The 72,089-nt window shown below is 44.0% G+C and overlaps 1 protein-coding gene across 1 annotated transcript; it reads right to left on the minus strand.

Annotated features, from left to right (window-relative positions):
* Positions 1-17,944: 17,944 nt before the first annotated feature.
* On the minus strand, positions 17,945-35,026 carry LOC311145535 (snake venom vascular endothelial growth factor toxin-like). Its single transcript, XM_084181804.1, has 7 exons — positions 34,914-35,026; positions 21,105-21,141; positions 18,869-19,065; positions 18,638-18,717; positions 18,487-18,516; positions 18,149-18,211; positions 17,945-18,021 (listed from the first exon to the last, which is right to left on the minus strand). Exons 1-7 carry the CDS (start codon positions 34,980-34,982, stop codon positions 18,000-18,002), a joined length of 498 nt encoding a protein of 165 aa, XP_084037930.1. The 5' UTR covers positions 34,983-35,026; the 3' UTR covers positions 17,945-17,999.
* Between the last annotated feature and the right edge of the window lie 37,063 nt (positions 35,027-72,089).

Raw genomic sequence — 72,089 nt, forward strand, 5'->3', positions numbered from 1 at the left:
TACAATTACAGACTGATCATTTCTTTGTCAGTGGGCAAACGTACAAAATCAGCAGGGGATCAAATACTTTTTTCCCTCACTGTACATATTACCTCAATTACCTTGACTAACCGGTGCCCCCGCACATTGACTCTGTACCGGTACCCCCTGTATATAGCCTCCCTACTGTTATTTTATTTTACTGCTGCTCTTTAATTATTTGCTATTTTTATTTTTTGCTTGTCTATTTTTTACTTAACAATTTTTTTTCTTTTCTTAAAACTGCATTGTTGGTTAAGGGCTTGTAAGTAAACATTTCACTGTAAGGTCTACACCTGTTGTATTCGGCGCATGTGGCAAATGAATTTGATTTGAATTGATTTTGACATGTATCGATCACATTTTTACTAATACTGTAGAACTTTGTTCTAAAGCTGTATCCGTACCAATTGGATGCAGTGATCACAATATAGTAGCTATATCCAGGAAAGCCAAAGTTCCAACAGCTGGGCCTAAAATAGTGTATAAGAAATCATACAAAAGATTTTGCTGTGACTCATATGTGGATGATGTAAAAAATATTTGTTGGTCTGATGTGATTAATAAGGAGCATACAGATGCTGCACTTGATGCATTTATGAAATTGCTTCTTCCAATTATTGATAAACATGTTCCCTGTTAGGAAACTGACTGTTAGAACTGTTACGGCTCCATGTATTGATGAGGAATTGAAAAACTGTATGGTTGAAAGAGATGGGGCAAAAGGAGTGGCTAATAAGTCTGGCTGCACATCTGACTGGTTGACTTACTGCAAAATGAGAAATTATGTGACTAAACTCAGCAAAAGAAGAAACTGTATTATGAAGCCAAGATCAATGATAGAAAGAATGATGGAAAAAAAACTTTGGAGTACTTTAAATGAAATTATGGGCAGAAAGACAAATTCAGCTCCATCTTTCATCGAATCAGATGGCTTATTCATCACAAAACCATTTGATTTTGCCAATTATTTTAATGATTACTTCATTGGCAAAGTGGGCAAACTTAAGCAGGAAATGCCAACAATGAACAGTGAGCCATCATATTCATGCATAAAAAAAGAAATAATGAAAGAAAAGCATCGCAGGTTTGAATTTTGTAAAGTTGGTGTGGGAGAGGTGGAAAACGTATTGTTATCGATCAATAATGACAAACATCCTGGCATTGACAACTTAGATGGAAAGCTACTGAGGATGGTAGCTGACTCTATAGCCACTCCTACCTGTCAGATCTTTAATCTGAGCCTAGAGGAAAGTCTTTGTCCTCAGGCCTGGAGGGAAGCCAAGGTAATTCCGCTACCCAAGAATGGTAAAGCGACATTTACTGGTTCTAACAGCAGACCTATAAGCTTGCTGCCAGCTCTTAGCAAACTGTTGGAAAAAATTGTGTTTGACCAAATACAATGCTATTTCTCTGTAAACAAATTAACAACAGACTTTCAGCATGCTTATAGGGAAGGGCACTCAACATGTACTGCACTGACACAAATGACTGATGATTGGTTGAAATAAATTGATAATAATAAGATTGCGGGAGCTGTACTGTTAGATTTCAGTGCAGCCTTTGATATTATTGACCATAACCTGTTGTTGAAAAAACATATGTGTTATGGCTTTTCAACCTCTGTCATATTGTTGATTTAGAGCCATCTATCTAATATAATTCAAAGGGTTTTCTTTAATGTAAGCTTCTCTAATGTCAAACATGTAAAGTGTGTGCTCTCTAGGCCCTCTACTCTTTTCTATTTTTACCAATGACCTGCCACTGGCATTAAACAAAGCATGTGTGTCCATGTATGCTGATGATTCAACCATATACGCATCAGCATCCACAGCTAATGAAGTCACTGAAACAATTAACAAAGAGTTGCAGTCTGTTTTGGAATGGTTGGCCACTAATAAACTGGTCCTGAACATCTAAAAAACTAAGAGCATTGTATTTCATACAAATAATTCCCTAAGTTCTAGACCTCAGCTGAATCTTGTAATGAATGATGTGGCTGTTGAACAAGTTGAGGAGACTAAATTACTTGGCGTTACCTTAGATTGTAAACTATCATTGTCAAAACATATAGATTCAATGGTTGTAAAGATGGGGAGAGGTCTGTCCGTAATAAAGAGATGCTCTGCTTTTTTGACACCACACTCCAAAAAGCAAGTTCTGCAGGCTCTAGTTTTGTCTAATCTTGATTATTGTCCAGTCGTGTGGTCCAGTGCTGCAAGGAAAGACCTAGTTAAGCTGCAGCTGGCCCAAAACAGAGCGGCACCTCTTGCTCTTCCTTGTAATCAGAGGGCTGATATAAATACTATGCATGCCAGTCTCTATTGGCTAAGAGTTGAGGAGAGACTGACTGCATCACTTCTTATTTTTATAAGAAACATTAATGTGTTGAAAATCCCAAATTGTTTGCATAGTCAACTTACACACAGCTCTGACACACACACTTACCCAACCAGACATGCCACCAGGGGTCTTTTCACAGTCCCCAAATCCAGAACAAATTCAAGAAAGCGTACAGTATTATATAGAGCCATTATTGCATGGAACTCCGTTCCATCTCATATTGCTCAAATAAACAGCAAACCTGGTTTCAAAAAACAGATAAAGCAACACCTCACGGCACAACGCCTCTCCCATATTTGACCTAGATAGTTTGTGTGTATGTATTGATACGTAGGCTACGTGTGTGATTAGTGTGATAGAAGGAGTCAGGCACAGGAGGGTAAATCACCGAATACAGAGTTTATTCCGTCGTACACAATTGTGCTGGATAGCGACACACGAAAACAGGCACAGGGGAAACTATCTACCTTGGCAATACACGGTACGGGATACTCCAACAATATACAGGCACAGCGGAAATATCTACCCCGGCAATACAAAGTGCGAGTAGCTCCACCGAGCTACACTACTCTCACAAATAACAATCACCCACAAGGACAAGGGGGGCAGAGGGAACACTTATACACAGACTAATGAGGGGATATGAACCAGGTGTGTGTAATTGACAAGACAAGACAAATGGAATGATGATATATGGAGCGGCAGTGGCTAGTAAGCCGGTGACGACGAACGCCGAAGCCTGCCTGAACAAGGAGGGGAGGCAGACTCGGCGGAAGTTGTGACAACGTGTGCCTTTAAAAAAGGTTGAGCTGTTCTTGTCTATTAATGTTCTGTATTATGTCATGTTTCATGTTTTGTGTGGACCTCAGGAAGAGTAGCTGCTGCTTTTACAATAGCTAATGGGGATCCTAATAAAATACCAAATACCAAACAGCAGAGTCCCAACAGCAGTTGGGACCTTACCAGTGCTACACCTGGCTATCAGCGGAGCCTTGTCTGGCAGCGAAACAGTTAATTCAGCCTCATTTACAGCCTTTAAAAAAAAACATAGCTGATATGGCTGACTTGCTTAAACAAATGTGGTTTCTACTGACAATTGAGATGTACAAACTATGGCAAAAGGTGACAACAAGCGGATAAGAGTCAATCCGTAATTTCGATTAAGACATTAATGAGCGAGCTAGGACGGATGTAGTCAATATAACTATTTGTTCAGCACTTTTGAAATGTACAGCCACAGAATTCAGAACATGGGCCGTTCTTACAGTATTCTCCCTGTACACCTAGTCAGAACCATAGGATAAATAAACGGGGCATATAAGCAGACAATGAAAACTCTTACAATAGTCGATACTTACATTTCTCTAAAACAGGCTATAGGCTACATGTGCACCACCAAGTCAGAACAGTAGTCTAAATTATGAGGGGAAAAGGGACCAAATTATTAGGTTGAGGCACATGGGCTACTAACATATTACTACACAACATACACTTAGTATTACTTTCTTAGCTACAGTATACATATCTCCCTGCCATATTACATAATTTATGCAGCAGCATACAAGACATTTTTGGACTCACCTTGTTGTGCTGTGCTCACTTGAACAGGAAGATGGTGCGGCGGTCCTTCGTGGGCAAATTATGTCATCAAAATGTGTCATCAAAGTCTGGCATTCTCTGGATTTATGGTGCTTTCAAGACAACTGGGAACTCTGAAAAAAACAAGGTTGAATCATGACATCAGTGATCTTCAGGTTGGAGCTCTAGAAAGAGGCCCGAGTTCCCAACACATTCCGAGTTGGATAACCGTTCAAAATATATTTTCCCAGTTGGAGCTCGTTTTTTCCCGAGTTCCCAGTTGTCTTGAACTCACTCAAGTCTGATTTTTCCCAGGTCTGAGTTTCCAGTTGTTTTGAACGCGGCAAAGGGCATGCTGGATTGACAGCATGGCCAATGTTGAATGTTTATCCTTTTAAGCTTGGAAAAGAGACCCTTAAACCACACACCTACTCCACTGAAAAAAAGAGAGCTTAAACCACACACCTACTCCACTGAATAGCAGGCTAGTGATTGCTTTGCAATGCTTGCAGTTAGTCACTGATCCTTTCCAAACCACTCATTGTTGAATTTGCGATTTCCAACTTGTTGTGTAATGTTTATGTCCAATGGCTGATGAGTACCAATACGTTTTATCTATAATTTCTCTTCATTATTTCTCGTCATATAATAAGGATTGAAAATAATTTGCCAGTAGATTGTCGACTTGATTCATGATGATGACTGCTTTTGAAAATATGATGTTGACATGATCAGTCCAAACAAAGCTGCTGTATATATAAAACGTGATTTGACGTCATTTTATCTGTGGCCAATGACCTTGAGCCTTCTAGGATGGGCACTTCTAATGTAACTATATGGCAGCACACAAGGGGCTTGAATTTTCGAGCTCTACCCGTAGATTTTGCAGTGACGTAGTGTCCCCATGAGTGACAGGACACTGAGCCAATCACGGCGCAACTAGAGAAAATTACCAACCCCTACACTCCGTATTTTCTGCTGGCTGCCCCACCACCACAGAAAGCACTGAGCTAGGCTGAAACACCTGCATTTTGGCACTGCCTTACTCAAGAAAGCAAAAAAGAGACCAAGATGTATGTGGCTTTATTAACTAAATTATTATTTAATTTGTTTACTTTGTTTGCAAACTGATATGTGACATGTATTAATGCCAAAAAAACATATATATTGTATTTTTTATTTTCTAGCTAAACAGGCTCTGCCCCACCTGCCCTGAATGACGGGTCGCCATTGTCCATACTCCATCTACCATGGGGGTCAGTCGTTGTGCACCAACCACTTCATCCAATTCTTCAAGTATACCCTTTGCATTTACTTCTAGCGCCACCCCAGAGATAACACCCTTGATAGGCGCCCTGCTTCGAAGATCCACAAATGACACATTCCAATCTGACATCTTCTTGAGGTGCAAAGCTTCTTCCTAAGTTTGAGTTATTCACTGCGTTAGCACACTCTGCCAACCCTGATGTTCTAGCAGTGTCTGAATCCTGGCTCAGGAAGGCCACCAAAAATTCTGAAATTTCCATCCCCAACTATAACATTTTCCGTCTAGATAGAACTACCAAAGGGGGTGGAGTTGCAATCTACTGTAGAGATAGCCTGCAGAGCTCTATCATACTATCCAGGTCTGTGCCCAAACAGTTTGAGCTTCTACTTCTAAAAATCCACCTTTCCAGAAATAAGTCTCTCACTGTTGCCGCTTGCTACAGACCCCCCTCAGCCCCCAGCTGTGCCCTGGACACCATATGTGAATTGATTGCCCCCCATTTATCCTCAGAGTTTGTACTGCTTGGTGACCTAAATTGGGATATGCTTAATACCCCAGCCATCCTACAATCCAAGCTAGATGCCCTCAACCTCACGCAAATTATCAACGAACCTACCAGGTACAACCCTAAATCCGTAAACATGGGTACCCTCATAGATATCATCCTGACTAACATACCCTCTAAATACACCTCAGCTGTCTTCAACCAGGATCTCAGCGATCACTGCCTTATTGCCTGCGTCCGTAACGGGTCCGCGGTCAAACGACCACCCCTCATCACTGTCAAACGCTCCCTAAAACACTTTAGCGAGGAGGCCTTCCTAATTGACCTGGCCCAGGTATCCTGGATGGATATAGATCTCATTCCGTCAGTAGAGGATGCCTGGTTGTTCCTTAAAAATAATTTCCTCTCAATCTTAAATAAACATACCCCATTCAAAAAATACAGAACTAAGAACCGATATAGCCCCTGGTTCTCCTCAGACCTGACTGCCCTTGACCAGCACAAAAACATCCTGTGGCGTACAGCATTAGCATCAAATAGCCCCCGCGATATGCAACTTTTCAGGGAAGTTAGGAACCAATATACACAAGCAGTCAGGAAAGCAAAGGCTAACTTTTTCAAACAGAAATTTGCATCCTGTAGCACTAACTCCAAAAAGTTTTGGGACACTGTAAAGTCCATGGAGAATAAGAGCACTTCCTCCCAGCTGCCCACTGCACTGAGGCTAGGAAACACTATCACCACCGATAAATCTACAATAATCGAGAATTTCAACAAGCATTTTGCTACAGCTGGCCATGCTTTCCATCTGGCTACCACTAACCCGGCCACCAACTCTGCACCCTCTGCTGCAACTTGCCCATGCCCCCCCGCTTCTCCTTCACACAAATTCAGACAGCTGATGTTTTGAAAGCGCTGCAAAATCTGGACCCCTACAAATCAGCTGGGCTAGACAATCTGGACCCTTTCTTTCTAAAACTAGCCGCCGAAATTGTCGCAACCCCTATTACTAGTCTGTTCAACCTCTCTTTCATAACGTCTGAGATCCCCAGAGATTGGAAAGCTGCCGCGGTCATCCCCGTCTTCAAAGGGGGTGACACTCTAGATCCAAACTGCTACAGACCTATATCCATCCTGCCCTGCCTTTCGAAAGTATTCGAAAGCCAAGTTAACAAACAGATCATCGACCATTTCGAATACCACCGTACCTTCTCCGCTATGCAATCCGGTTTCCGAGCTGGTCACGGGTGCACTTCAGCCACGCTCAAGGTCCTAAACGATATTATAACCGCGATTGATAATAGACAGTACTGTGCAGCCGTCTTCATCGACCTGGCCAAGGCTTTCGACTCTGTCAACCACCGCATTCTTATTGGCAGACTAAATAGCCTTGGTTTCTCAAATGACTGCCTCGCCTGGTTCACCAACTACTTCTCAGATAGAGTTCAGTGTGTCAAATCGGAGGGCCTGTTGTCTGGACCTATGGCAGTCTCTATGGGGGTGCCACAGGGTTCAATTCTTGGGCCGACACTTTTCTCTGTGTATATCAATGATGTCGCTCTTGCTGCTGGTGACTCTCAGATCCACCTCTACGCAGACGACACCATTTTGTATACATCTGGCCCTTCATTGGACACTGTGTTAACAAACCTCCAAACGAGCTTCAATGCCATACAACAATCCTTCAGTAGCCTTCAACTGCTCTTAAACACTAGTAAAACTAAATGCATGCTTTTCAATCGAACGCTGCTGGCACCCGCCCACCCGACTAGAATCACCACTCTCGACGGGTCTGACCTAGAGTATGTGGACAACTACAAATACCTAGGTGTCTGGTTAGACTGTAAACTCAACTTCCAGACTCACATAAAGAATCTCCAATCCAAAGTTAAATCTAGAATCGGCTTCCTATTTCGCAACAAAGCCTCCTTCACTCATGCTGCCAAACATGCCCTCGTAAAACTGACTATCCTACCGATCCTTGACTTCGGCGATGTCATTTACAAAATAGCCTCCAACACTCTACTCAGCAAATTGGATGTAGTCTATCACAGTGCCATCCGTTTTGTCTCCAAAGCCCCATACACTACCCACCACTGTGACCTGTACGCTCTTGTTGGCTGGTCCTCACTACATGTTCGTCGTCAAACCCACTGGCTCCAGGCCATCTATAAATCACTGCTAGGCAAATCCCCGCCTTATCTTAGCTCATTGGTCACCATAGCAGCACCCACCCGTAGTCTGCGCTCCAGCAGGTATATCTCACTGGTCATTCCCAAAGCCAACACCTCCTTTGGCCGCCATTCCTTCCAGTTCTCTGCTGCCAATGACTGGAACGAATTGCAAAAATCTCTGAAGCTGGAGACTCTTATCTCCCTCAATAACTTTAAGCATCAGTTGTCAGAGCACCTTACCGATCACTGCACCTGTACACAGCCCATCTGAAATTAGCCCACCCAACTACCTCCTCCCTATATTGTTATTTATTTTGCTCTTTTGCACCCCAGTATCTCTATTTGCACATAATCTCTTGCACATCTAGCATTCCAGTGTTAATACTATTGTAATTATTCTGCACTATAGCCTATTTATTGCCTTACCTCCATAACTTGCTACATTTGCACACACTGTATATATATTTTCTGTTGTATTTCTGACTTTATGTTTTTTACCCCATATGTAACTCTGTGTTGTTTTTATTGCACTACTTTGCTTTATCTTGGCCAGGTCGCAGTTGTAAATGAGAACCTGTTCTCAACTGGCTTACCTGGTTAAATAAAGGTGAAATAAATAAAAAAATAAAATAAAAAAAGCACACTCCTTCTGTTCCATAGAAACACAAAAAAACTAAATAAGCCCACTTCTCGTTATTCTAATCCTAATCAACGCCACCTCATCCAACGCATCCACAATTTTAAGAGACTTCAAACGGATCTCCCAGGTAACAACATCGATCCAAAACCCTTATTCGAACCAGAAAAGACTCAGAACTAGGTTTGGATTTACTAGTTTCCACTACCACTTTACTACTCTTATTTCCTTTTGCATTCGCCACTGTAATCCAATTATTCTCTATCATCTCCATTCGACACGTCATCTGATTCAAACAGAACATCCGCTTCCGCCATTTTCCCCACCGAGCATTACTTTTCCAACTCTTTCTTCTTCTTCTTCTTCTTCTTCTTCTTCTTCTTCTTCTTCTTCTTCTTCTTCTTTTTCTTTTTCTTTTTCTTTTTCTTTTTTTTCTTTTTTTTTTCTTCTTCTTCTTCTTCTTCTTCTTCTTCTTCTTCTTCTTCTTCTTCTTCTTCTTCTTCTTCGTCTTCTTTGGGATTGGGTTGGCTGATCGCGTCCAACTTTCAAGGTGCATACACCACCACCTACTGTACGGGAATGTGAGGCCAGTCACGGCCTAACTATACTGAACAAAAATATAAACGGAACATGCAACAATTTCAACAATTTTACTAAGTTACAGTTCATATAAGGACATCAGTCAATTGAAATACATTCATTAGGCCCTAACCTATGGATTTCACATGACTGGGCAGAGGCGCAGCCATGGGTGGGCCTGGGAGGGCATAGGCCCACCCACTTGGGAGCAAGGCCCAACCACTAAAACAACGTTGGAGGTGACTTATGGTAGAGAAATGAACATTACTTTCTCTGGCAATAGCTCTGGTGGACATTCCTGCAGTCATCATGCCAATTTCACACTCCCTCAACATTTGAGACACCTGTGGCATTGTGTTGTATGACAAAACTGCACATTTTAGAGTGGCATTTTATTGTCCCCAGCACAAGGTGCACATGTGTAATAATCATGCTGTTTAATCAGCTTCTTGGTATACCACACCTGTCAGGTTCATGGATTATCTTGGCAAAGGAGAAATGTTCACTAACAGGGATGTAAACAAATTTGTGAACAAAATTTGAGAGAAATTGTCACGACTTCCGCCGAGGCTGCCTCCCCTCCTTGTTCGGGCAGGTTTCGGCGTTCGTTGTCACCGGCTTACTAGCTACTGCCGATCCCATTCTCATCACTCCACTTGTCATGTCTTGTCTTGTCAATCACACACACCTGGTGCTCATTCCCCTAATTAGTATGTGTATAAGTGTTCCCTCTGTTCCCCTTTGTGAGTGATTGTTTCATTGTGAGAGCCAGGAGCTCGGTTGAGCTACTCTTCCATTTGTTATTGCCAAGGTGGAATATTTCCCTTGTGATAGTTTCGTTTTGACGCTGGGTGCATTTTATTTATGTAAATGGCATAAACTCTGGACCTCTGTGTTTTACCTCCTGCGCCTGACTTCTTCATTCACACCTCGTCACAGAAATAAGCTTTTTGTGCGTATGGAAAAATTCTGGGATCTTTCATTTCAGCTCATGGGACCAACACTTTACATGTTGTGTTTATATTTTTGTTTAGTATACATTAAATAGTCTTCATTAGTCCTCTTCTAATGATATATATTTTTTGCACCACCAACTAACCCTACACCTATATAGGCTACCACTATTTCATAAAAAATTAAAACAAAAAACAAAATAAAACACCACCCCATTTCACTACTTTGACCCTAACTGATCCTACACCAGGACGACGGCCTGGAAGGACGAGACTCTTTAGTTCAACACACCTTGTAACTCTTTTTCAGTAAAATCTCGCACACCCAAGTACTTCTCTACAGCTGCCACCACAACATCTATTATCTGTAATTTACGTTCCATTGCTGCTGTACAGTTGATAACCCTTGCAATGAACGCTAAGAAGCCAACCTTACTGAAGCACAAATTCATATCACTCTGTATTGGCCTAGTCCTACTACTCACCCTTAACCCATCATCCTCTACTCTCTTCACTGCCTCAGCATACGACCCCTTCTGTCCACTCTTCTGATCCCCAGCAACATGAGTGATTTAAATATTAACTGGTTTTCATCAAGCTGTCCACTCAAGAAAAAGCTTCAAACTGTAACTGTAACATGTATTGATCACATCTTTACTAATGCTGCAGAAATGTGCTTTAAAGCAGTATCCAAATCCATCGATGTAGTGATCACAATATAGTAGCCATATCTAGGAAAATCAAAGTTCCAAAGGCTGGGCCTAATATAGTGTATAAGAGGTCATACAATACGTTTTGTTGTTGATGTAAAGAATATTTGTTTGGTCTGTGGTGTGTAATGAGGAGCAACCAGACGCTGCACTTGACACATTTATGAAATTGCTTATTCCAGTTACTAATAAGCATGCACCCATTAAGAAAATGACTGTAAAAACTGTTAAATCACTGTGGATTGATGAGGAATTGAAAAATGGTATGGTTTAGAGCAGGAATGCCCAACCCTGTTCCTGGAGAGCTACCGTCCTTTAGGTTTTTGCTCCAACCCTAATCTAGCACACCTGATTCTAATAATTACCAGGTTGATAAGATGAATCAGGTTAGTAACACCTGGGGTTGGAGCGAAAACCTACAGGAGGGTAGCTCTCCAGGAACAGGGTTGGGCAACCCTGGTTAAGAGGGATGAGGCAAAAGGAATGGCAAATAAGTCTGACTTCACAACAGATTGGCAAATGTACTGCAAATTGAGAAATCATGTGAATAAACTGAATAAAAAGAAGAAGAAACTATACTATGAAACAAAGATAAATGTGATAAAGAATTATAGTAAAAAGCTTTGGAGCACCTTAAATGAAGTTTTGGGCAAAAAGGCCAACTCAGCTCCATCATTCATTGAATCAGATGGCTCATTCATCACAAAACCCACTGATATTGCCAATTACTTTAATGATTTTCATTGGCAAGATTAGCAAACTTAGGCATGACATGCCAGCAATAAATGCTGACACTATACATCCAAATATAACTGATCAAATTATGAAAGACAAGCATTGTAATTTTGAATTCCGTAAAGTGAGTGTGGAAGAGGTAATTTTTTTTATTCTTGTCCATCAACAATGACAAGCCACCGGGGTCTGACAACTTGGATGGAAAATTACTGAGGATAATAGCAGACGATATTGCCACTCCTATTTGCCATATCTTAAACTTAAGCCTACTAGAAAGTGTGTGCCCTCAGGCCTGGAGGGAAGCAAAAGTAATTCCGCTACCCAAGAATAGTAAAGCCACCTTCACTGGCTCAAATAGCTGACCAATCAGCCTGTTACCAACCCTTAGTGTTTGACCAGATACAATGCTATTTTACTGTAAACAAATTGACAACAGACTTTCAGCACGCTTACATGGAATGACATTCAACAAGCACGGCACTTACCCAAATGACTGATGATTGGCTGAGAGAAATTGATGATAAAAAGATTGTGGGAGCTGTTTTGTTAGACTTCAGTGCGGCTTTTGACATTATCGATCATAGTCTGCTGATGTAAAAATGTATGTGTTATGGTTTTACACCCCCTGCTATATTGTGGATAAAGAGTTACCTGTCTAACAGAACACAGAGGGTTTTCTTTAATGGAAGCCTCTCCAACATAATCCAGGTAGAATCAGGAATTCCCTAGGGCAGCTGTCTAGGCCCCTTACTTTCTTCAGTCTTTACTTATGACATGCCACTGGCATTGAGGAAAGCCAGTGTGTCTATGTATGTGGATGACTCAACACGTCAGCTACTACAGCGAGTGAAATCACTGCTACACTTAACAAAGAGCTGCAGTTAGTTTCAGAATGGGTGGCAAGGAATAAGTTAGTCCTAAATATTTCAAAAACTAAAAGCATTGTATTTGAGACAAATCATTCACTAAACCCTCGATTAAATCTTGTAATAAGTAATGTGGAAATTGAGCAAGTTGAGGTGACTAAACTGCTTGGAGTAACCCTCGATTTTAAACTGTCATGGTCAAAACATGTCGATAAAACAGTAGCAAAGATGGGGAGAAGTCTGTCCATAATAAAGCGTAGCTCTGCCTTTTTAGCAACACTATCAACAAGGCAGGTCCTGCAGGCCCTAGTTTTGTCGCACCCGGACTACTGTTCAGTCGTGTGATCAGGTGCCACAAAGAGGGGACTTTGGAAAATTACAATTGTCTCAGAACAGGGCAGCACGACTGCCCTTAAATGTACACGGTGAGCTAACATTAATAATATGCATGTAAATCTCTCATGGCTCAAAGTGGAGAAGATATTGACTTCATCACTACTTGTTCTTGTAAGAAGTGTTGACTTGCTGAATGCACCGAGGTGTCTATTTAAACCACTAGCAGACAGCTTGGACACTCATGCATACCCCACAAGACATGCCACCAAAGGTCTCTTCACAATCCCCATGTCAAGAACAGACTATGGGAGGCGCACAGTACTACATAGAGCCATGGCTACATGGAACTCTTATTCCACATCAGATAACTGATGCAAGCACCTTATGGAACAGCGGGGACTGTGAAGAGACACACACAGGCACAGACAGACATACACATGATAAGACACGCATTCTACACACACGTACACATGGATTTTGTATTGTAGATATGTGGTAGTAGAGTAGTGGCCTGAGGGAACACACTTAATGTGTTGTGAAAGGTGTTATGAAATGTCATGTCATGTAATATTGTAAATTGTATATAACTGCCTTAATGTTGCTGGACCCCAGGAAGAGTAGCTGCTGCCGAGGCAGCAGCTAATGGGTATCCTATTTACAAATACAAATACACTTATCACATCTCGGAATCTCCCTCCTACACACTGCTGCAACATGACCATAAGCTTGGCATCTGAAACACCTTAGTGGGTTCGGCACAAAAGCTCTCACAACTTTATTTTAGTCTTTATGGCATGACTGGGCAGCAGACATTGCTGAGAAAACAGTCACTCCCTCCTTCTTCAGTGGGGTTTTAGGGAGGTCTACATTCAAAAAGTTGAATTGCCGCCCACTATTGGATTCGGAATATGAAAACAAAACATACTTGATGGAGAAAACAAACTTACTCTGCACAACTAATAAAAGTGGACAAAACAAAACAAAACAAAGCAAAACAAAACAGACTCTCACTTCTTGCGTCCTTCAAAGTTCCATATCTCCCCACTCAGGCTCCCAGAAACCGCTCCGCCGCATCCACAATGATGTCCATCTTTCTAGACTTTTTCATTACTTTGGCAGTGCTGTTGATCAAAGTCTACCTTCTGTATAATATCTGGGTCCTGCTGATGAGAGGCAACCCCTGCCGCCTGTAGTGAATGCCTATCCACCACTATGGGCCCTTCAGGACCATTCGCTCCCTCAACCCTCTTGACAGCCGCTGCATATTATATGTTCTGGTTGGCCACCTCATTTTCCTTCACCCTCGTCAGGCATTCCAAAGATGAAGCAACATGGTTCCCACCACGATTGAAACATTTCACAAGATCAAAAGTCAAACCACACTCAATATGATCTTCTCCACAACTTTCACACACCTTGGCTTCTTTCTTTTACAGACACTTTCCAAAGGCACTACAGTGATCACATTGCAGCAATCTTGGGACAAACGCTTTTGAACGGTAAATCATATACCCCAACTTCAAAAAACAAAAGAACAGATAGACTCTTCACTTTCTTTCCATTAACTACTCGATTCATCCGACGTGCATCAATCACTCCAGGGAGGTTTTTATTTTCTTCCATCTTTACTTCCCACGAAACGCCAGATATTACCCCCTTGAGGGGTTCCCTGCTCCGAAGAGCTACGCATGACATGGCAACCTTCTCGAATCGAGTACAACGCAACACAAGCTCTTTGTCACGTTCGTTGAAGGACGGGACGGACCAAGGCGCAGCGTGATAAGCATACATGTTTATTATAACGAATAAACACAACGACAAAACGACAAACTAAATGAAACGTGAAGTCCAAGGTAGACACAAACAACATACCTTACACGGAACAAGATCCCACAACCCACTAGTGCCAATAGGCTGCCTAAGTATGGTCCCCAATCAGAGACAACGAACGACAGCTGCCTCTGATTGGGAACCACACCGGCCAACATAGAACCATACATACTAGATCGTACAACATAGAACATACACAACAAAGAATATACACACCCTGACTCAACATATAAGAGTCCCCTGAGTCAGGGCGTGACACTCTTTCTGCTTCTCAGAAGTACACAAAATCAAAACAAGGGGCATTCACAGAACTATCCGTTTTCTTTTCCAGCACTACTTTGGTCCTTTTTCTATTATTTTGGACCATTGTCCAATCTTCCTAGCTTTTACAGCCATTAGTTTCAAGTTCACCACTTGCTCCAGCTTCAGCCATCTTTCCAGCTTCTACCTCAATCTTCACTTTCTCTCACCCGCGCCGTCACCTGACACGTCACTCCCTAATTTTTAAGCGTTTTTATTGATGCATAACTTTGGTATTGCGACTGGAAATGGGTTGTGGTTCTTTATACCTCAGTGGTCATGATTAGATGCCATGGAATACAGTTTATGCAAACGTGACCCACTTGTTAAAAGAATACTTATTAGCTAGATGGGGCTCTTCAGAACCAAGAGGAACATCTGATAATACGTGCGCCAGGTGTTATATAATAATAAATAATAATAAAAAACTGTCTCTGTGCCATTATTATCCTGTATACCTGTGTACTTTAGATATACTTCAAAACAGATTGAGCTGTGATCAACATCTCTCTATATCTCCATCTCTCTCTCTCAAACACACACACACACACACGCACACATGCACACACATACACACAAAGGGTTTATCACAACAACCCCAAAAAATTATATTTTAGCCACATAAGACAATGATATATTTCTTTATTAACTGTTGCACACACTTCACAGTTATAATATATCTATATATATTTACAATATATAATATTTACTCAGATGTTTGGGCATATCCTTTTTCATAATTGATTACAACATCACAGATTTTATTTTGTGATAAAATGGATAGGCATACAGTACACTTCTCCTGAACAAATTTGTTCTTGGTCATATTTAATGACATTGAAGATCTTAGTCTTCAAGCTTTTTAAAGAATACACAACAAGCACAAATGATGAAACAGTTGTCCACTCCCAAGTGTTCAACATCATTCATAGTCCTGTACATGTACACATCAACCCACACATGAGCCACTTCTTTATTCAATGAATAATACACAAAAAGGCCAGTATGAAAGTAATGTTAAAGACAGACCTACCACAGTGGAGGGCAATGTGATAGTGTACTGGATTAGTGTGTAGACTGTAAGATGACTTGCAATATTTGATAGATAGGCTAAGGTGAGAGGATGACAGAGGGGAATAGAAAACATTGAAACCCTAAGAGCAGCAACTCATTTTATTCTTTGGTTCAGCTGTGAGACAATCAGAAACATCCATTGTATTTTGACAAACTGCATTTCTTAATGACAAACTATCTGAAACGGCACAATAACGCCATAAGTCAAGAAATAGCAATGACAGCAGGAGTTATAGGCCTATAAATGAAATAGAGAAACAAGGAGCCCACCTAGTCTGAGGGTCTTGACCACCAGGTTAAAATATTAACAGAGTTGATATGGTCCAATAGGCCCTTTTCACAGCAACCAGTCAGTTCTCGTTCATAGCTTAAGTTGGTTTAACTCAGCTCATTTTAACACAGCTCCTTACAATGATACTGGAGTATAGGTCTACTTGCTTTGGAGTTATTGATTATTATGCTACATGGTCAATGACTTGGTGCCTGGTTTTTTAACACTAAGATGAATGATACGATGTGTATGTTACAGTATATTGCATAGCCTACATGTATGTTGATTTTGTAGTCCTTTTATGATCATTTCTATTTAATTCCCTAAAAGTACAAATTCACAGAGGCATACCAACACATTGTCCTATGGAAAAAAAGACAATAGACATATAACTGTACCTATTATATCAATAATATCATTATATACCTAATCTACAGGCGGCCGGTGGCACCTTAATTGGGGAGGACGGGCTCATAGTAATGGCTGGAACGGAATCAATGGAATGGTTTCGGACACATCAAACTCATGTTTTCCATGTGGTTGATACCATTCCAATGATCCGTTCCAGACATTCTTTTCCAGCCATATGAGCCGTCCTCCCCTCAGCAGCAGCATCCTGTGACTTAATACTAAACAAACCTTTGTCTTTTACGTAAATACATTACTCAGAAAATGCCCTCTGTAACCACTGGAGGGAGATATTCTACTAGTATAGTCCTGTTGCTGCTGCAGTGTCTATTGAGCACTCAATACATCCTAGTCCCCACATAATGCTAGCAGGGTTGGGGAGTAACTGATTACATGTAATCCGATTACAGAAAATTGTACCTGTAATCAGCTACCAGCTAAAATATTGTAATCAGATTACAGATACTTTTGAAAAACTTGAGGATTACTTTAAATTCAGAAAGAATGTTTGTGAATAAGTAAATTACACCTTTCTGTTTTCTCAATGACATTCAATTCAACATTGAAAAAGGCGCAAGTTTAAGTTTGTTCCACCTGAGCGAGTCTGTCTACAAGTCAGAGACCACAATGCATTTGATGGATCCTTTTTGTCTTCTTAATAAGATTACGTTACTGAGTTTGGGTAATCCAAAAGTTACGTTACTGATTACAATTTTGGACCGGTAACTAGTAACTGTAACGGATTACAATTACAAAGTAACTTACCCAACCCTGAAGGATAGTACTAACTGTACTAATCCATAGTCCATGTATGATTGTACAAAGTTTTATACCACAAGACAAGAAGTTAAATATGACTCATTCAGTTGGGGAAAGGAGTTGCTAGTCTACTTAGGAACCTACGTGCCATGAGAGGACCACAAGTATTTGGTTAGTCAGTTAGTCCTAAAGATTTAATGAAACAACATTGCAATTTCATGAATATAACATTTATTCATAAGTAGGCCTATTCTTTTTAAACGGGATCTCCAGCAAAAACAACCACAGCAATAAAAAAACAACACTAAACAATAATAATCATGTAATAATGCAAAAACATATCCATCATGATTGTTAGTCTAAAACCTTAAAAAGTTTGGTCCTCCATTGCACCACTTCACAGAAACATCTGTCAGGTCAGTTGTCACCAAGGTGTTTTTTTCACCCAGCAACATGTGCTTCCTGTAGAACCTAAGTCAGAAACACTCCCCTAGGCAGGAGGGCCTGTCAGTCGCCATAACAACCCAGCTGATTGAGTCTCTAGGTGCAGAGAGACACAGTATTGATACATGTGTTTAGAAGACTCTTGATACTGTTAGCGCTGGGCAGAGAATAAATAGAGATGCCGGTTGCAACAGGTAGGGCTGCTAGTGCAGTTACCTGCGAGGGGGCTGACACCTTGGACACAAACGAGATAGATGACACATTAACATGTGGGGCATTATTACTGTACATGGAAGTAAAAGGGGTAATGTATGGTCGATGGACAGATATTTTTCTTAATTTTCCAGACATCATTACTCACCTGTCACAATCTTTCACTCTCGGTCTCTCCTTTCTTTTCTTTCCTCTTCCTCTTTGTCTCCTCCTGCAGAAAGACAATATGAGCTTACCTATAATAATAATAATATGCCATTTAGCAGACGCTTTTATCCAAAGCAACTTACAGTCATGCGTGCATACATTTATTTTGTGTATGGGTGGTCCCGGGGATCGAACCCACTACATTGGCGTTACAAGCGCCGTGCTCTACCAGCTGAGCTACAGAGGACCACATCAACCTATCAACTGTTACAGAGACAGCAAGATTTCTGTCCCACTCTCCAACTTTACAATGGACATTATGACAATTGATATGCTCACCTTTCACTTTTCACCACAGCCTTCCTGATTCTGAGAATGAAATATGAACAAAACTCAGTCATATCATTTCACATAAGATCATATTACAATGCAACTGGTTTACTTGACCAAACATATTATTACCAAAGCAGGAAGTCTTTTTGTCTCTTACCTACATTCACATGTCTGGTGCTCCACAAAAGTCATCTCAACGTATTCTTGACCCTGTTCCGCTGGCTTGATTTTCAACAGCTGAGAATTAAGACAAATTGCTGATGTTGAATTGAATGTTGCGGGCGGAAAAGTAGAACAAAATTAAATGTTCTTGTCCTGGCATGCAAATATAATACACTGATGACCTCACAACATGGCAGCCATCCTCATAAGGGACGTGCCCTATTACCTGCATGGTGACATTAGAGGTTAGAGTAGGATGGCACTCCAGATTCTCATCGCCACAGCAACCAGCGCAGCGCACCAGGGGCACACAGGAGGGGCTATAGATGTGCTCCACCTCCCCAGGATACTCCTGAACCACCTCCACCAGCTTCTCTATGGTCCGGCAGAAACTACGACCCCACACCTCCTGGAACATTAACACTGGGGAAGAGGAGAGGAGAGAGAGGAGAGAGGGTAAAACAGCTGTCCATCACAGGACATATGGATAGAGGTGATGAGCTCATAAAGCCATTGTACAGAGTCCTGGATGCCCCAACCACATCCACTCCTGCCTCCTGGCAGCTCCCCAGCCGGATGGATCTGGACCAGAGAAGAGATGACTGGTGTGATGGCTGGTGCTGAACCTGCACGTAGAGGGGATTACCAGTTTCAACACTCTTCAGGCGGGACAGACGCACACTTGCACAATTACAGTGTGCCTCATTAGCCTTGTCTCATATCACACTGTGCAATTCAACGAGCAGAGTTTTCACACCAACCGGCTGAGTTGTGTGGGTGTATGTGTGTGTGTTGTCAGCTTAATTCTGAGTTGGCACAACATCCTTCCTTTATATTTCCCAGTCTGCCTTACAGTTTTTGTTTGCCATAATGTACTCTACTCACTGTCTATGTCAGGGCTGCCCAACTCTCTTCCTGGAGATCTACCGTCCTGTGGGTTTTCAGTCTAACCCTAATTTAACACACCTGATTCTATTTATTAGCTGCTCAATAAGACCTTAACTAGCTGAATCAGATATGCTAAATTAGGGTTGGACTGAAAACCTACAGGACAGTAGATCTCCAGGAAGAGGGTTGGGCAGCCCTGGTCTATGTTATCGCAACCACTAGGGCAAAAACAGAGCCATCTGCAGATCGTTTAAAATAGATTTAGGACACTCATCAAATATTGCTGCTGAAACATTTTTAAAAAATGTGATGTGCCTGGTGTGTATCCTGTTTTCATTTTTAAGAAAAATTGTTTGTGTAATACAAGCTTTCCTGTGGGAGCATATGTGTGAAAATGTCCCCATAGCATCGTCAGGAAAGATAAACAGGGCCCAACTCTGCCCGAACAAACAGAGAGGAAAGAGAAAACAAACGCTGGAAAAATATCTATGAACAGAACCTGCCTGGAGCAGAGCTGAGCTGAGCTGCCCCCCCAGGCACCTCTGGGATCTGGCTGACCCTGGGGTCACTGCATGGAGCCCGGCACCACAACAGCTGTTTATAAAAACAGACAGGCCAGGGGGAGCCAGGCTGGGCCAGGGAGGGGTGAAGGAGATGTGGGGAGAGAGACAAGGTTAGGGTTGTGTCATACAGCTCTAAAGGCACATCATTGGTCTAACTGTAACTTCCCCACACTTCTCTGTCAGCATCTTGTTTTGCTTTTTTCCTGCTGTTTTTCTCTATCCTCCTAACAGGCTATAAGTGCAGTGATTTACAGTATGGTGGGGAGAGAGGGAGTGAGGAAGTGCGTGAAAGGGGTGTAGGGGTGTCCCCAGTACCTAATTCATCAGCCCCTGCATTACCTCTTCTGACAGCTGGGGGAACACAGTGACCTTGGGTAATCCCTAGCTGCTTGTCCTCACTTACCCCCTCAACCCTGAACTCTCAACCCTCAGAGCTGATTAAGTGACCTGACTTCCTCCACCGTAATCAAGGAGCATTCATTAACGCCGTTCAACAATACCTATATTTACACTGCTAATAGGTGAATCGATTCTGATTCAGGGGTTTGAGAGAAAACAAGCTACAGAGAGTGCTGTGGTACCTTGTGTCTTTCAGCATTGACATCTCTCACTGTACTAAATGGCTATGCAGCATGGGAAGACGACAAGGGGAAAGCACACCATGGTTTAGGGCAGGAGGATTTGGGCTGTAAAAATAGTGAGCTTCAGCCTCTCTTTCACCAATCTGTCTGTCTGTCAGCTAGACAAGCTGCATGGATGGGTGTCCTTGATTACCTAAGCTCTCTTTTGCCATACAGTACAACATGGAGCAGGACATTAGTGGTATGGGGATACCAGAACTAATAACGACAGCTTGTACCAGGAATACCATGTCTGTAAACCCAAAATGGATATTCAGCATCACCGGTAGGCTACTCTTGAATAAAGAACACTCTCACACATCAGTCAGGAAATATATGCTGCTTTGAGTACATTATCACCTTTATCTCATTTGTGTAGTACAATTCTTACCTCCAGTTGTGCTGTTTGAGCTGGATGAGGGTGTAATCTGCAAAACAAAACAGACAAAGACTTAAGGGTTTTAAAAAGCACCTGGACACTATCATTTATTTGACAAATAAACCTTTCCAGCCATCACAGACAATATATAGGGACTTGGAAGATCTACTGCGCTGCCAGGAACTACACATACACATTATGCTTGTCTTGGATAGTTACAGTTCTTGGAAAAGAGTGTCATACAGTAACACACTTAGGTATTGGCCTGACTTTACTGTAATACAGCTATGTCCTCTAGTGGTTAAGGTTGGAATTACAAGGAGACGGGACGGCTTGCAGATGGAGCAGCTTTTTCATGATTCCTTCAACGGGAAACTCTCTTTGACAAGCACCAGATCCATTCTCTTATATAGCACATCCAACTGTTCAGGTTAAAAACTTGTTTCCTGTGGTGTAAGATTCAGCTCTCTATTTATTTTCCCATTGGCGGCTTCCCCCTCTGCTTCCCCCTCTGTCTTGATTTTTCCCATCATCCAATGATAAACAGTATGCATTTCTCATAGGGCTGCAGTAACACAAAACCTCTGGGTGACTCCATCTTATGAGCTCAGGAAGAGAAACCTCCATTTGGTAAAATATCTTCCAGCAGGACCACTGGACAGACAGGCGACCAACAACCTGCTTCCTCAATCTGTCATCTACACCAGTGTTGAGTTTCACAGGCTGGTTGTCTGTGATGAGTACCTGATGACAAGTATTTTTGATACACTGTCTGAGTATCCACCCAACTACTGTGTGTGTTACAATGCTGGTCCAACAGTTACCATAGCCTACAATGGAAAAATACGGCACACGCCCAAAAAGACACACAGTCAGATGAAATAATGCCATGAGGTCTGTTTTTGACATTAACTGATCATCACAGAAATGCCTTCCTTCCTGTTGTGGACCAGAATACGTCAGATAGTGAGGATAGTAGCTGTCAGTGGTTTGCTGCAGTCAGCCAAATATGTCCAAACAATGTGAATGAAGAGGAATGTCTGTCCAGCTTTTATAATAATAATCCATCTGTTATGGATAAGAGCGTCTGCTAAATGACTAAAATGTAAAAATGTTATCGTGACAGCAGATGCCTGACACGCACACTTCCTCCTAAGTGCCTCTTAGTTTCCTGTGACAGCCAGGTCTGAGCTGTAGGTGAAGAGGTGGAGGGTTCAGGATCTCTCTGCTCAACATCAGGAGACATTACAGATATACAAGAGATATTACAAAGTCACAAGCAGGGAGCACAGAAACCCTCAAACCTGGTAGTTCTCCCAGTCTCTCCTGATATTCTGCACACAACCACTGGGGAACACCTGGTTGTTATTGATCCTTGGGGTAACCACTTTCCCCCAACATAGGCTCGTGGGTAGCCCACCTGTGGGCCCATGGGTAGGCCCGTGGGTAGCCCCCCTGTAGGCCTGTGGGTAGGCCCCCTGTGGTCCCGTGGGTAGGTCCGTGGATAGCCCCCCTGTGGGCCAGTGGGTAGACCCGTGGGTAGTTCCCCTGTAGGCCTGTGGGTAGCTTCCCGGTGAACCCGTGGGTAGGCTCGTGGGTAGCCCCCCTGTGGGTCCGTGAGTCGGCAAGTGGGTGGCTAGTGTGTTGTCTGTGAAACTCCTGCACTACTCTCCTCTATGAAGGGTTACATCTAACATCAGTTAACCACAGAGTTCACCAGTATTATTGTTAAGTCATTTCCCACTCAGTAGGGCATTGATTAATGTCTTTATACCCTGTCCACCAATGCCGAGGTCATTCTATAAATCCTTTCCCAGAGTTAATTGGCATATGATTTGGGCATTTCTTTTGCTTGGGTTTTCATGTGGTTTGGGAGGGGCTCCACTCCACCACATCACAAGGGCTTTTTGGCCGAGGTCTGGCTTGCCTTTTGGTGTGTGGTGGGACTGGGAGGATTTGCTGTGGATTTTCCCAGCCTAGGGTAAGCCTTGAGTCTGGACACAACAAGGCAGCCTCTTGGCAGGGGTGGACTTAGAGATTTGGAGGCCCCAGGCAGAGGGGCCTCGAGAGGGGTCTCCAAATAAAAATGTGTTACCTTTTAATGTGCCATGAACACAACCAGTCATCATGTTTTCACCTAATTGTCAAGCAAATCACTTCAAAAAGTAGGTTCCTTCGCACGTTCATCCAAAATAATTCCAGCATCCAAACAGTGACCTGTGCAACCGCCAACTTTTCTTCAATTCGCAAGTGGCTGAAACTATCTCACCGGAGAAAGCATTCGAGCGAGCGAAACAGCGCCCCTCTTGTCTTACTATCCTGTATGTAGGCCATGTATCTGATGCTATCTGGCCAAAAGGTGTATGACACGCCATAATCTTTTTGACCAGACAGCATCAGCTACATGGGCTACACATATATGTCCTCTGCCTCTACCTCGACGATGATGGCAGTATTATCAGCAGCACCTGTCTTTTTACTAAATAAATGCGTATTGTATCCCCCTAGAGTCTAAGGGCCCAGGGCTGGGTTTCTAGTAAGCTAACATATGGAATTGTTTTAAGATGGTCATACCAAGGATCATTTAGCTATTTGATTTAGAATTTTATGACCCTTGTAGGTATAAAGAAAATATATTTTTTGGGGGGTGGATAAAACATTCAATTTGGCCCATAGAATTGCATTGAATAACAGATTCATACATGGAAAAACAGATAGTAAAACATTTTATCAAAAGGAAATATGTTTTGAAGTATCTGTCCTATATCTGAGAGATACAGTATAAGAAAGCTCAGAAAAATAAAAAATAAATGACAGTGGAAATCCTTGTATAACTTTTACATGGAAATGCCCTATTCACTTCCATTCATTTTCACTTCCATACATTTTTCCCGTGACACTTGTGAGTGTCGTAGAGCACCATCGTGTTTGTGAGAGTCTCATCTTTCCATAGAGGTGTCATCATATTAGTGTGTAGCACAAACCGTTCGGAAGGTACAGACGTTTTCGTGAGAAGACAGATTTTCGGGATGACTCCTTGTCTGACGAACACCGCTGTAGCTCGGCTACCTTCCACCGCAGATGCGGAAGGCCGACATTGCAGTGGATTGAGACGCAGCCCATGGAGATATCTCTATCTTAAACAGACAGATTTTGATGGGATTTGTTTTCTTATTTTTTTGCATCTAGTGGAGCAATTATAAAAATAAAAAAAATGTTTTTATTTTTGTATGTATGCCCAGCTCATGAGGCCCCATTCTTTTACTTTTAGATTTGTGTGTATTGTTGTGAATTGTTAGATACTACTGCATTGTTGGAGCTAGGAACACAAGCATTTTGCTACACCTGCTAAATATGTGTATGTAACCAATACAATTTGATTTGATTTGATGATGTGAGGCCTGAGGCAATTGCCTCTTCTGCCTTATGGTAAGTCCACCAGTGCCTCTCTGCACCTTCTGTGGCTGTGAGCAGGAGAGCAAGCTGCCCACAAATGTTTGGCAGATTAGCAGGGCTGCATGATGATCCTCACGTAGCAACTCCTTACTTCTTGTGTGTGTGTGTCTAAGGATGTGAGAAGAGTTTGGGAGATGATTCAGGTCTCAATAAAATACTGGCCCTTGTCTGATTCCAAAATTACTTAGTATAAACTGGACAACTGTTCTTAGTCGTGTCTCACTCTGGGCTTACCACAGCTTCTAAATATCTACAGTATGTCTCATTCCCACAGCTTGTTTGAGGCACAAAAACAGACCCCTTGGCGTAGAAACCATAGCCTACATTTTCATGTGCTGTAGTAATTGGTAATGAACAGCTGACCTGTGTCCCATAGGGCTATCAGAAGAGAATTCTATATCAATTCCTTGGGGATTCTATAAGCAGTAGGCCTAATACAGCACTCAAGACTTACCCAGCACCAGTGGGTCGCCTGTGTTTTATGTTAATGTAAGCTGTAGTGTTATTGTGTTTTCATCAGGAGTGTGACACTAAAGACTTGGGGTGAGCAGAAATCAACAACCTCTGCATCATCAAGACAGTTGTTTTGTGAGAAGGTGTTAAAGTCCACAGTTAGCCATTGTTATGTAAATGACAGCTGAAAAGTACCAGTGGCCTGGCTTTGGCCCCAAGTGAGAGCAGGTCCGCTGGAGCCATGGCCCAGTGAGACACGGGTACTGGCCCGCGTAGATGGAAACAGAAAAGTTGAGTCTTTTGCGTATAACACTGGGGTAAATCTCAGATGGAAACTTGCCAATGGAGTCGGTCAATGGGCTGGATGGTGGAGGGGGTCTGTCTGTCTGTCAATGGGCTGGTGTTGGGCCAGAGGGCTCCCAGAGAGAGGCCATTCTCACTGTCTGATTACATGCTGGAGGTGTAGCAGGGTTCAAGCTCCTCCGGCCCATCTCTGCCCATCTCAGCCCTTCTATGCCTTGCCCTGTATTCGCTGGAGAGGTTTGCATGGTAATCTCTTCACATCCATTTATCAAGTGCTGAGTGGTACTGTACTCTATACTAAACTGCTCCCTCTGACAGGACACTGGTGCGCTTCACTGTAAGGGGTATCTGTAACATCTGCTAATGTCATGTGTCTGGAAACTTAGGTTTCTCTTAGGTATTGTTATTCATTACAGAACAGGCCTGGTACCCAACTTTAGAGAACACACAGAAACTTTGAAATTATTCACTCTCTCTCCTGCATCTGATTCGCCCTCTCTCCTGCATTATGAAACAACTCTAGCTGCTGTGTGTTCCCTCCTTCCCTGGGTGTCACGATCGTTGACTGAAGACACGGACCAAGGCGCAGCGTGGTAAGCGTACATACTTTATTTAACGTACTTAACGACAAAAACAACAAACGATACGTGAAGTCCTGAGGTTACAACAACACAAACCTATACGGATCAAGATCCCACAAATACTAGTGCAACACAGGCTGCCTAAGTATGGTCCCCAATCAGAGACAACGAGCTACAGCTGCCTCTGATTGGGAACAACCCTGGCCAACATAGATCTAAACGATCTAGAACGAAAACATAGAAAAACTAAACATAGAAAAATCCACACCCTGGCTCAACCTTTAAGAGTCCCCAGAGCCAGGGCGTGACAGTACCCCCCCCCCCGAAAGGCGCGGACTGCGACCGCGCCACACAAACACAAGAGGGTAGGGGCCGGGTGGGCATTCCGCCTCGGAGGCGGATCCGGCTCCGGGCGTGACCACCACTCTCTCTCCACCCCCCCTGATCTGGTCCCGCTGGCCGGAGCTGGACTGGACACCGGTGGAGCGGATTGCTCTGGCTCCGGAGTGGAGCACCTGACAGGCACGGAACAGGCACGGGCCGTGCCGGACTGGACACACGCACCACTGGCTTGGTGTGGGGAGCAGGAACGGGCCGGACCGGGCTGACGACGCGCACCACTGGCTTGGTGCGGGGAGCAGGAACAGGCCGGGCTGGACTGGGAACACGCACCATTGGCTTGGTGCGGGGAGCTGGAACGGGCCGGGCCGGACTGTGGAGGCGGACTGGAGGTCTGGAGCGGAGAGCTGACACAACCCATCCTGGCTGAATGCCTATTTCCGCACAATATGTGTGAGGCATCAGCACAGGACGTACAGGGCTGTGCACTCGTACTGGCGCTACATCACGTGGCACTGGCGCAGGATATCCGGGACCGAGGAGGGGTACTGGAGGCCACGAGCGTTGAGCCGGCACTCCCCGTCCTGGCTGCATGCCCACCTTAGCACGACACGTGCGTGGTGCTAGCACAGGACGTACAGGACTGTGCCGGAACACTCGCGGCACAGTAGGTGGCTCCGCATAACACGGAGCCTGCCCAGTCTCACGCTTCCTAGCCTGAGTACGGGGAGTTGGCTCTGCTCTACCTCTAGGCTCTGCCAACCACCCTTTTAGCCCCCCACATTTTTTTTCTTGGGGCTGTCTCTCGGGCTTCCTCCTCGGCCGGTACCCTCTGCGTTGCCGCTGCTCCTCTCTGTAGCGCGCCTCCACAGTCTCCTCTCCTGCCTGGGCATTCACCTTTGCCCATGGCCCTTTGCCCACGAATATCTTCTCCCAAGACCACCATTTGCCCACCTGTGACATCGCCATCTTCTCCTCCTGGGCACGCTGCTTGGTCCTCTTATGGTGGGTTCTTCTGTCACGATCGTTGACTGAAGACACGGACCAAGGCGCAGCGTGGTAAGCGTACATACTTTATTTAACATACTTAACGACAAAAACAACAAACGATACGTGAAGTCCTGAGGTTACAACAACACAAACCTATACGGATCAAGATCCCACAAATACTAGTGCAACACAGGCTGCCTAAGTATGGTCCCCAATCAGAGACAACGAGCTACAGCTGCCTCTGATTGGGAACCACCCTGGCCAACATAGATCTAAACGATCTAGAACGAAAACATAGAAAAACTAAACATAGAAAAATCCACACCCTGGCTCAACCTTTAAGAGTCCCCAGAGCCAGGGCGTGACACTGGGTCAGATATGAGGGCCTGCCTGGGCTGCATGCTCTGTGCCCTGTGCTGGTGCCGCATGCTCTATACACTACAGAACTCTTCTCTGTCCTGACTCCCACACAGCTGAGCTGTGTCATTGTTAACCTCCTCTCTCTTCAAGCCATCTGTGGGAGGCAGGGAGGAAGTTTAAGGAGCAAAAATAAAATAAAATGGAGACCAAACAAGAATTGTAATTTAGGACTTCTTGGATGTGAGTCTCAGTTGAGATGCGGAGATGCCCTGTTGGTTTATTAGAATGATTGTACTAATAATTACAACCACATTAATCACAACACTTTGATACATAATGACTGGACTACAGACAAACACTATTTATTTTGATTCCTTGCACTGAGAGGTCCAGGAGTCAATGGGAGACTGTGGAAATAACTATGCCATTTGAAAAATGAAAAGATGAAAAGTCCCATGAAATTGGGATAATATTGTTCAGGAACAGCCCTGTGTATATCCTCTTATGAGCCCTGCAGGAAGTTTTGCCGAATCAAACATTCCTGTTCATAACACACATCAAAGACTTAATAGCATAGCAGCAGGTCCAAATAGACAGGACCTCTTCCCCCCCTGAGAGTGGTTGTAATGGCGGAGGTTACACTGAACTTGATTACATCGTCTGTCTGTCTCGTCTCCTGTTGGACTGTCAAACTGCTACAGTACAGAGTGAGCTGGCCAGATATCACCGGACAGAGGAGACAGTTTTAGAAACTAGAAAGAGACAGTAACAGGCCCGCTTGAGACAATAAGGCCAGCTTCACTCATGTCAGTCTTGATATGGGAGTGAAAGCAAAAATAGCAGTTGATATTCAACAGACACACACACCAGCCCCAAAATATCACAGTGATAGTGTGTCTCATTACAGTGTAGAAAATACACAGGACAGAAGGGATCATATTCCCTCTATGTCTTTCACCTAAGCTTTATCAAGGAAAGGGATAAGGAAGGGGGAAAGGCCCTGAATCTGTGGCAATGCCATTGTGGGTTGACAGGCCCTGGATGTGTTGCAGGTCAGTGAGTGTAGGGGTTAGGGGGCTAGGGGGCTAGGGGGCTAGGGAAAAACCAGCCACCATCCCACCCCCACCTCAGGACCCAATCCAGTGGAGCACAGCAACTACCCTCCTGGGATGCCCTGGCCCAAAACACAGGGGCCACTTGAACTGTGTCATGTTGTAGGCCTCCTGCTGAATGGTGAGCCTGGCTCTAAACTTGAGACCACACAGAGCAGTGGTCAGTCACTAGCAAAGCAAGAGACAGACACAACAGACGGATGAACAATAAATTTGACTTTTGAGTAATAATTCCCTTATTTACAGGGTATTTTTTGAGCATTTCCTCTTAAGCATTGGATTCCACAAATCCATGACCATAACATTAATTATGAGGCTTTTCAATTAGTCTGTGTAACGCCGTATCCATCGCCACTGGCTGAAAGGGAGAGCAGCGCTCTGTTTTGTATACATTAGGTGAACATAGCCCCAATGACAGCAGCCCCCCTGTGGGTCTGACAGTGTCCAGCTGGAGCTCTAGGGTGGGCACATCATAACTCCATGATCAGAGAGCATTCCCCAAACCCCACCAAACCAACGCCCACTGAACACACGTGGAAATATCTCAGCAGTATATGCAGCATATTCAGGATACATTAGGATACAGGTGAAATATAAACGTTGTAAGATCATTAAAAAAACTGGAGAGCCAAAAATCAACTCATAAAGGATTAGTGCTTCTTGGGCTTGTCATAATGGAAAAGATAAGTGTATTAATGGAGGAGGGGGAGAACAGTTGTGTTATTGTGTGTTTTAGGAACATAAGCATCCAGTTACAGATGTAGGATCTTCATTTGATCACTCTTTTGTTGATGAGAAATGCAAACTTCTAGTGTATTCAAGATTTAAAAAGTATTCTAAAGTTTGTAATTTCCACTTTAAAATGTCAGACTTGAACGTAAAATGTATCAACCCCCATACCATATATAGGCTAGAACACACACACACACACACACACACACACACACACACACACACACACACACACACACACACACACACATCTTCAGATAAGGCTGACCAGCGGTAATTGTGGTCCTTATTACAGTAAATGCTGTACACCCTGTGTAAACCACAGTAAATTACAGCCAGATGGGAGATTAAAGTCTGGTGAGTGGACTGCTGCCCCGAGCGCCACCGCTCCCCAGTCCCCTCCCTCGTAGGAGGAAGGAGAAATCCATATTTCCTGATTGTGATTGCACCTCTCCCCTGGGCTGGGGAATTACAACTAAAGAGGAGTAAAGGGGGGCTCTTTGTCACTATATCAACGTAGCAACTACAACAGCCATGACAGCCAGCAGCTCCCTGCCATTGTATGTCCAAACAGTATGGCATGCTCATTCACTTAGTCTGGATCACATGAGCTCAGATGAGCTCTGACATAGAGCTTCCATGAGGAGGGAGTTAGAGGAAGGTGGAATTGATCTGTGTGTGTGTGTGTGTGTATGTGCGTGCCTGCGTGCATGATTTTGAGTTTGTGATCCTAGAGAGAGAGTGTGACTAGTTGTCTGCTGTGTAATCTGAAGTCACAGGTGTTTACTTTGTGGCCTGGTTGTGTCGGCTACCACAGGGTCAGTGTATAAATAGCTGCATCTCTTCAGTATCGGCTGGGGTAATTGGCTGTATGTGACACAGATGCTCAGACTCAAGTATTGTTTTGCTCCGAGTGTTGATGTAAAGGAAACACCTGTACAGAATCCTCTCCTCACTCACACACACACACACTAACACACACAGCACCGGGCACTGGAGGCCATGCTTTCCCCTGTGCTCCAGCTCAGGGACGCTCGGGAAATGAATCAACTGTGAAATGTTATGATAAAGACCTTCCCCCAAATCAGAGGATTGCACTCTCTCACAGAGTCAAATGAGGTAAACAAGGAGGGAAATTATCATCTAACACAAACCCTCTTCTTGGAATGGAGACAGAGGAACCGTCTTGTACCTGTTCATTCATCATAGAGGCTTCTAATGCACAGATAATCCACTATCGAGGAGAACATTATGAAAAAGCCACCACTGTTGTGAAATTCTTACTTACTCATCCACATCCAACCATCCTCATAGAGAATCTGTTATAAGGAAAGCAAAATCATTGAGAGCATTCCCATGGTTTTGGTAGCATGTGTTGAAAGCTGCCTTACTGTCAGGGCAGCGGGCTGATTGGAGTGGAGTTATTGGCCCTTAGTGTGAATGCAGCTAGTGCAGACAGGATGTCAGCGCTGGTACACACACAGAACTGTAGTCGTTATTTTACACTCACCACCGTCAGTACCATCACACCTCTGTGCCCAGGGCAGGAAGTGCTAATAATGCATAAAACAGGAAAGACAGAGCAGAAAATGAATGGAATGTGAGCAACACAACTGGTGGATGGCAAACATGGGGAATGTGTCCCTTATGAAAGAGGGGGTTGATGACTGGATGATCATCAGACAGTGAGACAGCCAGGCCACCATTGTTCTAAAGGGAAACCCACGTGCCTCCCATCCTGACTGTATAGAGATAACCCATCTATAACTGTCTCTAATAAATGGATCGCTGACAAAAATACACACTTAAACATATGCACACACAGAGATGCACAGACAGTCAGACACACATTCACTCACACGCACACAAGCACTTGTAACAGTGTTGCTTCCGTCCCTCTCCTTGCCCCAACCTGGGCTTGAACAAGGCACCCTCTAAACACATCGACAATGGTCATCCACGAAGCATCATTACCGATCACTCCACAAAAGCAGAGCAAGGAAACAACTACTTCAAGGTCTCAGATCGAGTGACGTCACCGATTGAACGCTACTAACAAGTACTGCTTACTAGCTAGCCATTTCACACCAGTTCACAGTCATGCACGGCACAAGTTCCTTCTAAGGTGTGCCTTCGTTCATAAGAAAGGAGCAGGATGAGTAACCGGCCCAGGTTTGTAAACACTTCCCTTCATGGCCCAGTCAGCCTGAACTCTCATATTGGACAGGAGTCACAGTGAGAGTCATAAAAACCTGTGTCAACAGTGGCAGCCGCGACACTGACGAGAAACCATCATCATCAATTAAGGGTGTATATTTCAGAGAGGAGAAACACTCCACCCTGAAAGAGCCAGAGCAGGAGAGGGACATTTATAAATGGTCTCCCCAACCACATGGCCATGTTTGCTTTTCCATTTTGGTTGGCCTGCCTGAAGAATGGTTTACTGTGGGCCCAGCAGGGTAGATACCTACATCCCAGACCTCCTCTTCACATAAGCAGAATGACTCTGAGCACTCAGTGTAGCCTAGCTAACCCTATTGAGGATGATCGCACACAGCATACTGTGTCCAAAGCATAAGCACTTTGTTTAAGTTTCGGTACTTTGTTAAAGCTTGCTCAAATAGGCCATTACCCAGATCCCATCCAAACATGGTATTCAAGTGACACGTCACATTCAGTAAGATTGAATGTTTCTGGTTAGATGAAGACGTGCAAAAATACACATTATGATCTGATCGTTATCCTCAGAGCTAACGCAGGGAGTTCCCCAGGAATGCTGCATGTGATGAATTCATCATGAAGTAAGTGTGTGGGATAGGGAAGAAGGAGAAAATCCTGATAATCCTCCTTTGGCTACTGTGTGAGACGTCTGGAAATAATGTATTGCTGCATATCAAAGCAGCATATCACGACTCCTAAAAGGGTAAGTAAAATGCCTTATCTTGGAATAACTGCAGGAAAATGGGTTTACACTCATCTGACAATTTTACGGTAATCTGGAAACGTAAACTGGACCAACACTACAGCACCGTGGATAAACACTCAGGATTTCCCCGGCAGACCCTATTTCAGCATTGAGTGTATTCAGTATTAGCAGGGCAGCAGTTTAACAGAAGCATTCCATCCAGGCTCTCTCCCAGAACAGCACTGTTATAAAGTAGTACAGTATATCAAGGTGACATTGAGAAGTGAGATACAGTATACACTGAACAAAAATATAAACGCAGCATGCAACAATTTCAAAGATTTTACAGAGTTACAGTTCATTAAAGGAAATCAGTCAATTGAAATTAATTCATTAGGCCCTAATCTATGGATTTCACATGACTGGGAATACAGATATGCATCTGTTGGTCACAGATACCTTTAAAAAAAAGGTAGGGGCGTGGATCAGAAAACCAGTCAGTATCTGGTGTGACCACCATTTGCCTCAAGCAGGTGGATGGATTATCTTGGCAAAGTAGAAATGCTCACTAACAGGGATGTAAACAAATTTGTTCAAATTTCTGGGATCTTTTATTTCAGCTCATGAAACATGGGACCAACACTTTACATGTTGCGTTTATATTTTTGTTCAGTGTATATTCAAAAGGCTTCCTTTACTGTATGTTGTAGCTCAGGGTTGTGTAGTTTCCATTCCCCATCTGTCTCCAAACTGCGGACAGCAGCTTAACCTGATACGTGTTAAGAGAGCTGGATTTTCTCACCCCTCATGTTTTGACTAAGCAGGCCATGAGCTGACCATGTGGATTAGTATTTATGATGTGGCGGTCCCTGCCTTTGCCCCTGCCTCTGCCTCTCCTCTGTCTCCCAGACTCCCACTCTCCATTTACATTTTAGTCATTTAGCAGACGCTCTTATCCAGAGCGACTTACAGTTAGTGAGTGCATAAATGTTTTCCCCCATTTTCTTTTTCATACTGGCCCCCGTGGGAATCGAACCCACAACCCTGGCGTTGCAAGTGCCATGCTCTACCAACTGAGCTACACGGGACTCCTGTTCCTGTAGTAGCCAGCCAGCCAGTCTCTCCCTCTGAGCTCTGACCTAGGGCTCTGCTCTGCATGGAAAACCCAGAGGGATGTGCAGCTCTGGTTGCCCCATGCTTAGAGCACAGCTGAGTCTCAGTGCAGTGAAACTCAAGTCTCCTCATTCACACAACGCCTGCTGGCACAGGGCAGCCACTGCAGTGCCATTCAGACCAATAGGCAGAGTCAGTCTATGAACGGTGAGACAATGGTTGTGAATGGGCCCTTGGAGGCAACCTGCTCTGCATTAAACATGAGAGGCCAGGGACTTAGCTGCAGTGTAGACAGAGCCAGCAATTGCTCACCTTAAGATGAAGAGAGAGACTGAATGGGTTCTCTGGTGCTGCACTCAAAGCAGACACATTTGCCAATGTCCGGTGGCACGTCGACTTACAAGTGTTATTGCAGCATGGCACAAGACTTTGAATGGGGCCTCACTATCAGTTCTGGGAAAACGTATTGCTGTACATCTTGGGACTAAGGCTAAAGTCTGGCAACGCCAAGGCAGAAAACACAGACCAGCTTTGTGATAATAAGAATACTGTATAGTCACAGAAGACACACACGCATACACGTACACACCATCATTATTGTGCATTCTCCAGTTTTCAAGCTGAGAGGAAAGATGGAGAGAAGATTACAGCTTGTAGCAGGTGAGGTGAAAAGTGCAGAGACTTGAATTTCTTGTTACTGCACTTTCTTGCCATTTTGACCAGAGGGACATTGCCAAGTCTCTAAACATCTAACAGAAATACCAAGCTCTGATACTCATACCTCGCCTGCCTTCCTGGAGGTGGACATTTGGAGACAATGGTTTTCTTTTCTAACTCTGAAATTGGCAAATTTCAAATTAATTAGGCTGAAGGAAGGAGAGAGTGGTCAGAGGCAGGTCGAGTTTCATCTGAACAGTTCATAAAGAAATCAATTAACATACTGAAGATATCCATTACTGCATATCATTCATAAAGTTTTTAATTTCCCCAAAATGTAGCCTGGAAACACTGTGAAAACCTCTAAAGTCTGAGACAGAGAGGGATGCAGTTTGTCACGTTCCACCTCATGACTCAACTGTTTCAGCATGGCACGCGTTCAAAAAGGGATCATAGTATCAAAACACAATGAGCCATCACACATAGCGGTCTGAACGGCTTTTGCTGAGCCAGTTAGAAAGAAGTCTTTGTAAAGTTAATAGATAGGCTAATCTGATATGTCAATATCAGTGTAATAAAAAATATATATAGATATGATTAATATTAGCCTATTAATAATAAGAATAACTATAATCATAATTATCATTATAATCATGCAAATAATCATAACGATAATTTGTTAGGCCTATCCTCAAATATATAGGCCAATCATATGCCGTATTGGTGGATAGCCTCGGCTATGAATCGTATCTTCAATAAAAATGAAAATGAATATTGCATTTGTGCTGAGTTCTGTATAGCATATTGAAGCATAGCATACCTGAGCAGGTGAAAGCTGAAGTTGGAGCGTCACCGCAATCTGGATGACAAACGAGGCAAAGGGTTTCATTTCGTGTTTCTTGTCAAAAGGCCAGATGATGAAGTTTCACAATGCGAGCGAAATCCACCAAAGCGCAGATAAGCAGAGTAGAGATTCTGGTAATAACCCTCCAGTCCAGAGAAGAAATTACAGCAGAGACGCTTCTCGCTCGTTCCTTCTTCAATAACCGTGAGGCAATGAGCGCATCGTCATGTAGGACAGCGCTCTCAAGTGTAACCTGACGAAGATGACCAGGCTTCAGAAAAATGCTCTCAGAAAGTAAATTGATATATATGCATTTGTGTTATTTAATGCACACTAAAAAAAGAAAATAATATTGTTGTCTTTTTTTAAGTAGCTTACAGCAACGTCTGTGAAAAACTGCACATAAAATCTCCCTCCTAAAGCAAAATATATGTTAAGCAGAACGTGTCTAACAAATCAGCAAGTCAAAAAATCTATAAATATCTTTCCAAAAGTTGCAATTATATATATATTCAAAAAGTGCACGAGGAGCCAGCTGTCACACGTTGCTACCTGGTTAATTTGAATGGTCTTCTTGCCCTGTTCATTTCCTCGGTAAAGTGACATACTTGCTACTAATTGCCTCTCACTACCTCTCAACATGTTGCCCATTTAAATCCCCTCCCCTCCAGTTACCCTCCATCTCCCTCTAGCCTTGATACACTCCTCCTTCTCTTAATAGAACTCGTGGAGGTACAGTATCTGCTGTGTTCTTATGAGGTAGAGTTTTCCATTCATAGCCCCAGCTTCTTGACAATTGTATGAAACCTTTGACATTTGTTGGACAGTTTGGGCTCTTCTCAACCATATGTCACTGTTTATGGAGAACAAAATGGTCCCTAATTGTCAGGCTGTTAGGAGTTAGACATTACAAATTTGCCAACATGCAGAATAATGAGTGTCATTGATGACATTTTCATTAGAAAGGATACTATGCTCTTTGGCAGTCACTGTCAAACTATATATCCGCTCCGATCCCCCCACCCCAATCACTAGTCTGATTTCGGGGAGACTGATTAGTACCACAATGCAACAACAAAAAAATCTATAGAGCACCACCAAGGCAGCTTCAGTAAGAGCATGTTATTGTTGATGTTGCACAGTTGATCAATTTTCAGCCTCTTGGGTATGAGAATCCTGGTACTTCTGTGAGACACAGAAGGTTATTGTCTCCAACCATGACATCCTCTGGCTGAGAAAGTGTCCCTGAAAGTACTCAGGATGTACAGAGTCATTTGAGCAAAGCAAACATTTATATTCCCTTTTTAGTGGGAACATTTAATACCCTTCTCCATGGGTGAGGTTCAGGATCCAGGATGCATGGAGATTTTCTCTTTAAGAGAGATGGGCTTTTCTATTTAGTTAGGCCTGAGAGAGGGAGATTCCTTGACTGTTGACACAAAGAGTTAATCTTCTGTATGGGACTCCTGTGTTTGCAGTAGCACAGGAATGCAAAGATTCTTCACTTGGCTTCCACACATTCCTCCAGCAGTGCTGAATGATTCCACCGCTGTCCCCTATTGTACAGACCACACTTAGGATGATGGTGTTTGTAAACATTTTAGACACTCTGAGGAGACCCAGCGATCCCACCCTACCACCACCTACACACCCACCCCGGCTCAACGGACCATGGGTCAGTGCAAATGGACATGGATGATAAAGAACTCCTCCTCAAAGAATGCCATAGAATTACAACACAGATGTATATAATCATGTCTATACCTTCCACCCTAAGGACGACCACCAGCCACTCCTGTTTGGGATGCCAGATTCTTTCTTCATGGCAATCTTAATCTTCATATCTAGTCGTCCAAATACCCTCACTTCATTCCCCAAACAGCACCCTGGACAGGATATATCCCCGGTGTCCTATATCACAAGTACACTTCAGCCAGAACATGATTATGGAACATTTTTACTCAAAGATCCTTTGCGCTTCTCTATTATTCATACATTCAAAATCTGAAGCATGAATGTCATATTGGTGACAAATTTGATAAAGCGTATTCCAGACAACGTGTAGGTGATTTGGAGGGATGGGAACAAATATATAACTCATTAACATCCTAAAATCATCCAATGCAAGCACATTGACACATACAGTGCATTCGGAAAGTATTCAGACCCCTTGACTTTTTCCACATTTTGTTACATTACAGACGTATTCTAAAATTGATTAAAACATTTTTTTTCTTCATTAACCTACACACAATACCCCATAAGGACTAAGCAAAAACTGGTTTTTATTTTATTTTAGCGAATTTATAAAAAATAAAAAACGTAGATATTACATTTACATAAGTATTCAGACCCATTACTCAGTACTTTGTTGAAGCACCTTTGGCAGCAATTATAGCCTCGAGTCTTCTTGGGTATGACGCTACAAGTTTGGCACACCTATATTTGGGGAGTTTCTCCCATTCCTCTCTGCAGGCCCTCTCAAGCTCTGTCAGGTTGGATGGGGAGCGTTGCTGCACAACTATTTTCAGGTCTCTCCAGAGATGTTCGATCAGGTTCAAGTCCAGGCTCTGGCTGGGCCACTCAAGGACATTCAGAGACTTGTCCCGAAGCCACTTCTGCGTTGTCTTGGCTGTGTGCTTAGGATCGTTGTCCTGTTGGAAGGTGAACCTTCGCCCCAGTCTGAGGTCCTGAGCGCTCTGGAGCAGGTTATCATCAAGGATCCGTTCATCTTTGCCTCGATCCTGACTAGTCTCCCAGTCCCTGCCGCTGAAAAACATCCCAACAGCATGATGCTGCCACCACCATGCTTCACAGTAAGGATGGTGCCAGGTTTCCTCCAGACATGACGCTTGGTATTCAGGCCAAAGAGTTCAATCTTGGTTTCATCAGACCAGATAATCTTGTTTCTCATGGTCTGAGAGTCTTTATGTGCCTTTTGGCAAACTCCAAGCGGGCTGTCATGTGCCTTTTACTGAGGAGTGGCTTCCGTCTGGCCATTCTACCATAAAGGCCTGATTGGTGGAGTGCTGCAGAGATGGTTGTCCTTCTAGAAAGTTCTCCCATCTCCACGGAGGAACTCTAGAGCTCTGTCAGAGTGACCATCGCGTTCTTGGTCATCTCCCTGACCAAGGCCCTTCTCCCCCGATTGCTCAGTTTGGCCAGGCGGCCAGCTCTAGGAAGAGTCTTGGTGGTTCCAAACTTCTTCAATTTAAGAATAATGGAGGCCACTGTGTTCTTGGGGACCTTCAATGCTGCAAGAAAAATGTGGTACCTTTCCCCAGATCTGTGCCTCGACACAATCCTGTCTCGGAGCTCTACGGACAATTCCTTCGACCTCATGGCTTGGTTTTTGCTCTGACATGCACTGTCAACTGTGAGACCTTATATAGACAGGTGTGTGCCTTTCCAAATCATGTCCAATCAATTGAATTTACCACAGGTGGACTCCAATCAAGTACATTTGCAAAAGTTTATAAAAACCTGTTTTCACTTTGTCATTATGGGGTATTGTGTGTAGATTGCTGATGAATTTTTATTTATTTAATCAATTTTAGAATAACGCTGTAACATAACAAAATGTGGAAAAAGTCAAGGGGTCTGAATACTTTCTGAATGCACTGTATCAGCATCATCAGCCATGACTGTGGACTTCGTGTGTTTTCACAGTTTTGCATAAAAATAAAGAAAAATAAGTAAAAACCTGTGAAAATGGAGGGCAAAAACCAACAGAGGTCATCCCCTACTACAACAACAGTGGCCATAGGCTGTGTTTGTTCAGAGGACAGACTCAGACACTTAGTACAGAGCTATGCCTCTGCTGCCTCACCATCTGTCCAATGATTTATGTCTGTTTTTAAAGGTGCACTGTCTGATAAGAGCTAATTAGCTCCCTCAATATGTTTGCAGTATAAATATATGCTGACAGGACAAGCAAACCTGGTGAGAGTGACTGGGCTCTAAAGGCAGATGAATCTTTACACTGTCTGTCATCCCCTGAAACAACCCTGGGTCCTGCCGTGATTTTGCTCAAAACATAGTGCTGGAGGTTCAATGTTATCCTTGCGCTCTCGACAGATGTCAAACATTCTGACTCTTGTCCGTGTGTTTAGACAAGAGGAAGTCTAATTCCTGCTCTGATCACACGTTTGGTTTGAGTAAAATGGAACTGGGGTTTCTTTTTCAAAAACTATTCAAAGAATGAATAGAAGCCAAGGATTGTCTGTTAGGACAAAATATATTTTAAGCCAAGTTTACGTTTCAAGTAATAAACATTAAAATGTTACATTTGGCTGATAAACCTGTACAACTGCCACAATGGCACTAAAACATCTTACTGAATCTATAACCATCCAAACCATTTTAGAATTATTTTGCTCATTGCCTAATATGTGCCAGTACTGGTAAGTGCCCTTGGCTTAATGTTACATTATTCTTTCATTAAGAACACTGTCACAATGACCTTTTCCATCACATGACATTTAAGCAGAGTAGTGAATGGAAAATGAGCTGGTTCCTCCAAACTGTGTGGATGAGTGATAGATAATCTAGGAGACCATTAAGAGCAGAAAAGTTATTCATCATTCCCAATCCCAAAGACTAATTAAAGCCAATGTAACAAGTCCATGTTTATTTTGTCAAGGAATTTGGGATAGTGATACAAAAAAATCCTAACCAAAATGGCAAAATAATGGCCGTTGTGACGAGTGCTCCAGTAGAAAGCAGTGTGGAAGGTCGTCAGGTCAACATGTAGTAAATGAGTCCCCAGCACACTCCACAGTGGCTATTGATGTTCTGAGGACCAAATGGGTGGCTCGCAGGAACTGGGGTGCCAAAGTAAGCACATTTCCCTCTCGCTGGTGACCCCTCATTTTCCCAGATTGCAGAGAAAAAGGTAAACAGATTAACAACATTAATGACGTCCATTCATCATTGTGGGCAGCTCTGGTTTCTTCCATGGTGGGCCCTTTAGGGGGAGGTAGCCAGAGAAACCCCTACTGCCATTTCAGGGGATTGATTAAGAGTACAGAGAGATCCTCCGCTCCTGAGATATGGGATCAACTATTGGTAAGTCATTACAGTAACTTCTATGGTAGATTGTGTTCTTTTGTTGATGATATGGCCCATCAACAACAAAAGGCTGAGGAATCCCATATTATAGTATGGAAGTTCTGGGTAAACGTGTTCCTCAGTACCAATTATGAACTATAAAGAGAAGCAAAACCAGGGGAATGGTTACTCAAGACTGTGATGATTCAGAGTTGTATCATATTGGTATGTCCTGAGTCACCTGACTGGGCCAACACTTGACCAACTGGCCAGCACCTCAACAGGATGTGACATCATGCCATCACCAGACGCTGTCTTCCTGTCATTAATTGGCCCAAACACTCTTGACATATTTTGTCCCCCACATCTGTTGGTAAACTATGATATATAGTGGCAGGGGGGAAATGCTCCAGTCCTGAGTAAAAAGCTGCTTATTGTTGCTTAAGGTGATTACCATTATATCACAATTAGCTCTTTCATTTGAACCATGTCAAATTCTCTTTACACTTCCGCGCCACACATTGTCACACTTCTGTCTCAGCAGAGACCGACATTGTCACATCTTCAAGGTTGTCAGGTGTCATCCTGTTTTCATGCGTGGTTCGTTCTGTCAGAGCATTGTTGCCTTCATAAGGAAGTCCGGCACAACACATCAGTAGGAAGTTATTTTAGTCATAAGGTGTTATACAGTGTTATTGTTATATCCGAATAGAAAAATAAAAACAGGGATCAACTTTAACCTGAGGATTGTTAGCTGTGACTTGGACAACACTAATCCAATCATCCACAGTCCACACAAGCTAAGAGGGGAAGATGTTCAGTATTCTGGAAACGTCCATAGAAATATTGGCTCTGTTCATTCTTCATCTGAGAAGCTATTCTAGTGACCTGCAGCAGAGTGCAATGTCATTGCTGAACTACCACTACTAGGCTAGCAATAATCATATAGTTCACTATGTGCTTGCTAGCATCTATGAGCAATTCCTCAGATAGCCCTCTCCTCCAGCGGGCCCTCTTCTCCTCGCGAGGCTGTTCTCTCCAGCTGAGCCTGATGAGGACCTGCAGCATAGCAGAGGCACTTTCAGTGGGAATCCCAAGTGTTTTTCTAAGATATAGTTTCCTGACCTGCACCAGCCAGCCATGGGGAAGGAAGCAGCATGCGGTTGGTCAGCCAGAGGAGGAAAAACAGCACTGAGAGTGAGTTATCATGGCTCGTGTTGATGCGAGTGGTAAAACCCTTTAGGTTTATAAATGAGGAGCCAGTGGTGAATAGTTGTGGAAGCAATCCTAGTCAAAGAGCAGGTTATAACTCATCACGGCCATGATGATATGCTAAACTCCATTAAGAGGTAACACATGTCCAGGACAGACAGGAGTCCATGTGGAGAAGGGAAAAATGTTTAACTTCCAACTGGGCAGGGGCCGCTGCTGAGCAAATGAGATATTCTTAACATCATTCTTCTGTTATAACATCCTTATCAAACCATATAATGAAACACCAGGTACAAAAGATATAGACATTGTATATACAGTGTTGTTTGTACAACAGCAGGTGTATTGAGGAATATATAATAAAGCTTTAGATTGCTTTATAAAAATGAGCTCTATAACTTCAATGGAGGTACGTTTTTTCGGCAGTAGGCTTTGAATATGTTGACATATAATAAAAAAGATATGAGGAAGTGAACTTTTTGATACTGGTGATTATATTGGGATTGATTGTCTATGAGATTAGATGTATTTCTAAATGTGAGAGACACTTAGAAAAACATGGAATCAAGGAGCAGTTAGATTTAGTAGACCGCAGCCCCACTAGAATTTTTAAATGTTTCCTCAGAAAATACCTCTACAGTACCACATCCATAAAATAAACCTGGGTAAATTAAAGCATGACTTGTAATCAGGGTTGGGCAGATTACTTGAAACATGTAATTTGTTTCTGATTACAGTTACATGAAAGGTAAAGTAATCAGTAACGTAATCCTTAGGATTACTAAAAACAAGTAATGCAATCAGATTACTTTTGGATTACTTTCACTTCTAACACCCAGACATATTTTAAAACGTTTAAAACGTTTTTTTATTTAATAACATGACTACTTCTAAATTGGGGACTAGTGTGAGAGCATAGCCTAAATATCCTATAATTTACATGTTCTATTCTATGTGTAAGAGCACAGTCGCAGGGCTCCATACTAACATTTTCAGTAGGTGGCACCAGCCCAAGATTTGGTTGCACCACAATTGCTGTGGGTTTACGCAATAGAAGAAATGTGTAGCTTCATTGTCTTATAAAGTCATTCAAAGTGTTTAATTAAGAAGTGTACTAGACAACTAAAATGGTATGATTCAAGAAATAAATGGTTTATTCTAATGTCATGTTCAAGCACAAATTATTCCAGGTATTTTTATGTGCAACCTAAACAAGTGATTTTCATGAATTTGTGGTTTGACAACTAGGAAATTGTTGTTATTATTTTACTATCAAAATAGGGTTCCAGAATTTTCAGATTTTTTGGTTCAATAGAGATTCATTTGTCTACATCTTTTTGGGCACTAATTCACATAGGCTAATTCATTTGGGGCTAATTCACCACCTGAGGAAGTGGTTAGCTAGATTGCTAACTCTAAATATAACCAATTACTGATAGTGTTAGATTTCACCTGTCTTGTGCTTGTCTCCACCCCCCACCAGGTGTCTCCCATTTTTTCCTGTGTATTTATACCTGTGTTTTCTGTTTGTTTGTTGCCAGTTCGTCTTGTCAGGTCTTACCAGCGTGTTTCCAGTTTCTCCTGTGCTCAAGTTTGTTTTGCTAGTCTTCCTGGATCTGACCTTTCTGCCTGTCCTGAGCCTGCCTGCCCTGACCCTGAGCCTGCCTGCCGTTCTGTCCCTGTTTGACCCTGTTTTGGATTACGACTCTCTGCCTGCTCTGGACCTGCCTTTTGCCTGCCCCTGTATATTAATACATCTCAGACTGAACCATCTGCCTCCTGTGTCTGCATGTGGGTTGTAAACTTTAAAAAAAAATCAAAATTAGTTTTTTGGCAGAGATGCCTTCTGGAACATGTGAACTTTCATGTGCCTTAATAACAAATTTGCATGGCATCTGTAAATACAAATAAAATTGTTAAGTTACGAGACTAGTTGGTTTAGCCACGGAAAAACACAGAAACCTTCCTGCTAGCCATGATTGGCTGAGATAATGGATGGCCTGGACATGCTGAGAGATGAGTTCGGATTGGTCTGCCATGTAGCATGCTTCTGTCTATAACATGAGCTTTTCAGTATGTGTAGGTAATCCTTTCTAATGTAAAAAAAAAAAAAAAAAGAGAGCACATAATAGAACTGCAAAAGTGTTGCTCTCCACTTTCTGGATGACAGAGTTTTGAAATCAGTGGAATTCCCGGTGGAATTAGAGTATAATAGCTAAGGAGATGGTAAAATATTGGTGTTTGATTGCAAATGTGCAGGGAGAGTCGAAAAGAGAACACACAGAAGGCTGTTGTATAAAACACCTGTCTATGGATAACATCTTCAAACTAAGGGCAACCATGGCATCCGTGACAGAGAGGGAGACGCATCCATCCATGTATACGGGTAAGATAGTCTAGCTAGCTACATTTTCAGAGATTATACGTTTCTAATTTTGTCAGAAAGTTTTCTTTTCAAGTTAAAGCGTACTCTTAGCTAGCTAGCTAACATTAGCTGGCTGGCTCGCTAGCTAACATTACGTGTCTGATCTGTGTAGTAATATTATTTGTATCTCAGAGCTATTTGCATTGTTAGTTATAGCCAAACGTTAGCTAGCTAGCTAACGATGAACCTGGTTGGTTAGCTACCCGCAGATTAATGCAGGGTAGTAACGTTATGAGTTGGGATTATGGTTAATTGTTTAGCTAGCTAGCTACATGTCTAAACAAGACTCCACTATGCAAGTAACCATTTCACTACACCTTCTGTATCCTGTGCATGTGACGAATAAACTTTGATTTTATTTGATATAGTATGTGTTTACCAGAGAAGGTAATGTGAAGAACATGACCTGCACCAAAATCAAATTAGGATATAACGTTAGGCCAACAAGACCGTGTCCAAGTTCTAAAATTCTCCGGTAGAATGCCCTGCTTTTATTCCGTCACACTCACAACAGTAAGCTATTTTCTGTAATTGACTCGCCATTAACTTGTAAATAATGAAGAAAAATTTGCTAATGTGAAGATGTTATCATCTATATGACATGGTAATTATTTGAACTGACTAGCCAGCTAACTTAACAAGCTAGAAACAAACCAAAACATTGTTTAGAAAGTTGCTTATAGTTTCCTGGTTTGCTAGATTGACATATACTAAATTCATTTTAAAGCTAGTTATGCTATTCTGGACCACCAGGCTGCTGATGTCATGCAGCCTGTAGTTTTTGTGTTTATACTTTTTCATAACGACAACGACAAGTTTAATGTTGGACGACAATAGAATGTTCATGATGTCACTGCGACAACTGTCGATAGACGTAGTATAAACCAGCCTTTAGTCTTGAAATCTTTGGTTGTTTAGTACATGGCCTTACATGTGAATCCTTAGAGATGGGTGGGGCTAAGGCTTAAGAAGGTGTGAATGATGCTGAATGGGTCTAGACAAAGAAGAGCTCTCCAGTAGGTTTACCAAAACATTCAAGGGCCACTTTCTCAAAAGTGAGGTTACAAGTTTATCAACTTTCAAAGCAGAATTACTTTCCCATTGTTCCTCAACTGTAGTGTATGATTTACCAATTTCTAGCTCTGAGTCTCTACTTTTATCCAATATAAAAAACACCATCTCAAATTTTGCAACATAAGACCGAATAGAGCCGGTCGGTCACAAATGTTTTGGAAGCCTTACCTATTAATTCAACCATAATAAGAAGCCATCCACTCATGATGGGCGATCAGCAGAACAATAACATCTCTGAGAGAAGTCTTGATGGTGCGCTAAATGACAGCAATGATGACGTTTAATCAAAATTCCCTTTTGAGATCAGATGAAGTAATCCCAAATGTTTTTCGGATTGTAACTGTAATCTGATTTAAAAAGTAATCCGGGTTGATTACAGTTACTTCATTTTTTAAATTGGATTACGTAATCCCGTTACATGTAATCCGTTACTACCCAACCCTGCTTGTAATATTTGTAAAGATTTTTACTTTTCATATTATCATTTATTTTAAATTGATATTTTCGGTCAAATAATTTGCAAAACAAACAAAGATATAAATGAAATATATAAATCATCATTTGTGGACTGATACCTCTAACTTCCATCCTCACACGTGCACTGAAACTAGGACATGTTGCAATCCTTGATTAATCATGCTTCCCTCTGTTCGTGGTTACAACATGTTGAACTGACCCTGTTCTAACTTCCTATTTTCACATAACAGATTAGCAGTGAACCTGACGTTAAAGATCATCATCAAGATAAGTGGTAAAGGTCAGATGACTTGGGAAGTGGTCAGTGAATGTGTCAAGCGCTTACAGTATCATGATGAAAATCTATGTAGACGAGGCCTCTAACCCCGTCTCTATGGAAGAGGTGTCCTTAATTGCTCCATTAGCACTCTGTGTGTTTATTGATGACATAAACTCTGGGGGGAGATGTGCTGAAATGAGAGATGGACTGTCTCCAACAGGAGAGAGAGAGAGAGAGAGAGAGAGAGAGAGAGAGAGAGAGAGAGAGAGACAGAGAGAGAGACAGAGAGAGACAGAGAGAGAGAGAGAGAGAGACAGAGAGAGACAGAGAGAGAGAGAGAGGTGAAATCCATCCCAGAACCAGTGTTTACACAAACTGAAGCCAAGCTAAATTGTGCCTTAACATTTACACTGAGTGTACAAAACATTAGGAACTACTCTTTCCATGACATAGACTGACCAGGTGAATCCAGGTGAAAGCTATGATCCCTCATTGATGTCACTTGTTTAATCCACTTCAATCAGTGTAGATGAAGGGGAGGAGACAGGTTAAAGAATAATTTTTAAGCCTTGAGACAATTGAGACATGGATTGTGTATGTGTGTGTCACGGTTTCGGCCGAGGCGGCCTCTCTCCCTTGTTCGGGCAGGCTTCGGCGTTCGTCGTCTCCGGAATTCTAGCTGCCACCGTTCTATGTTCTGTGTTTCCTGTTTGATTAGTTTTGTCTGTTAGCCACACCTGTTTTGTGTTAGGTATCATTATGCACCCTATTTAGTTCCCTGTTTGTGTGTATAGTGTTGTGTGTAATTGTCGCTTGTCAGATGGTTGCGTAGCTGTGTTATTTTCCAGTACGCCAGTATTAGTAGTGTCCTCCTCTGTTGAGGAGAGTTTTGCGCACTGTGTTTTCGTGCGATCGTGTGTTGACGCCTGTGCGCGTCTGTTTGGCCTCCTGCCGTTTGTGGATTATTTTGCATAGTAAAGTCTTGTTGGACTGTACCTCTGCTTCTGTGCCTGATTCCCCACCACACCATCACTACATCGTTGACAGAATTACACACCTTAAGCATGGAATCAGCGGGAGCCGAAGCAGCGCCGACGAGACTGGAGGTCCAGGTTCGGGAGCAACAGGAACAGATCCTCCAGATGGGAACCGCCCTGCAGGAGGTAATCACCACGCTCCGAGGCTGGGGCGCACCTCCACCACCTTCCTCACCGCCAGCCCAGCCAGCACCATCGGCCAGCCTGCCCATTCCAGCGCCAGAACACCGAGGTATCCGACTCGCTCTCCCGAGGGCCTACGACGGAACCGCGGCTGGGTGTCAGGGATTCCTCCTCCAGGTGGAGTTGTACCTGGCCACCGTACACCCGGCCCCCTCGGGGCATGAGAGCGTGTCTGCCCTGATATCCTGCCTGTCCGGGAAGGCGTTGGAATGGGCCAACGCGGAGTGGAGGAAGATCGACGCCGCGAGTATCACCTACGACGAGTTCTCCCGTCGCTTTAGGGCGGTGTTCGACCATCCCCCGGAGGGGAAAGCGGCGGGGGAGCGTCTGGTCTTCCTCCGGCAGGGGAGGAGGAGTGCTCAGGAATTCGCGCTTGAATTCCGTACTCTAGCGGCTGACGCAGGGTGGAATGAGCGGGCCCTCGTCGATATATATCGATGTAGCCTAAGGGAGGACGTCCGTAGGGAGCTGGCCTGTAGGGACACCAGTCTCTCTTTCGACCAGCTGGTCGACATGTCAATCAGGTTAGATAACCTATTGGCCACCCGCGGACGTCCTGAGGGGGGTCCGTCCATTTCACCCTCCAGCGCATCCGAGCCGTGTCCTATGGAGCTCGGGGGCGCTGGCGCTAGAGATAGGAGGAGTCGGCAGGTGAGGGGGTCCATCCACTGCACCAACTGTGGTCGGGGAGGACACACCGCGGCTAGGTGCTGGGGATGGCCTCCTCGGGGAGATGACGACAGGTCCCGCACTGGGGATTCCCTCCAGGTGAGTAGGCGCCCCACTCACCCAGAGCTCACTGTTGCCCATTTTTGTATGCCTGTGCGTTTCCCGCAGGTGGCACCTCATTCCCAGTATAAGGCGCTGGTAGATTCAGGCGCGGCTGGGAATTTCATTGATAAGAAGTTTTGTTTAGAGTTAGGGTTTCCCCTTCTCCCTGTTGATGTTCCTTTTCCCGTTCACGCCCTAGATAGTCGTCCGTTGGGTACGGGCTTAATCAGGGAGGTCACGGCGCCACTTAGGATGTGTGCGCAGGGGAATCATCAGGAGATAATTCAACTGTTTCTGATTGACTCTCCTGCGTATCCGGTGGTGCTGGGCATGCCCTGGTTAAGTACCCATAACCCCGTTATTTCGTGGCAGGAGAGGGCTCTGATGGAGTGGTCTGCTCAGTGTGTGGGTAGATGTTTGGGCGTTTCCATAGGGGCTACCTCGGTGGAGAGTCCAAACCAGGTGCCCGCATTGCACATTCCACCTGAGTATGGGGATTTGGCTATCGCGTTTAGTAAGGCGAGGGCGACGCGGTTGCCACCCCATAGGCAGGGGGATTGTGCGATAGACCTTCAGGCAGGAGCTGCGCTCCCACGGAGTCATGTGTATCCTCTGTCTCAGGAGGAGAAGAAAGCTATGGAGGTTTACATAGACGAATCACTGAGACAAGGATACATACGGCCGTCCACTTCCCCCGCGTCCTCGAGTTTCTTTTTCGTGAAGAAGAAGGATGGGGGTTTGCGTCCGTGCATCGATTACCGTGGTCTCAATCAGATTACGGTGAAGTATAGTTATCCACTCCCGCTGATTGCGACCATGACTGAGTCGTTGCATGGGGCGCGTTTCTTCACGAAATTAGATCTCAGGAGCGCGTACAACTTGGTGCGCATCAGGAAGGATGATGAATGGAAAACAGCCTTTAGTACCACCTCGGGCCATTACGAGTATCTAGTCATGCCATACGGGTTGATGAATGCTCCGTCAGTTTTCCAATCATTCGTGGATGAGATCTTCAGGGACATGCAGGGACAGGGAGTCGTGGTGTACATAGATGACATTCTCGTGTACTCACCTACCCGTGTCGAGCATGTGGCCCTGGTGCGCAGGGTGTTGCGGAGGCTGGTGGAGCACGACCTGTATGTGAAGGCAGAGAAGTGTCTGTTTTTCCAGGAGTCGATTTCCTTTTTGGGGTATCAGTTGTCTGCGTCAGGGGTGAAGATGGAGGTAGACCGAGTGTCAGCCATGCGTAATTGGCAAACACCAACCACTGTGAAAGAGGTGCAGCAGTTTTTGGGGTTTGCGAATTACTACCGGAGTTTTATCCGGGGTTTTGGGCAAGTGGCAGCTCCCATCACGTCTCTCTTAAAGGGGGGCCCGGTGCGTCTGCAGTGGTCAGTCGAGGCGGACAGGGCGTTTGAGAAGCTGAAGGACCTGTTCACCTCGGCCCCGGTGCTGGCGCATCCGGATCCCTCTTTACCATTTCAGGTAGAGGTGGACGCGTCTGAAGCCGGTATTGGCGCCGTGCTTTCACAACGGTCAGGCGCGCCACCTAAACTCCGCCCCTGTGCCTTCTATTCCAAGAAGCTCAGCCCGGCGGAGCGAAATTATGACGTAGGGGACAGGGAGCTGTTAGCTGTGGTACAGGCCCTTAAGGTGTGGAGGCACTGGCTTGAGGGGGCTCAACACCCTTTCCTCATTTTGACGGACCACCGTAACCTGGAGTACATCCGGGCAGCGAGGAGGCTGAACCCTCGACAGGCTAGATGGAGTATGTTTTTGACCCGTTTCTCTTTTAAGATCACCTACATCCCTGGGTCACAAAACGGTAAGGCAGATGCACTGTCTCGGCGGTATGACGGGGAGGAGAGGTCCGTGGAGCCCACTCCCATACTGCCGGAGTCGTGTCTAGTGGCACCGGTGGTGTGGGAGCTCGATTCTGAGCTCGAGCGGGCATTACGCACCGACCCTAGTCCACCACAATGCCCGGAGGGTCGGAAGTATGTTCCGCTCGAGTGTCGGGATCGATTGATCTATTGGGCTCACACGTCACCCTCCTCTGGACATCCGGGTATCGGCCGGACAGTGCACTGTCTTAGTGCCAAATATTGGTGGCCCACGTTGGCCAGGGATGTGAGGGTTTATGTTTCCTCCTGCTCGGTGTGCGCCCAGTGTAAGGCGCCTAGACATCTGCCTAGGGGTAAGTTACTGCCCCTGCCCGTTCCACAACGACCATGGTCCCACCTCTCGGTGGATTTTATAACTGACCTTCCCCTCTCTCAAGGGAATACTACACTCCTGGTCGTTGTGGACCGGTTCTCTAAGGCCTGTCGTTTGCTCCCCATGCCGGGTCTTCCTACTGCCCTACAGACCGCCGAAGCACTATTCACTCATGTGTTCCGGCACTACGGGGTGCCCGAGGACATTGTGGCTGACCGGGGTCCCCAATTCACCTCCAGAGTCTGGAGAGCTTTTATGGAGCGGTTGGGGGTCTCGGTGAGTCTCACCTCGGGTTACCACCCGGAGAGTAATGGGCAGGTGGAACGCGTAAACCAGGATGTGGGCAGGTTTCTCAGAACATACTGCCGGGACCGGCCGGAGGAGTGGGCGAGATATGTGCCCTGGGCCGAGATGGCACAGAACTCTCTCCGCCACTCCTCCACCCAACTAACCCCTTTTCAGTGTGTTTTAGGGTACCAGCCGGTTCTGGCACCATGGCATGAGAGCCAGATCGAGGCCCCCGCTGTGGATGAGGGGGTGCGGCGCTCGGAGGAGACGTGGAACGCTGCACACGTCCATCTGCAGCGTGCCATACGTCGACAGAAGACGAGCGCCGACCTACACCGCAGTGAGGGGCCTGTGTACGCACCTGGAGATCGAGTCTGGCTCTCTGCCAGAAACCTGCCCCTCCGCCTGCCCTGTCGGAAACTGGGTCGGCGGTTTGTAGGGCCATTTAAAGTCCTGAGAAGGTTGAACGAGGTTTGTTATAGATTACAGTTACCAGTGGAGTATAAGTGTATTAACCCCTCGTTCCATGTGTCCCTTCTCAGGCCGGTGGTAGCGGGCCCACTTCAAGAACATGAGATCTTGGAGACTCCCCCGCCCCCGTTGGACATCGAGGGGGCACCGGCGTACACTGTAAGATCCATCTTGGATTCTAGACGTCGGAGGGGGGGTCTTCAGTATCTAGTGGAGTGGGAGGGGTACGGTCCGGAGGAGCGGTGCTGGGTGCCGAGGAGAGACATTTTGGACCCGTCGCTCCTGACGGAATTCCATCGGGGGTATCCGACGCGCCCTGCGCCGCGGCCTCCGGGTCGTCCCCAAGGCCGGAGTCGGCGCGCGTCTGGAGCCGCGCGTCAAGGGGGGGGTACTGTCACGGTTTCGGCCGAGGCGGCCTCTCTCCCTTGTTCGGGCAGGCTTCGGCGTTCGTCGTCTCCGGAATTCTAGCTGCCACCGTTCTATGTTCTGTGTTTCCTGTTTGATTAGTTTTGTCTGTTAGCCACACCTGTTTTGTGTTAGGTATCATTATGCACCCTATTTAGTTCCCTGTTTGTGTGTATAGTGTTGTGTGTAATTGTCGCTTGTCAGATGGTTGCGTAGCTGTGTTATTTTCCAGTACGCCAGTATTAGTAGTGTCCTCCTCTGTTGAGGAGAGTTTTGCGCACTGTGTTTTCGTGCGATCGTGTGTTGACGCCTGTGCGCGTCTGTTTGGCCTCCTGCCGTTTGTGGATTATTTTGCATAGTAAAGTCTTGTTGGACTGTACCTCTGCTTCTGCGCCTGATTCCCCACCACACCATCACTACATCGTTGACAGTGTGCCAGTAGCCCTTTCCTGTAGTTAAATGACCTAGTGGCCTCATGGGTGGAATGTTATTCATATTTTTCATAATTTAATCATTAATAAACATTATTTAAAAAAAACACAAATCTGGTGTTTCTATGTCAAACGGTTTTGTTATATTTCAGTGATGTATTTAAGGTGTAATATTGGGATGCTAACTCAAAAAGTATAACATTTCAACAGGTGTCTTCTTTTTTTAAGGCCATAACCATGTTTGTGAGGTGTACACTTTTGTTTCAAAGTAGATTTGTTTAAGACTAGCAAGAAACACCTTATTTAGCCCACTGCATTAAAAGGTTAAGAGGGTGAATGGGCAAGACAAAATATTTAAGTGCCTTTGAACTGGGTGTGGTAGTTGGTGCCAGGCACACCGGTTTAAGTGTGTCAAGAACTGCAACGCTGTTGGGTTTTTCTCACTCAACAGTTTCCCGTGTGTATCAAGAATGGTCCACCACCCAAAGGACATCCAGCCAACTTGACACAACTGTGGGAAGCATTAGAGTCAACATGGGCCAGCATCCCTGTGGAACGCTTTTGACACCTTGTAGAGTCCATGCCCTGACAAATTGAGGCTGTTCTGAGGGCAAAAGGGGGTGCAACTCAATATTAGGACGGTGTTCCTAATATCAGTGTATTTATGTGTAAAGAAATACATTCACTTAAATAGCTATAGCTTGTAGAATTGTAGAACAAAGGACAGGGGTTAGGGGAAGGTGAGTAGGCAGAGGGTGGACGGGGGTCAAAGAGCTGGGGAAAGTTAGAATAACTTAGAATAACAAACAATACAACTGGCCGATGGGAATTTGGCAGTAGTGCCATCTATTATCAGGACTCTATTCACTGTGCCTGAAAATACAGGTGGCTATCTTCTCCGTGGCTACTGTGCACTTACTAGACAGTGGTTTTCTTTACTCCTGACAATGTCTGTTTGTTGTTGTATCCCTGGTCATAAGCATCTGGGTATGGAGCATGTCTGCCAGGGAGATGGTAGAGACAAGCAGTCCCAGATGGCTGTTTGTCCGGAGGGGACAGCTAAATGTAGACCACCCGGGTGGATAAAACAACAGGACAGTGACACAGGGGTGTTGGGCTGATGAGATGCACATGACAGTATATGAACCAAGCTAAAGTAAATGCTAAGGGTAAGGATGGCAAAGTTTGTGACTGCACATCTTTAGTGATACAGTTAGGTTATCTTCTACAAGTCTTGATTATCTGACAAAGTCCGCATGACTTCACAGTTGTCAGGGGGGAAAAACTGTGAAGTTCTTTGATGTTTGATTTTCCATTCCCCTAAAAAACTATAAACAAATAAATAGGCTAGCTACAGGATGGCAAGGCTGGGGAAGGCTGGGGTTGTGAGAAAGGAGGGTCCTGCCCTGAGGTTCTCACTGGCTCTCTGCCGGTCCAGCCTGGTCTACTCTCCTCTCTGACTGACTCAGCTAAACAGGAAACACACATAATACACACATACAGTGCTGTGAAAAAGAATTTTCCCCCTTTCGGATTTTCTCTATTTTTGCATATTTTTGATATTGAATGAATTCAGATCTTCAACCAAAACATAATATTAGATAAAAGGAACCTGAGTTTACAAATAACAAAAAAAAATGGATGCTTACTTTATTTATTTAATTAACAAAGTTATGCAACACCCAATTACCCTGTGTGAAAAAGTAATTGTCCCCTAACACTCAACAACTGGTTGTGCCACCTTTAGCTGCAATGACTGCAACCAAACGCTTCCTGTAGTTGTTGATCAGTCTCTCACGTCGCTGTGGAGGAATGCAGCAAACAATGATCCAAAACACATAATCAAGTCTACATGAAAATGGCTATTGAGTGTAAGGGGGCAATTACTTTTTCTGACAGGGGCATTGGGTGTTGCATATCTTTGTTTATTAAATAAATATGTAATTGTTGTGTTATTTGTTCACTCAGGTTCCTTTTTATCTAATATTAGGTTTTGGTTGAAGATCTGATAACAATCAATATCAAAAATATGCAAAAGGAAAGAAAATTAGAAAGGGGGCAAATACTTGTTCGCAGCACTGTATTACTTATTAGAAATTATTAAAATGTGAGTAAAATCACCCATGCATTCACTTTTTCCACATTTTGTTACGTTACAGCCTCATTCTAAAATTGATTACATCGTTTTTTCCCTCCGATCTACAGTGAGGGTATTTGATCCCCTGCTGATTTTGTACATTTGCCCACTGACAAAGCAATGATCAGTCTATAATTTTAATGGTAGGTTTATTTGAACAGTGAGAGACAGAATAACAACAAAAAAATCCAGAAAAACACATGTCAAAAATGTTATAAATTGATTTGCATTTTAATGAGGGAAATAAGTATTTGACCTCCTCTCAATCAGAAAGATTTCTGGCTCCCAGGTGTCTTTTATACAGGTAACGAGCTGAGATTAGGAGCACACTCTTAAAGGGAGTGCTCCTAATCTCAACTTGTTACCTGTATAAAAGACACCTGTCCACAGAAGCAATCAATCAATCAGATTCCAAACTCTCCACCATGGCCAAGACCAAAGAAATCTCCAAGGATGTCAGGGACAAGATTGTAGACCTACACAAGGCTGGAATGGGCTACAAGACCATCGCCAAGCAGCTTGGTGAGAAGGTGACAACAGTTGGTGCGATTATTCGCAAATGGAAGAAAAACAAAAGAACTGTCAATCTCCCTCGGCCTGGGGCTCCATGCAAGATCTCACCTCGTGGAGTTGCAATGATCATGAGAACGGTGAGGAATCAGCCCAGAACTACACGGGAGGATCTTGTCAATGATCTCAAGGCAGCTGGGACCATAGTCACCAAGAAAACAATTGGTAACACACTATGCCGTGATGGACTGAAATCCTGCAACGCCTGTAAGGTCCCCCTGCTCAAGAAAGCACATATACAGGCCCGTCTGAAGTTTGCAAATGAACATCTGAATGATTCAGAGGAGAACTGGGTGAAAGTGTTGTGGTCAGATGAGACCAAAATGGAGCTCTTTGGCATCAACTCAACTCGCTGGGTTTGGAGGAGGAGGAATGCTGCCTATGACCCCAAGAACACCATCCCCACCGTCAAACATGGAGGTGGAAACATTATGCTTTGGGGGTGTTTTTCTGCTAAGGGGACAGGACAACTTCACCGCATCAACGGGACGATGGACGGGGCCATGTACCATCAAATCTTGGGTGAGAACCTCCTTCCCTCAGCCAGGGCATTGAAAATGGGTCGTGGATGGGTATTGCAGCATGACAATGACCCAAAACACACGGCCAAGGCAACAAAGGAGTGGCTCAAGAAGAAGCACATTAAGGTCCTGGAGTGGCCTAGCCAGTCTCCAGACCTTAATCCCATAGAAAATCTGTGGAGGGAGCTGAAGGTTTGAGTTGCCAAACGTCAGCCTCGAAACCTTAATGACTTGGAGAAGATCTGCAAAGAGGAGTGGGACAAAATCCCTCCAGAGATGTGTGCAAACCTGGTGGCCAACTACAAGAAATGTCTGACCTCTGTGATTGCCAACAAGGGTTTTGCCACCAAGTACTAAGTCATGTTTTGCAGAGGGGTCAAATACTTATTTCCCTCATTAAAATGCAAATCAATTTATAACATTTTTGACATGCGTTTTTCTGGATTTTTTTGTTGTTATTCTGTCTCTCACTGTTCAAATAAACCTACCATTAAAATTATAGACTGATCATGTCTTTGTCAGTGGGCAAACGTACAAAATCAGCAGGGGATCAAATACTTTTTTTCCCTCACTGTACACACAATACCCCATAATGAAAAAGCAAAAATAGGTTTTTAGAAATGTTTGCACATTTATTACAAATAGAAAACTGAAATATAACATTTACAGACCCTTTACTCAGGACTTTGTACCTTTGGCAGCAATTACAACCTCGAGTCTTCTTGGGTATGACTCTACAAGCTTGGCACACATGTATTTGGGGAGTTTCTCCTATTCTTCTCTGCAGATCCTCTCAAGCTCTGTCAGGTTGGATGGGGAGTGTCGCTGCACAGCTATTTTCAGGTCTCTCCAGAGATGTTCGATCAGGTTCAAGTCCAGGCTCTGGCTGGGCCACTCAAGGACATTCAGAGACTTGTCCACTGTGTTGTCTTGGCTGTGTGCTTAGGGTCGTTGTCCTGTTGGAAGGTGAACCTTCACCCCAGTCTGAGGTGCTGGCCACTCTACCATAAAGGCCTGATTGGTGGAGTGCTGCAGAGATGGTTGTCCTGGAAGGTTCTCCCATCTCCACAGAAGAACTCTGGAGCTCTGTCAGAGTGACCATCGGGTTCTTGGACACCTCCCTGACCAAGGCCCTTCTCCCCCGATTTCTCAGTTTGGCCGGGCGGCCAGCTCTAGGAAGAGTCTTGGTGGTTCCAAACTTCTTCCATTTAAGAATTATGGAGGCCACTGTGTTCTTGGGGACCTTCAATGTTGCAGACATTTTTTGGTACCCTTCCCCAGATCTGTGCCTCGACAAAATCCTGTCTCGGAGCTCTACAGATAATTCCTTCGACCTCATGGCTTGGGTTTTGCTCTGACATGCACTGTCAACTGTGGGACCTTATATAGGCAAGTGTGTGCCTTTCCAAATCATGTCCAATCAATTATATTTACCACAGGTGGACTCCAATCAAGTTGTAGAAACATCTCAAGGATAATCAGAAACAGGATGCACCTGAGCTCAATTTCGAGTCTCATAGCAAAGGGTCTGATTACTTACGTAAATAAGTAATTTTTTATTTATTTTTTTGCTTTGTCATTTTGGGGTATTGTGTTTAGATTGATGAGGAGTTTATTTTATTTTATCAATTTTAGAAAAAGGCTTTAACGTAACAAAATGTGGAAAAGGGAAGGGGTCTGAATACTTTCCGAATGCACTGTAAATCCAACATGAAATACAATGTAATGATTCAGCAATCAAAATTATTCATTAATGGATGCATGTTTCAAGGTGTGTTTGCCAAGAACTATCAAAAACTAATCTGTACCATATTGATACATCATCGGATTAAAGTGATTTGCAAGCTATGGGGAACACCAGTCGAAACAGAAGCTAATCAATGTCCCTAGGTCTAGGATATCACTCCCAGTCCCTTATGAGCTATTGAATAATCATAAAACCCTTCAATTCCCTTATTACATTTGCAGAGATTTCAGTAATCCTCAGTGCAGAGCTGAGGGATACGATGTTGAGCAGGGTTTCTTTTCTTTGGCAGTGAGAGGTCCCTGTGAGGTCCCTGTATCATCAGCCTGCTGTTATGTACAACTGGGCCATCTTCCCTGTAAAACCAGAACATCCCAGTAATCCCAGATCATTATTACAGATCATGAATTCCTTCAGACAGTGCAAGTCTGAGCGATACAGGGAGAGATAAAGAGAGAATCACAAGCACAAGTGGTGGTGAGTGTTGACATCTCATCACTGTTCTGTGCAACCTGCTGTCACTATGCCAAGAGAGAGCCTGTGGTTGATTGAAGCTAAGCAGGAGCTGTGTTTGACACCCTGTAGAGAGAGAGTGTGACAGGGCAGCACTTGGGGCATGAGTGTGTGTTTTGGGGGCAGTCAGAGTCTTGGGAGGTGGTGGGGGGGGGGGGGGGGGGGACGGACGCACACCTCCCGCCTCCTCCTCAAACTCTTCCATGAGGAGTGTGTGATAGAGTGAAAATAAGCAGTGCTAATCAGGAGAAAATAAACAGAGCAGCACCCCTGGGCATCGTTGGAACAGGAGAGGGCTTAGGCCAAGTCAGGCAGAGTCAATGTGCCACACATGTTGAATGCTACATATGGCCACCTACCATATCACACAGTCAGCCCATTTATTTATCAATTCACTGACATGGATTGTATCCAGGGACGCATAGACGAAGAGAACGCAATAAAGAACTGCACAATTCACCGTGCATAGACAAGGCAGAAGACCAATAAAATAATGAATGGTGTGATGAAGTTATAGAAAATCTAAATCAACCTAAACGGGTTTAGAAGTTGGGGTGTGAATAGCGTAATAAGCCTTTAGAAAGGCTAGTGTAGTGATGTCTGATAGATATCGCCGTAATTGATTGGTTATTTGTGTCATCGTCATAACCGGATATGACTAAACTAACAATGAGGACTAGCAGATAGTAGCTCGGTGGACTGCATGTTAAATGTCTGATTTAAGAGTTATTAAACATAACTAAACCGGATAATTCACTGCCTGGTCTCCATCATGACAGCTAGCGATGTTAAATTCAGGCAACAGACAAAGCAATAAAGGGTATGCCGCCACTGTGCTTGCTGTCCCCAATGTCCAACTCACAATTGGAGATCACAATCAGCCAATACCTCTGCACATTATACATTTGTGTCATTTTCTCGCCCACACAGTGTCTATCCTAGGGAGTGTGTCACTACAGTCCAGGCTAGGGTTCCGTTCACGCTGGTGGAGGGGGTCACGATGGAACTGGGCCAACAAGGCCTGAGGGAGCTCGCTTATGATGTCCGAGCCTCAGAGGAGCCAGGCTGCTCCATCTGAGGGACTCCAGCCTAATCTCCAGGATCAGGGGAATTTTCCCATCGAGATGAAAAGCAGATGTGTGTGTCTCTCTCCCTCTCTTTCCCTCTCTCTTTCCTCGCAGCCGAACCTACTCTATCCTCCTCCATCCCCCTCCTCTATACCCCTCCATCCCCTTTCTATCCCCCTCCATCCCCCCTCCGTCCCCCCAGGCCCCAGGAGGGACATGGGAGGAACATGAGCACCATGGGAAGGCTGGTTGTCCCCAGGCCCCCGCCACATAACGGAGGAGCCTTTCTGAGGCATGGACCTTTAGGTAGCTGTGAGCGCGTGGAGCCGGGCCAAGAGCTCCCTGCTTTCTCAAGGAAAACGCAAACAAAGCTGTTATACTAAACGTCATGTTTAGCAGATTCCCACTTAAGATGAATAAACTCTGGCTGGCTCTAGGTAGACAGGGTCTCCTAAATGCATCCCAGACTTTATTATTCTGTTTCCAGTGTTGATCTAGCACATGAACTCTGACCTCTGGCGGGATGAGGATGTATGGAGATCAGAGGGCTAGTGGCTTGGCCGCTGCCGTACCAGTCCCCTCACCCCCCGACTCCCCATCCCCAGGGCCTGTACCACCACCACCCACTTCTAGAGTCTGTGGCCCCCCTCCTGCACCTGCAGCTCCCCTGGGTCACGCCCCCTGCTCCCCTAGAGTCAAGCCCCTGGCTCCGGCCCCTGTGTGACTCAGCAATGACATGCATGGACTGACTCACAGCGTAAACAGACAGAGAGGGGGTTGCTGTGGAGCCGTCCTCTGTGCAGTGGTCATAGGGTGTTCTACCAGGGTTTTTAAACAGAGCTGGAGGAGGAACAGGATCTCCCTGTGGAGTACAGACTCACAGACTCAGACAGACAGAGAGACAGAAGTGATGGAGGGAAAGCTGAGGGATGAGATACTCTATAAGGCCTATAATCATAGCTGCTTAATCTCCGCAATGCCATGTGTAGTCAGGATAAGGAGTTTCCCTCATGAAAATGCTGCTCACAGATTACATAGGATTGTTTGGCGTTGTGTACTGTATATGTCCTGAGAATAGGAAAATAAAAATAAGTTGTAAATCATTTTCCAATAATTGAGTCGTACCCTATCATTAACACAACAAAATGTGATATATAAGGAACCGCTAGTTCACATACAAACGTTACAAAAAAACTGCTGAAATGGCTGTTTTCACATGATGAGCTTAAGTTTAAGTTAAGTTAAGCTTAAGTTGAATGTGAAACCATATTTTATCATGTATTCAATTTAGAGTTCACATGTTAACACCACCTTTTCACATGTGAGGAGAATAACATGTTTCCACCTAATGTGAATTTTGTGTTTTTCACATGAAAATCGGATATGCAGTTTCAGTAACTTTCACATGTAGAATTGCAAGTTCACGTGTGAAAAACATTCACATGTGAAAATCACATTTGCAGTTTCACTTGTAAGAAAACTCCACATGTGTAAATCTCATGTGCAAATGTGATTTTCACATATGATTGTTTTTCACAATCACATTTGCAGTTTCATGTGTAAAGAACTCCACGTGAAAATCGCACTTTCACATGTTGAATTGCAAGTACACGTGAAAAACATGTGAAAATCGAATTTGCAGTTTTATATGTAAGAAACATTCACATGTGAAAATCGAACATTCACATGTGGAATTGCAAGTTCCTGTGGGGGTGAAATAGTGTTATTCTCCTCACATGTAAAAAGGTGGTGTTAACATGTTGCAGTAGCAATGTTTCCACATGTGGAATTGCAAATTCTGTAATGCCATTCTGTAAAAACGTAACTTAGCCTACCTGAGTATAATAATTCATGTGCATTAATGATTTCCTATTTCTGAATAGTCCTCCATGTACAGTAGTCCTCCATTGTGTTGCATTGATGTACATGTATACTTAACGCTACCACTAGGGGAAGTGTTACTGCTGCAGGCCTCTCTTCTTCGTACGTTTGTCCTTGACTGTTGGTAGAAGCCCAGTGAAAAGAACAGAGAAGCTAGCGCTCCGTGTCTCCTTATTCTTTATTATTTTTTCCGGTTTGTATACATAGTTACGTTTTCAAAATCTAGAGATAGCATGTTCAACTAAATTGTGTTAAGTTGAGTTGTCTGGTCATTTTGATGTATAATTTAATTGTTTTGAACAAGTGAGATTTTCCCATTTACATGAGTGTAGCCAAGCTAAGTAGCTAGCTCATTTACTTTTGTATGCAAGTCAATGAGAACAAGATGGCATTTCGATCTTTTTTTTCTTCTCTATTATAGATGTTTTGGCTCTTAAATGGTTTTATTTTTATAAACGAGGGCTCATATTAAGTGCATGTACATGTCTACATATGAACCACGCTAACTTTAGAAGGTTATAAAAAATCAAAAAAATTGTATGTAATGGTCGCATGCTAATTGCTAACCGCTAGCAAGCTTAGTGCTAGGCGACAGCTAGCCTGCCATTTCATCCTAGCTAGCTATGTTATTAGCTTATTTTATTGTTAGCTGGCCATTGGTTTTTGTTACATTTAATACTCAGGCCTAAAAAGGCTTTTTACTGTATTTGAAAATGTGTGAATGTGTTTGCTATTGGAATGAATACACATACTTTTCTAGAAAGAGATGATTTTGAATTAGGGCTGTCTGAGTTCATCAGTTAACTTGAATTAACTTTTTGTAATTTTTGTGCACAAAAATTGCACACAAATTGCACACGTGTCTGACAACTACATGTGTTTTTTTTGGTGTTTTTTCTCACATGATTCTTTCATGTGATATTTTTCATGTTGTTTTTTTGTAAGGGAAGGCACAGTAGAAGAGGTCAGAGGGTATTCTAGGCCAGCTCAGTTAGTTTATATGGCCAGAGTTCTCACTGGCGCATCAGGAAACAGATTAAACATCTGGCCCACAACCCAATTTTGGGAAGTTCGAGAATGTACTGCAATCCCTGGCCACGCTCACTGTCGGAATAGGTGTAATTTATGGTTGACTCCCAATGAAATACATGGACAGAACAGCACTTTTTAAAACATCAGGAATATCATATTTATTTCAATTCCAGACAATCAGGACAGGATTGAAAGTACAGCATTTTTCAATGCAAATGTAAAATATCTAATGTCATATAGACAAACATTCTTGAGCAGATTATTTGACAAATGGAAAATTAATAAATGAATCTGTTATCCAACAGGTCATAACTTAATCCGCTGTTGGTGTTAAATAACTGAAATATTGATAGTGAGAATTAAACCAAATACACTCAACACTCCAAGTAATGTTGGCCAACTTTCTCCGCTCCACTGGCCCCTCTATCCAGTTGGCATTTCCATCGAAAAGGACCCCTGAGCAGCAACATGTGAAGTTCATAGGAACATATCAAATTGGGTGTCAAATAAAAGCTAAGAATCTATATGTTTGGGAAATGAAGGCATAGATACAATTTTCAACCATTTTCCATCTTCAAAATTAAGCATAAGTAAAAGCTTTGATTTCTGGATAAACAGATGGAAAAGGGGTCTTACAAAACGTCTACCAGAAATAGTCTTAAAAAGTATCAGAAATACACTACCAGTCAAAAGTTTGGACACACCTACTCATTCAAAGGTTTTTCTTTATTTTTACTATTTTTCACATTGTATAATAATACAGGGGGGGGGGGGGGGGGGTATCCCTATTTGGTAAAATACCAAGAGAAACGACAGTCCATCATTACTTTAAGACATGAAGGTCAGTCACTACGGAAAACTTCAAGAACTTTGAAAGTTTCTTCAAGTGCAGTCGCAAAAACCATCAAGCGCTATGATGAAACTGGCTCTCATGAAGACTGCCACAGGAATGGAAGACCCAGAGTTACCTCTGCTGCAGAGGATCAGTTCATTAGAGTTACTAGCCTCAGAAATAGCAGCCCAAATAAATGCTTCACAGAGTTCAAGTCACAGACACATCTCAACATCAACTGTTCAGAGGGGACTGTGTGAATCAGGTCTTCATGGTCAATTTGCTGCAATGAAACCACTACTAAAGGACACCAATAAGAAAAAGAGACCTGCTTGGGCCAAGAAACACGAGCAATGGACATTAGACCGGTGGAAATTTGTCCTTTGGTCTGGAGTCCAAATTGGAGATTTTTGGTTCCAACCGCCGTGTCTTTGTGAGACAAGGTGTGGGTGAACGGATGATCTCCGCATGTGTATTTCCCACCGTAAAGCATGGAGGAGGAGGTGTTATGGTGTGGGGTTGCTTTGCTGGTGACACTGTCTGTGATTTATTTAGAATTCAAGGAACACTTAACCAGCATGTCTACCACAGCATTCTGCAGCGATACGCCATCCCATCTGGTTTGGGCTTAGTGGGACTATCATTTGTTTTTCAACAGGACAATGACCCAACACACCTCCAGGCTGTGTAAGGGCTATTTGACCAAGAAGGAGAGTGATGGAGTGCTGCATCAGATGACCTGGCCTCCACAATCCCCCGACCTCAACCCAATTGAGATGGTTTGGGATGAGTCGGACCGCAGGGTGAAGGAAAAGCAGCCAACAAGTGCTCAGCATATGTGGGAACTCCTTCAAGACTGTTGGAAAAGCATTCCAGGTGAAGCTGGTTGAGAGAATGCCAAGAGTGTGCAAAGCTGTCATCAAGGCAAAGGGTGGCTATTTGAAAAATCTATATTTTGAAATATATTTGGATTTGTTTAACACTTTTTGGTTACTACATGATTCCACATGTGTTATTTCATAGTTTTGATGTCTTCACTATTATTCCACAATGTAGAAAGTAGTAAAAATAAAGAAAAACCCTTGAATGAGTAGGTGTGTCCAAACTTTTGACTGGTACTGTACACCAAAACACAATAATGTTGACGTAAAGACACCTGTCAACTACTATCAACACATATTTACACTGAACAAAAATATAAACGCAGCATGCAAAAATTTCAAAGATTATATTGAGTTACAGTTCACATAAGGAAATCAGTCAATTGAAATAAATCCATTAGGCCCTAATCTATGGATTTCACATGACTGGGAAAAGGAACTCCTCATGTTTCAAGCAGACCACCATAGTCCCTGTGCCCAAGAACGCCAAGATAACCTGCCTAAATGACTACCGCCCCATAGCACTTACATCTGTAGCCATGAAATGCTTTGAAAGGCTGGTCATGGCTCACATCAACACCATCATCCCAGAAACCCTGGACCCACTCCAATCTGCATACCGCCCCAACAGAGCAACAGATGACACAAACTCTATTGCACTTCACACTGCCCTTTCCCACCTGGACAAGAGTAACACCTATGTGAGAATGCTGTACATTGACTACAGCTCAGCGTTCAACACCATAGTGCCCTCCAAGCTCATCACTAAGCTAAATACCCTGGGACTGAACACCTCCTTCTGCAACTGGATCCTGGACTTCCTGACGGGCCGCCCCCAGGTGGTGAGGGTAGGCAACAACACATCTGCCATGCTGACCCTCAACACGGGGGCCCCTCAGGGGTGCGTGCTTAGTCCCCTCCTGTACTCCCTGTTCACCCATGACTGCATGGCCAAGCACGACTCCAACACCATCATTAAGTTTGCCGACGACACGGCAGTGGTAGGCCTAATCACCAACGACAATGAGACAGCCTATAGCAGGGATCATCAACTAGATTCAGCCGTGGGCCGTTTTTTCGTGAGCGGATGGTCGGGGGGACAGAACATAATTACAAATAATTTGTAGAATTATTGACCGCAAGAAGCCCAAACAGATATGATATTTGACTAAAACTTAATCATTGTCTCTCTATTATGCATTGGAATACTTGGGAACAGATTTCCAAAATTAATATCACTTAGAGCTGATTTCCTGGTGTTTTTACAGTCTATTATGTCCAACAATGAAAGTGCAAGTTTTTTGCTCAGAAAACTTGGGGAGCCAAATAAAATCTGCGGGCCACCAGTTGGGGAACCCTGGCCTATAGGGAAGAGGTCAGAGACATGGCAGTGTGGTGCCAGGACAACAACCTCTCCCACAATGTGAGCAAGACAAAGGAGCCAAGCACCTCATTCACATTGACAGGGCTGTAGTGGAACGGAGATGCTGGATTTCCAGGGCCTTTTCAGTCCACAATGTGTTCTTGAGCTCCCTCACCCTGTGTTGGACATCAGCCTTAACTCTGGAGTGAGCCTCTCTTTTGGCCTTGCAACTGATGTCATTCTGCCAGACACAAAAGGCTTTATTTTTCTTTGTGATGAGCTGCTCTATTTCTGTGTCATTCTCATCAAACCAGTCCTGATGTTTTCTGGACTTGTACCCAAAGGTGTTCTAGCAGGTGTCGAGAATGTTTGTGATCAAGATGTGGTTGTCCCACTGGATAAGAGCGTCTGCTAAATGACTTAAATGTAAAATTTAAGCAGACCCCAATGTTCTCCAGTGTTCTCCGATATCCCATGGATATTCCTGTGGGAGTTTTTCACCAAGCGAGGCCTGGAGGTGTAGCCGAGTGACAGTGTCGCCCAGGCTCTCAATGTTCAGTCTTGGCCAGGTCTGCATCTTCTGAACCCTCTTCTTCTGCATTAGTCTGTTGGACATTGTGGAGCGGATAAGGCGATGATCTGTCCAGCAGTCATCTGCACTGATCATGGCCCTTGTGACGTTCACGTCACAGCGGTCCCTAGCTCGAACAATGACATAATCAATTAGATGCCACCGTTTGGAGTGGGGGTGCCTCCAAGATGCTTTGAGTTAGTTTTTTTTTCTGGCGGAAGAGAGTGTTAGTGATGGTAAGGTTATACTCAGCACATTTGATGAGAAGGAAAACTCCATTGGAGTTGATGTTGCCAATGCCTTCCTTTCCTATTGTGCCTCTCCAAAGGTTGTGGTCCCGGTCAACCCTGGCATTGAAGCCCCCAAGAAGAATGATCTTCTCCTTCTTTGGGATGCTTGACAGTGTTGCGTCTAAGCTGGCATAGAAGGTCTCCTTTACTTCCTCCTGTGAGTCCAGAGTTGGGGCCAAGGCACTCACAACTGTTGCCATCTGGTTGTTAGCAAGCACCAGACGGATTGTCATGAGGCGCTCACTGATCTCAACGGGAAGTTCAGAGAGGTGGCTGATGAGCTGGTTCTTGATTGTGAATCCAACGCTATGGATCCTGGGCTCATCAGCTGTTTTCCCTTCACAGAAGAAGGTGTACCCACCCTTCTCCTCTTTCAATTGCCCTTCATCTGCCAGACGGGTTTCAGAGAGGGCAGCTAGGTCAATCTGGCATCTCCTCAGTTCTCTGGCTATGATCGCAGTTCTCCTCTCGGGTCGATCACTGGTTGCACTATCCATTAGGGTGCGAACATTCAAGTTTCCAAATATCATTTTTCTTTTTATTTGACCGCAAGTAGGTGATCCCTCTGGATGCAGTGAACCAGTCAGGAGTTTTCGAGGCAGGCTATTTTTAGGGCACCTTTTCTAGCCCCTTCCCGTACTGGGGTAAGCAGAGTGGATCCTAAAGGGGGCTGCTCAGTCATGGGTGCAGCTGCCGAAAGCTCTATATGCCTCAGTCCAAGAGCCCAAAGACTGAATCTAACACTCAGATCTCACAATCCTGCCCCCTACGGCACTTGCTGAACGCCATAGGACTTTGATCCGGGATGTATAGGGCGGATTCCCTTTTAGAGGACGCCTGTGCGTGACATAGCTTTACATGGGGAGACTGATGCACGGGAAGCCAACACACAGTCCTTGACAGATAGGGGTCGGGTCCAGTGGCATGGAGTCCAAGACGAATGGGGACCCTTCTCTGCTGTAGCCTTCCTCCACCTTCACAGCCGTTGTAACTTGCCGTCATCTTCCGCGTGCTCCACTGTTGAGGTCTTGGTTGGATTCCGCTTTGTCTGGAACCTCCCCATTGACCATACCGCCATGGGTGACCCTACCAGGAGCTAGCTTAGCTCCAGACGGCATCACTTTCGGGATCATTGGAACTGTGCAAGCTTCTCCACCACTGCAAGGTGGCGATCCTCGGAGAAGACAGTACAGTAGAGTAAAGTACAGTACTGTACAATGTACTGTACTCTATTGTGCTGAACTATACTGTACTGTACTGCACTGCACTGTACTTTACTGTACTCCACTCTACTGTACTGTACTGAACTCTACCCTACTCTACTCTGCTCTGCTGTGCTGTGCTGTATTGTACTGCACTGTACTCTACTGTGCTCTGCTGTTCTGTGCTGTGATGTCCAAACTTGTGAAACATTAGGAGAATGACATTCATGTCCATAATTATGCATTTCTGTGTAGTACAGATCATGGAACCATGATGTAATTCTGTTACCGTAACCGGGTGTAAATCCACTTCACTTACTGTAGTTCAATAACCAAAATAGATTTTTTCTAACTCAAGGTGCCATGTCATAGCTGACACCCCATTCTTTCTGCAGACAACAAGTTTTTAGAAACGTGGTCGCATAAAAACCTGAAGGACATTTTACCGTAATTCCGTTACCAAAGTTTGCATCTGCACAGTTCTTCCACTAAATTAGTTTTTGTAAAATTTTCTGTGACATTTTTTAAAAGTAGTCCTTGTGCATAGAGTTAGTTAAACTTTGAAATCAATGTTGTTTGTTTGGCATACATTTTAAAGTGATGTATGTCAAAGCCTAATTACTTTACCGTGGAATTGCCCCAGTGCTACACCTTCTCCTCAGAGCAGTAGCTCCAAACGGGACAGGGTGGAGGGGGGATAAACCCCACGTCATGGTTGAGCGTTACTGAGGATTCCCATCCAAAGCCTTGCACTGTGTTAATAAGACTGTGTTTACACTGAGTCGCTGTGTTTAGGTAGAGTTGTATGGTCGGGATTAAGGAGAGGCTGGTGGTGTTTTGACAGTCTTGTTAGATCCCCCCCTCCTTCTGCGATCTGAACTCATAGTGGTGCCGATGAGATGAGGGTTTGAAGGCACAAGCCCTGTTAGGCCAGCCTGCAGGAAGTGCTCAAGTGCTTTCATGTCAACGTAACTGGCCCAGTCTAAATGGCACAATCAGTTACAGAGCAGAGCTGTGATTAAATAGGGGCCTGACAGAACCTTCACAACGTTCGCTTCATCAAAGCTCCTGACCTGCAAGTATGGATTATGGCCCTTTAGCAGCAAAGAGGCCTAGATTACACTGGATCATATCAAACATTTAGGAACAGGTTGCAGTGAGATTTTTATCATGATGCGAAAATCACGTAGCGATGCTTAGGAACAGGTCTGTGGAGCTAATGGAGAACAAGATAACTTTGTGTACAAACATCACATTTAAGCAAGGTAATTAGCAATTAAACAAACTGTGAAAGAACAAGCTGCAAAACAAGGATAATAATTTAAATCACTGTAATATCAGAAAAATAACAATACATCCAGTGTTCCAAAATGATGAAGGTTAATTGACCCTGCTGCTTGCTGGCAGAAAGTGCATTTAAGTAATCTGAAACCTACACCTAATGACTATTGCCCCATCTCAAAATCTCAATTAGCTTTGCTTACGTCAAACCACGTCAGATACTTATAGGCAGTGTACATCTTTACCAAAGCTTCCCATGGTAACAATCTCCATCTCCCCACCACTGATTGCTGGGTACAGTAGTTCAGTATAATTCAGTGTAGTGTAGTAGCCTCCACACCAGGAACATGCAGCAGCTGGAGAATGTCAGGGCCAGGCTGCAGCGTCCTTGAAGACCATGTTAATGGGGCCTTAATCCCCTTTACAGTTGGGTCATAGAGGAACTTCCTCTGGTCTAACTCCACTCTCCAGCCTGTGGGCTCAGCGCAAATGGTGGCACAGCTCTGAGAGAATCTACTACTGTACAGTATATACTGTATCTATTGTCTATGTAGTAGTACTGTAAAAAAAAAAGCTTTACATTTAAGCAGGGAATCAGGACAGATTTTACTATTAGTGCCATTCTTGCTGGGGATCTTGTGTTGCATATTTGTGTGATAGATAGTGTCCATCACTACAGCAGGAGCTGGCATCAGCTCCTCAGAGTTGTCAACTGTATTATTTTATTTAACAAAGAATACATTGACCAAGGTGATGATATCCAGATGAATGTCCACCTGTGTTGAGTTACCGACAGCAATATAAAAAAAGGGGAAACGTGGTGTTATCTCCGTTTTTATTACCATACAGAGGCATCAGGTGGGATCATAGGAGAGGCACTTCTCTCGTCCTTAGTTTCTTACACCTGATGTTGTATCTCCAGGGAACAAAAGAGGGACACTACACAGAACTCATCCATCATCGGGACATATTTTAGAACAAGACAATTGCCACTCTAATCTAATGTTCAGCTGGCCAACACTCTCTGGTCTTCCCGATTCCAGCCTCACTCCTCTACACCTGGCTGTAAAGGAACCGTAGCCTACTGGTACCTGTACAGTCAGGACAGCTCCAGATGGAAAGATTAGTTATAGAATGGATGAATGGGGGATTTATGGGAAACAGTGACAGCATGGTCATAACACACTGACACATACATGTGGGATGGCCCTGGAGAGGACTTAATGGGCCATGATTTGGAATTCATCTCCAAGGACCCCAACTAAGGGGTTCCTCCTTTATGTGGAGGGGCGGCGGGACAAGGGATTGAAGTGGTCCCACATCTGTCCCTTTGAGGGTACAGTACAGTAAGAAAAACAGCTATCCCTCCTCCTCTTCCTCCTTCTCCAGAGTGTCTGTGTGACAGAGGGGGTGTACAATACTGTATTCCCACAGTCAGTCTGAGGCTCTTGGCCCTCTCTGTCGTGACTATGTCCACTTCCAACCCAGAGATAACCCAATGGGTTTATGACTCTGTTACGGCTGAGGGGGAGGCTGTCCCAGTGGACCCCCTGTCCCGTTCCTCGCCTCCCTTCTGAACACCGCGATCTAATAGATAGTACATGACAAATGACTTCTGGCAAATGCATTTGCACACTCACGTGACACATTCTCGGCGACTCAACAATTACGCTGGTGCGGCCCCAGCCTCCCCATCCCACTGGTGCCTCTTATCAATGTGGGAGAAGGCACAAGAGGAAATGCCTCCTTAACTGGAGGAGCCTGCACACTGCTGTTTGTGTTGTCGTGCTCCCTCTCAGTCCACAGTGACAGAGGATGATGGGGGGGTGTAGATGATGTCTCAGAACTATTAGGCAGTGTGCCTAGTGGCACTCCCCTCCCCTCAAGGATCTGCACAGTGGAGTCCAGTAGGAGGATCAGATTACAGAGCTCTGGGAGAAGAGAGGACTACTAGGCTACATAACATGGTAGCAACAGGATCCTGCTAAGGGTACATAACATGGAAACAACAGGATCCTGCTAAGGGTACATAACATGGAAGCAACAGGGTCCTGCTAAGGGTACATAACATGGAAGCAACAGGATCCTGCTAAGGGTACATAACATGGAAACAACAGGATCCTGCTAAGGGTACATAACATGGAAACAACAGGATCCTGCTAAGCACATGATCATGGGATCGACATGCCCTTTTACTCAGGGCAGGAAACACACATCTGCAGATGTTCAACAGCTGGGACATATCACTAACTATACCATGGGAACTAAAATATCAAATACACTATACTGTCTGTCTATATACAGCACTCTACTCTTTATCCACTATTTCATATACTTTAGTCATGGAATAATTTCATGAAGTGGACTAATACATTAAACAGATACAAATAAATATAGATATAGTATACAATAGTGATTTTCTTTTAGTTTACCCACTTGGTAATTGTTTTATTAATTGAATTTGAATGAATCTGAATAGGAGTTTGATTGAATAGGGCTCTATAACTTTTTGGTCTAATAATATGCACATTTGAGCAATGCTGAAAAAATAGATGGTTTGTGCAATGTAACTCAGAGTCCATTTGAATCTGTCTTAGTGAAAATTAGATGAAAGCTGGGGAAAGTGGAGAAGAGGAAGAGATGAGAGCACTACATAATTACACAGATGGAGAGAGATAGTAACTGGTATACTACACTCATTGTCCTGTCCATAGCAGACGGTATCAGAAATGATATGCATGCAAGCCAAAGGGAAGTCCCCTGAGGAAAGAGAAAATTGTGAAAAAGCTCAAATAAAGATGGACATTCCCATGGACAGGCTGGAGAGAGACTAGATGATGTTACGCAATTCCGGGATTTTTTTTCCTGGCAGTTCTTAGCACTAGCTGTCACTCACAGCAACAAGCCATCTCTATTAATGCAAATACATTTAAAGAGACTCCTGGCATCTATAAACTCTGTTGGATCCTATTAGGAGAGCATGTCAGTAAATGGAAACTTTATTGGATGAAGATGACTTGTAAAATGTTCATTAAACTGACCCTGTCTCAAACAAAACTTGTTGGCATAATCTACAGTATAGATCAACGCTTTGATAAACTATACATCATCTACTGTGAAATGCATTAACAGTGCTAAGTTGTGCAACTTACACCACTTTCATTCTTAACATGAATCAAAATACCTTTCATGGCCAATAACGAGAAAAACAACATTAAAACAAAAACCATCTGAGATTTTGTTCTATCTCTGTGCAAAATGATTAGCAACTGCTATCATGTCTGGGACCAGCGGTTCTCATGGTCATCGGAGTTTGACTGGGTTCCTGGATGCTGTTAGTGCACGCTATGCAAGAGCCTCAGAGACAATCTGAATCTGTTTTTATTTGTTTTGGCTTCCAATGTTAAAGTCTAATTGCCCTGCCTGTGGCCAGCTAATAAATACTTGTTTAGCTGGCTCTGCAATACAATACTATTGGACCTATTCTGTAGATTCACAGAGGTTTGTTTTAACTCTGACAAATCTAAAAAAGCAGTCACTATTACCTATTGGATTGAGATTTGTTAAAGTTATATTGTTTGTTGCACGACTGATAAATACCCAAAAGAGTAAGGGAAACAGCAGCTGCTCCAGGTGGGCAGGCCTGTGGAGGTGAAGATTAGAGGGGTCATTGACAACTAGTGTCCACCTCAGCTCCTATATGACCCCTAACACTTTCTATTCAGATAACTGATCAGGTTAGAAGAGGTCTAATGCTGAAAGCCACACTCTAAAAGGCCCTGTGATGACAGACAGTCACATTGAGTACCCGAGAATAGGATGTCAATCCGTACAATGTAAACCATTTAAAAATACTTTTCTTAAGTTCACCATCCCTTAAGTGAACATCAAAATATATTTCAACAGGCTCTACTGTTTGTAATCTTAATTTAAAGTTTTATGTTTTAAATAGGGACAAGAGGAGTTCCTAATATTATCCACTTTTCCATCACCCCCCCCCCGCCCCCCCCACCCCAAAATCGAAAATGATCTTGAGATAGAAACTATCCTTAAAGTCAAGCATATCTTTCAAGAACATAAACCGCGGCTGGCCTGTACAACAAACGTGTTTACTTTGGCTGCCTGCTGCAGTATGCAAACCTGTTTCTGGCAAAGCTGAAATAAAATGAATCGAGTTCAATGGGAGTAAGAACCAAACTACAACCATTTGTTCCCACTGTTGAAGTCATTTCAAGGCTAGCAGTGCCTCAAGTTGATGCTGTTTCCACAATGCTGTTTGCAGTTTCCAACATCCTAAGATACTTCCAAGCCATCCGGGTTCGATCCCGGGCTGTGTCGCAGCCGGCTGCGACCAGGAGACCCATGAGGCGGCGCACAATTGGCCCAGCATCGTCCGGGTTAGGGGAGGGTTTGGCCGGCTGGGATGTCCTTGTCCCATCGCGCTCTAGCGACTCCTTGTGGCGGTCGGGCGCATGCACGCTATTTCGGTCGCCGGCTATTTCGGTCGCCAGCTGTACGGTGATTCCTCCGACACGTTGGTGCGGCTGGCTTCTGGGTTAAGCGAGCAGTGTGTCAAGAAGCAGTGTGGCTTGGCAGGGTCATTTTTCGGAGGATGCATGGCTCTCGACCTTCGCCTCTCTCGAGTCCCTACGGGAGTTGCAGCGATGAAACAAGACTGTAACTACCAATTGGATATCACGACATTTGGCAGAAAAAGGAGTAAAAACAAAAACAAAAAGATACTTCCAAGCCATTGTATCCAGTCATAAAATTGTTTTTAGAATCCATCTAACAAGCTGTGGGCAAGCGTTTAGAGTAGAGAATGCAGGATCAGCACTTCTCAGTGCCAGAATTGAAATGACCGTTTCCAATTTTGAATGTCATACTACAGTACGTGTAGATGATATCAGAGTTGGCCATCTCCAGACCACTACCCATTTCTATATATTACTGAAATCTCCTAATGGG

Source organism: Coregonus lavaretus (assembly GCF_964263955.1).
Source record: "Coregonus lavaretus genome assembly, chromosome: 18".
In the NCBI taxonomy this organism is placed as follows: domain Eukaryota; kingdom Metazoa; phylum Chordata; class Actinopteri; order Salmoniformes; family Salmonidae; genus Coregonus; species Coregonus lavaretus.

Bases quoted from the DNA above. Each gene is read 5' to 3' on its own strand.
- LOC311145535 (XM_084181804.1), bottom strand. From the start codon at position 34,982: ATGAAACCCTTTGCCTCGTTTGTCATCCAGATTGCGGTGACGCTCCAA. The intron at 21,142-34,913 runs GTATGCTATGCT...TTTGTTTTGCAG, and splicing joins TTCAGCTTTCACCTGCTCAG to ATTACACCCTCATCCAGCTC. The intron at 19,066-21,104 runs GTAAGAATTGTA...CCTCTTCCCCAG, and splicing joins CTCAAACAGCACAACTGGAG to TGTTAATGTTCCAGGAGGTG.